We start from the raw sequence: 72,089 nt of genomic DNA, 5'->3' as shown, positions 1-72,089 counted from the left end.
CCCCTTGTGCTGAGCCTATACAATTGTTTGCTTTAAGTGTAATCATTTTGGACACGTATCCACACAAAGTAGAGAGCCCAGATGTCTCGTGACTAGACAAAAGTAGGTTGGTAGTGTAGGTGAGACACGTAGAGTTCTATCGGGATTATTACTTTTGTGTTGTATTTTTGCGTTGTTTTGAGGTGTTAAACCTGAGTCTTGAATACGAGCAGTGGTTAGCCAGTAACAAGACACATGGTATGACCAATAAGGAGGCTATACAGTTGTTGGTAAATCAGGAGACTCAATTAAGGGCAGATAACATTGTTTCAGATAGTAAACTAGCAGAGAAAAATGAGGAAATATAGGTGCTTCAGTCACAGGCTCTGGGAGTGCATGTGATGGTTCAAATGGCTCTGAGCACTATGGGACTTAACTTCTGAGGTCATCAGTCCCCTAGAACTTAGAACTACTTAAACCTAACTAACCAAAGGACATCACACGCATCCATGCACGAGGCAAGATTTGAACCTGCGACCGTAGCAGTCGCGCGATTCCGGACTGAAGCGCCTGGAACCGCTCGGTCAACACGGCCGGCGTGTATGTGATAGTCGTAAGCCTTGTTTCTCCTTTTTCTAGTACGTTGTCTGAGGGTATGTTCACATCTGTAAAGGATCTCAGGTCCTCAGCTAACAAAGGGGTTGGGCTGACGTATTTATTACAGATAGCAAGGTTATCTTTGACAGGAGAAGCAAAGTCGTTTGTGTACTGCGCGGAGGTGCTGCACAATGCACGGACTATTGACCGACTCATGCAAGGATTAAAACAAGGGTGTACGAAACTGAACAGTGCACAGTTTTTCCATGAGCAAGTTGAGTACAGTTTCCAAAAGGAATTGGACTCGCATACGGGAGGATGACGGTTCAATCCCCCGTCCGCTCATCCTGATTTCGGTTTTCCGTGATTTTCCTAAATCGCTCCAGGCAAATGCCAGGATGGTTCCTTTGAAAGGGCACGGCCGACTTCTTTCCCCATCCTTCCCTAATCCGATGAGACCGATGACGTCGCTATCTGGTCTCCTCGCCCAAACAACCCAACCCAAAAAGAATAATAAAATGGTTAAGGAAACTGAATGATTAGGAAACTAAACGCACATACATTGAAGCGCCAAAGAAAGTGGTAAAGGCATGTGTAGTCAAATACAGAGATATGTGAACAGGCAGAATAACGCACTGCAATCGGCAACGCGTGCATAAAACAAATGTCTGGTGCAGCTGTTAGATCGGTTACTGCTGATACAATGGCAGGTTATCAAGATTTAAGTGAGTTTGACCGTGGTGTTACAGTCGGCGCACGAGCGATGGGACACAGCATCTCCGAGGTAGCGATGAAGTGGGATTTTCGCGTACGAGCATTTCACGAGTGTACCGTGAATATCAGGAACCCGGTAAAACATCAAAATCTCCGACATCGCTGCAGCCGGAAAAGATCCTGCAAGAACAGGATCAATGACGACTGAAGACAATCAATCGTTCTACGTGACAGAAGTGCAATCCTTCCGCAAATTGCTGCAAATTTCAATGGTGTCAGCGTGTAAACCATTCATCGAAACATCATCAATATTGGAATCGGAGCCAAAGGCCCACTCATGTAACCTTAATGGCTGCACGACACAAAGCTTTACTCCTCGCCTGGGCCTTCAACAGCGACATTGGACTGTTGATGACTGGAAACATGTTGCCTGGTTGGAAGAGTCTCGTTTCAAATTGTACCGAGGAGATGGAAGTGCACGGGTATGGAGACTACCTCATGAATCCACGGACCCTGCATGTCAGCAGGGCACCATTCAAACTGGAGGAGGCTATGTAATGGTGTGGGGCATGTGCAGTTGGAGTGCTATGGGACTCCTGATATGACTCTGATAGGTGACACATACGTAAGCATTCTGTCTGATCACCTGCATCCATTCATATCCAGTGTGCATTACGACGGACTTGGGCATTTCAGCAGCACAATGAGACATCTCACACGTCCACAATTGCTACAGAGCGGCTCCAGGAACACTCTTCTGAATTTGAACACTTCCATTGGCTACCAAACTCCCCAGAAATGAACATTATTGAGCATATCTGGGATGCCCTGCAACATGCTGTTCAGAAGAGATCCCAATCTCTATGTACTCTTATGGACTATGAATAGCTCGGCAGGATTCATGTCTCAATTACCTCCAGCACTACTTCAGACATTGGTTGAGTCCATGACACGACGTGTTATGGCACTTCTGCATGCTCGCGTGGGCCCTACAAGATATTAGGCGGATGTACCAGTTTCTTTGGCTCTTCAGTGTACTTAGAAGTTAATGTGGAGTGAGGAACTGACGAAGTATTGCTACAGGAAGCCAAGCAATACGGGCCTGATGCTTTTGTGAGATGTTTGGCACAAGAAAATGTTTACCTTAAATATTAAAAGTTTTTAGCTGTTGGTTGTGCAGAGCACGTGCAGTGCATGCTACCAGCCACAGAGCGGTAACAGGTAGGGCATGGACTCCAGACGATTTAATGGAAATAGTAGTAGGGGTGGTTGAATCAATGGCAGGGATATAGGGGTAAGGGGAGAGTTGATCTGGGTGGTAGGAAGTACCCATTGAACTTATAGAAGGAACTCCAGATCCGCCGGAAGGAATTCCCAGTAAAGATAAATGCAGTAAAACGAATGAAGAGGCGGAATGTGCTATAGTAGGTATGACAGATGGTCACGAATATAAAGTTTTGGTAGATACAGGTGCGCATGTGTCAGTGGCCTCAAGAGAGTTAGTAGGTAGGGGACGTTGGAATCAAACATGTTACAAGTTTTCTCTAATAGAGGATAGTGATATGTGACCTTTGAGGTCAGTAGTGATGAATTTTTCGTTTGAGACAACCAAGTTAAAGCAATGTATGGAAGTTGTGTTTCATATAACCACGGGCTGCATCATGATCCTTGGGTTAGACTTTGTACTTCAACATCATGCCATAACTGACGTTTGACAACTTACAGTGAAGCTCAATGGGAAGACATTCTGGCTAAGGGAAGCTGTTGTCAATTTTGATCTATTGTGAGGAGCGTCTAGTGTACAGCACAATACACTGGACCGCAAACAGTGACATTAAAGTTAAATTCGCTTGGCTAGGTATCAAGTGGTTCCGGAAGTACACTAAGTGTGAATGTGGAGCCTGACTTTCCAGGTGATATGCTGTGTGCAATGAAAATGAAGGAGGCTAGTGAGATGGATGCAAAACTTTATTTGGTGATATGCAGTAATATGTGGCTACAAGAGAGGGACAGAGGCAAGGAAAGGCAACGGAAGGCAATGTAGTACATGCCAACGTGAATAATTTTGGCGCCAAGGAGGATAAGTTGTTGAAGGGAAGATTGTCCGCTACTCTGGAAATTCAGGATGAGGAAGATCGCTGCACAGAGTGTGTAAGTTACAAGAGGGCAAAGAAAGCTGCTAGGACCGTATTTCTTGAGAAATTGAAGGATTTAAAGGACACAGAAAGGTCACAAATGGAGGACGTGTTGTTAGAATTTCAAGATCTGTGTTTTTTGCGAGGGCTTTTGCCTACTAAGCCAGTAACACAACACAGGTTTCTGACAGGGAACGAAGCACTGGTGCATCGAAGGCCATACGAAATACCTCAGTTACTGCAACCGGTTTTGGAGGAATTTGTTAATCAACGAATGGCTGAGGGGATAACAGAACCCACTGGGGAGTGGAAATTGTGGTCGTGCCCAAGAACTCTAAGGATGGTACGAAAAACTTTTATTTTTATAGTGCTTACCATTATTTAAACAGTAAGACTACGACAGATACCTATCCAACTCTGAACATCACATGGATGATAGATAATCTAGGGCAAAGCCATTACTTCTCAACAATGAACTTAATGAGAGGATACCATCAATTAGAAGTGTCTCCAGAGCATAAACTAAAAACGGAGTATCCAGAACCCTGGGGACACTATCAATACAAGGATGCCTTTTTGGTTTAAAAATACAAAACTGTGTCAGAGTCTAGTGTATGTCAATGACATAACTGTCTTTTCAAGGCATATACAAGAGCATAAACAGCAAGTGAGGGGTGTGTTCAAGGGGTTAACTAGCAGCTCATTTCACACCAATTACAGGGCATTGGCTTAATGATGGTGACCTCTTATGCCAGAAGTCTCTGGCTGCCATCGCTGATGATTTTTATTCAAGATTTAAGAAGTGGTGGGGCTCGAACATGGGACTAAGGACGTTTTGATTACAAATCAAAGACAGTGCCTGGGTACACCAACTGGACCCTAAGGAATTGGAAAACCGTGGCCTTGTCAGGTGAGACCCACTTTCAGTTGGTAAGAACTAACTGTGGCCTAGACCCCACAAAGCCATGGATCCCAGTTGTCAACAAGGCACTGTGTAAGCTTGTGGTGGTTCCACAAAGGTGTGGGCTGTTTTTAAATGGAATGGACTGGGTTCTCTGCTTCTACTGAAGCTATCACTGACTGGAAATGGTTATGTTCAGCTGCTTGGAGACCATTTTCAGCTATTCACACACTTTATGTTCCTAAACAAAGATGGAATTTTTATGGATGGCAGTACAGTATTTCACCAGGCCACAACTATTCATGATTGGTGTGAAGAACATTTTGGACCATACAAACAAATAACTTGGACACCCCGATTGCCTGATATGAATCTGATCAAATCTTTATGAGACTTAATCGAGATATCAGTTTGTGCACAAAATACTGCACTGGCAACACTTTCATAATTTTGGATGGCTACAGAGGCAGCATGGTTCAATGTTTTTGCAGGGGACTTCCAACAACTTGCCGAGTCCATGCCATGTTGAGCTGCTGGGCAAAAGGAGTTCTGAAGCAATATTAGGAGATACCCCATGACCTTTGTCACTTCAGTGTATGTACGTATGTATGTATGTACAAGATCTCCTCCTAAACTCATGGATCGATTTTAGCCAAATCTGATACACACACACAACAAGTTTCAAAATTGTGGAGTTTATAAGCTCCTAGTTCCAACAGGAGCAGAGATATGGGCAAAACGTATTTTTATGCCCCTGCTCTATAGCTCGCCCTGCAGAACAGGTGTGTTGTGTTGTTGTAGTATTGGCTTGCTTCTTTGACCAGTTGTGTAAGGGCTACATGTGTGGATAGAGGAGGATTCATGTGGATAGATGAGGGGATGGACAGAGAGGGACATAAAAAGGGAAGGACAGAGAGAGTGTATGAAGTGGGGAGAGAATGAGAATGAAGGGCAAGAGGGAAGACAGGGAAAGGGGAAGGAGGAGATAGTGAAGGATGGGGAGGAGGAGATCGATAGACAGGGAAGGAGGCAGAGACAGACAGAGGGAAAGGAGCAGGTGGATGGGTAGAAGATGGAGGAGGAGATGGATATGGAGAGAGGTATAGGAGATGATAACAAGGAGATGAGGAGAAGTAGGGAGATGGGAACATGAGAACATTGATAAGAAGTGGGGACAGGATGAGATGGACAAAGAGGAGTGGAAGAGGGGGACAAAAAGGGAGGAGGAGATGGGCTGAGAGGGGGCATGAGGAGCTAGACAGAAAAGGGGGGGGGGGGGAGGAGATGGGCAGATGGAAGGAGACAATACCGATTTTAACCAAATGTGGCACACAAACAACAGACTTTACGAGTATCAGCACTGTAGGGTTTACAACATCCTAGTGTTGGTTGGTTGGTTGAAGGAGAGGGGGGGCGGGGGGTAGGGACCAAACTGCGAGGTCATCGGTCCCTTGTTCCTGGTAAAACAATTATACAAGGGAAAGAAGAAAATAAAGGAGACATACAGCACAATAACAGGAGAAAGGAAGAACTAGAAGAATGACAGAAGTACAACCAACACTACTATGGACAAAACAGGAAAAGAAAGCTACAGAGAGAAGAAAGAATCAATTGAAGGGGTAAAAACAAGAGAGCAGATGACCATGGCTGAAAGACCACGAAAATAAAAAGGAAAAGCCAGCCACTCTGCGACACATTAAAACATCCACCCTAAAAGCATGAGAGTGCAGAACACAAAGGGGCAAAGGACACGCGCTAAAACTTATACAGAATGATAAAACCCACTATCACGTGTAAAACTAAATTAGGCGATGAGGTGTTGTCAGCTAAAATTAATGGCAATGAGTCCAGTAACTGAAAAGTCCATTGCAGGGCAGTCAAAGGGCAGCTCACCAAGATATGGTCCACTCTCAGCCGGGTGCTGCACTGACACTGAGATGGGTCATTACAGCACAGGGGGTAGCCATGTATCACCCAAGCGTGGTCAATGTGGAGCCAGCAGTGAGCCACAGAGTCCCTGTGAGAGGCCTGCATGGAGAACTACCACACATTCGTAGTCCCCAGTTTGCTGTGCATGCTGAGGTTATGTCATTTCGCCTGCCAAAGCCGCAAAACCTTGTGGCGTAGTACTGAACACAGGTCAGTTGCAGAGAAGCCAATCTCTGTAAGCCAGCCTGTCGGCAAGTTCGTTGCCTGGGATTCTGACGCGACCGGGGCGGGTGGGGGGGGGGGGGGGGGGGGGTCCAGACAAACACAACTGAACGACTGGACTGTTCCAGGGCATAGATGGACTCCTGGATGGTCGCTACCAAACGATGAAGAAGGTATCACTGATCATAGCTTGTAGGCTGCTCAAGGAGTCAGTACACAGAACAAGCGACTCCCTAGGGCATGAACGGGTATGCTCAAGAGCACGAGATATAGCCACCAGCTCAGATGTAAAAACACTGCAGCCATCAGGCAAGGAATGCTGTTCAATACATCTTCCATGGACATACGTGAAGCCGACATGAGCATCAGCTATTGAGCCATCGGTGTGAAACACTTTGTGGCCTCGGTACATGTCAAGAATCGAGAGGAAATGGCAGTGGAGGGCCGTGGGGTTAACTGAGTCCTTAGGGCCATGTGAAAGGTCCAGGTGAAGCTGCGGCCTAGGTGTACCCCATTGGGGTGTACGTGAATGGACCTCAAGTATAGGTGGTAAAAGCAAGGACATGAAGTGCAATTGGAAGCCCTGAACTGGGCTGCCGATGCAGGAAATGAACTGCCGTGGGTGGGAAAAGGAGACTATGAACGAGTGCAACGTCACTGGCCAGCAGCTGTGCACGCCTAATCTGCAATAGAGGGATTTCGGCCTCCACAAGGATGGTGGTCATCGGAATCGTCCTAAAAGCTCCTGTTGTAGGTGAACGCCACATTGGTGCAGTGGGTCGAGTAAATGCTGAGGGCGCCGCCGAACCATAAACCAAACTCCCATAGACAAGGCGGGATTGAACAAGGGCTATGTACAGCTGCAGCAGCGTAGAACGATCTGCACCCCAGTTGGTGTTGCTCAGGCAGCAGAAGGCATTGAGGTGCTGCCAGCACTTCCGCTTAAGCTGACAAAGGTGAGTAGGCCAAGTCAATCGGGCGTCGAAAACCAGTCCTAAGAATAGATATGTCTCCACTACAGTGAGTGGATCGTAATTAAGGTAAAGTTCTGATTCTGGATGAATGGTTCGACACCGATAGAAGTGCATAACACACGACTCTGTGGCCGAAAACTGGAAACTGTGGGCTAGAGCCCATGACTGCGCCTTGTGGATGGCTCCCTATAGGCGCCGCTCAGCAACACCAGTACTGGTGGAGCAATACAAAATGCAGAAGTCATCTGCATACAGAGAAGGAGAGATGGATGACCCTACAGCTGCTGCTTAAGACCATAAATGACCACTAAAAATAGAGACTCCATACAGAGCCCTGCGGGACCCCATTCTCCTGGATATGGGGAGGGAACTATGGGAGCATAAACTTTGACATGGAAAGTACGAAGCAACAGGAAATTCTGGTCAAAAATCGGGAGCGGTCCTCAGAGACCCCACTTGTATAATGTGGTAAGAGTATGATGTCACCAGGTGGTGTCATACACTTTTCGTACATCAAAAAAGACGGCAACCAGGTGTTGGTGGTTGGAAAAGGCTGTTCAGATGGCAGACTCGAGGGACACAAGATTATCAGTGGTAGAGCGACCCTGGCACAAGTGACCTGACATGGAGCCAGTAGGGCATGTGACTCCAGGGGCCAACACAACCGCTGACTTACCATACATTCTAACAGCTGACAAAGAATGTTGGTGAGGCTTATGGGGCGATAGCTATCCACACCAAGCGAGTATTTGCCGGTTTTGAACACTGGAATGATGGTACTCTCTCGGCACTGCGATGGAAAGACACCATCACACCAGGAGATGTCACCTGTAGTCAGATGAGAGATCTTTTATCATCTGAGTGTGGATCCGATCTGCCCCAGGAGCTGTGCCAGGGCAATGTGCAAGAGCGCTGAGGAGCTCCCACTCTGTAAATGGGGCGTTATAGGATTCACTGTGGCGTGCAGTGAACGAGAAGACTTTCCCTTCTAGCCGCCATTTGGGAGTGCAAAAGCCTGGGGAGTAATTCTTCAACACAGAGGCTCGAGCATAGTGCTCAAAAAAGTGCTCGGCAATCGCGTTTGCGTCGGTAGATAACACGTCATTTATGTTAGCACTAGGAACACCTGTTGGGGTCTGGTACCCAAAAACATGTTTGATCTTTGCCCAGACATGGGAAGGTGATGTATGGCATCCATTGGTCCAGACGTATCTCTTCCAACACTCCTGTTACCATCGTTTGACAAGTTGGCAAATGTGGCCATGGAGCCATTTAAAGGCTATGAGGTGCTCCAGGGAAGGGTGCCTCTTATGTCACTGTAGAGTTAGCTGACGCTCCTTAATTGCTTCAGTGACTTCTGGCGACCACCAAGTGTCTGCCTTTCACCGAGGGCACCCTAAAGAACGACGGATCGTGTTTTCTGCCACAGAAACGATTGTTGTTGTTACCTGCTCAACCATCACATCAATGTTACCGTGTGGGGGAGATTCAACGGTGACAGCAGAGGTGAAAGATCCCCAGTCTGCCTTGTGTGAAGTCCATCTGGGCAGGCGTCCGTGGGCCTGAAACCGGGGCAGTGACAGAAAGATGGGAAAGTGGTCACTACCACACAGGTCGTCCTGTGCTCTCCTCTGGATAGATGGGAGAAGTCCTGGGCTGCAGATTGATAAATCAATGGCCAAGTAGCTACCATGAGCCACACTAAAATGTGTGGTGGCCCCAGTATTTAAGAGGCAGAGGTCGAACTGAGACAGTAAAGTTTCAACATCTCTGCCTCGGCCAGTAAGCACGGTGCCACCCCACTAGGGGTTATGGGAGTTAAAATCTCCCAAAAGTGGGAAAGGTTTAGAGAGTTGATCAATCAGTGTAGCCAATGCGTTCAGGGGCACTGCACCACCTGGAGGAAGATATACATTGCAGACAGTTACTTCTTGTGTCGTCCTTATTCTGACAGCCACAGCTTCAAGGGGCACAGTTTCACTACAGACTGAGTTTAGGACATTAACGCAAACTCCACCTGACACTCGATTGTAGTCGGTACGGTTCTTGTAGTATCCCTTATAGCCACGGTGGTGGCTATATGGGATGGTGGAAAAAGCTGCCGCAATTCCACTCGAGGATTATGTCATCGTGAGACAGGAAAGGCATGGAACATTCCATGAGGCAGTTTACGCGTCAGGGCCACCTGCTGCCACCGACTTTTTGTCTGAGCAGTCTATATCCATTGTGCCTGAGGGTTTGGCGAGATCTAGGTCCTCAGCGGATGCCAGAATCAATTTGTGGGTTGCGGTGGTGTGGGTGCCACCGCAATTACTTTGGTCTTGGGGACCTTCTTTTTAGATTTCTCTCACTGCTGCTTGGGTTTCCGTGGCTGGGAGGACTTCACTGATTCAGTCTCCGGGACTGAGGATGAGTGTGAAGTCCTATGACTAGCTGCTTTTGGGCTCTTTAGCCACTGGCAGGTTTCATATTTCCCAATAGCAGAAACCTGGGAAGACTTACACTTCTCCAGCTCAGCCCTGATAGTTGGAGGAGGGGGGGGGGGGATATTGCTCTCGAAGTAGGTGGTGCTGGAGCAACAGGGAGGGAAGTGTCCCCCACCATCAAGGGGGCAGGTGTAGTTTTCTGGCTCTGAGAGGCGACAGTAATGCGAGGAACTGATGGGGCGACAACTGTTCTCGTAGCGGCAGTGTGAGAGGAGGTCACAGCCACAGGATATAGGCGCTCTAATTTCCTCTTAGCCTCAGCGTAGGTCAGTCGGTCCAGCGTCTTATATTCCATGATTTTCCTCTCTTTCTATAATATCCTGCATTCTGGCAAAGAAGGTGAAAGATACTCTCCACAGTTGATGCAGATGGCAGGTGGGGCACAGAAGTACAGCAGGAAGACATATGGCCAAACTTCCAGCACTTAAAGCACTGCATCAGGGGAGGGATATATGGCTTGATGTCACAACAATAGACCATCATCTCGACCTTCTCAGGCAATGTGTCACCCTCGAAGGCCAAGATGAAGGCACCGGTGGCAACCTGATTATCTCTCAGACCCCGATGGACGCACCAGATGAAATGAACACCTCACCGCTCCAAATTGGGGTGCAGCTCGTCATCAGACTGCAAAATAAGGTCCCTGTGGAATATAATATCCTGGACCACATTTAAGCTCTTATGGGGCGTGATGGTAACAGAAATATCCCCCAACTTGTCACAAGTGGGTAATGCCCGTGACTGGGCAGAGGATGCTGTTTTTATCAAGAGTGACCCAGAGCGTGTTTTACACAAGCCCTCCACCTCCCCAAACTTGTCCTCCAAAGGTTCCACAAAAAACAGGCTTCATGGACGTGAAAGATCCCCCATCAACTCTCGTACATACGAGGTACCGGGGTGAATAAGCTTCACTGCCATCCATAGTCTGGCGTTCCTCCCATGGTGTGTCCAGGGTGGTGAAGGATTTGGGGTCATATTTCTTAGCATTGAAGTTAGACTACTGGTGGCAGAATACCAGCAAGAGATGACATACTACACTTCATGGTGTGTCACCCACCCTAATGCTACCCACTCCGACCAGATGGCCTCCCCAAGGGCGCCACCCAGCCTTGGCAAGGGCCACCTGACAGAATGGTTATTGCTGGGAGTCCTGATGCCCCAGGGAGGTGGGCATCTACTACATGGCATATGGGGGGAGTTAACGGTGCAAGCATTAGTAGAGTGATCCCTGTGTTGTCAGGGGGCTACAACCAACAGGATACATGGTGGCCCCACCACAACCGACTGGCTGTCATGTTGGATATGAGGTGCAAAGAATTCCATGGTCCTCGTTGGCGCAGAAAACGACACTGCATAGAGGGTGGTGGAAAATGCACCCAGGAAGGTGTCCTCGCTCAAGAGATGTAGGATGAGCAGGACTGCAATGCCATGATGAGATAGTGTACTAAAGATCTCAATGCATGATGGACATGATGCACCATGTAAGGTGCCCTTCCCCAATTGGCTCACTTTTCAGGAAAATTTGGAAAGATGGAGGTCAAACCCAAAAGGGGACCATCACACAAAGACCGAAACATGTGAGACTCTTTTTTGTCGCCTCTTATGACAGGTAGGAATACCTCGGGCCTATTCTAACCTCTGGACCTGCGGGGGTACATCCTAGGGTGAACAGCACCAGAGATAGGGCAAAAAGGTGTTTTTTTCAGCTCCTGTTAATAGGCTGCCTTGCTTGCCAGGCGTTTTGTGAGGGAATAGTACCAGTCTGCCTTATCCACCTGCATTTGAGAGCAGCATACACATCAGGTGAAGAAACTATTTTCCAACCCCAAATATGTAGGCTACACTGCATGACAGATGCGTTCGGGTGATTGAGCAGGGCAACCTGCACAGCAAGAGCTGAAAAATGACGTTTTTGCCCGTCTCCCCTTTATTGGAGCTATGAGTTTATGAAGCAAATGCTAATACTCGTTAAGTTCACTATTTAAGTGCCAAATTTGCTTTGAAATCAATCCAGTGGCTTGGGAGAAGATCCCAGACATACGAATGTGCTGCTTCATGTAAAGATTGACTAGCTTTATCCTCATGGTTTCACTTGAATACCTGAATGACAACACACACTCACACACTGCAAATATCTCCTCCTCCCCCATCTCTTGAGCTATCTCCTGCCCCTTTTTCTTTTATGCCTGACCACTAACACTCTACACCTATGAACCTACAGCACCTTGTACTTTGCGGTGGAAGGGGAGAGGGAATTTCAAGACAAACCATCCTGACTGTCTTCCCATGTCCTCCACTTGAAAATGACCTAACTAGGCTGTAAAAGCAGACTGAGACAATACTGGAGTGGTGGATACTTGTTAGGCCCTACAGCACATATAACAATACTGTTGAGTCTGTAAACAAGCCACGAGGAGAATTATGTCTCATGCTAGATGCCTTCTGTTGGAACACAAATTTACTAATTGAAAGAGATGGACCTAAAACAGGAGGACCTGCTGCCACAATCTGAGGGGGTCCTGGCACTGTGTTGCCATATTCCACCTACTGTGCTGCTCTACAGTGCTAATTTGTTGTTATTTTAATATGTGGAAGGTGTAGAGGTTTGGTGGGCAGGTGGAGAAGGAAGAGGTGGACAGAAGGGGAGGAGCACATGGACAGAGGAAGTGGGGGAGAGGGATATGGTCAGAAATAGGGAGTGGAGGAATTTAAGAGAAAGAGACATTAGGGAGGAGGAGATGTACAGAGTTGGGATTATGTGATGGACAGAGAGAGAGAGAGAGAGAGAGAGAGAGAGAGAGAGAGAGTGGAGATGGACAGACAGAGCAGGGTGGAGAAAATGGACAGAGACAGAGGTCAGGAGGTATGTTGTGCAGTGAATCTTGAACATGTATGGGCACTTGCACAAGCAAATACAATTTCTGCTTCAGTAGTTGTGTCTAAACAGTTTGTGTTGTGTTGCCAACAATACCGAAGACAACACCATGTACTGGGTGAAGTTTCATGGCCAAAATCGGGACAACAAATGAGATGAAAACTGAAATAATACTGGGCAATATGATTGTAGCTGTAATCACATTTGCAATCTTTCAATAACTGCATTTCTTGCTTTATTGAAACTGTAACTACAGTATGTTTAATCATACTTGGCCAGTTTTACAACAGACTTCTTGTGAGAAATTATTTAACATTTTCGTCTACATTTTTAAGCATTAGATTACTGACTTCTAGTGATATTAATGAGCATTTTCCACCTCTGAAAGTAATGCATGTGTGCCAAGTTTGGTAACAATTGGTTCAGGCATATGGCAGTGGCATAGAAAAATGTTATCAGTACCATCACCAGTGAGTCTGGCAAACCATCACATCTTTTCATTTCGAATCACACCCCTAAAGTTGGTAGTGGTATATTTCCTCCACAGTATTTTTGTACAAATTTTGATTGAAACTGGTGAAGACATTCCTGAGTTATGCTTCTGGGTCAATCCCCCCCCAGAGATAGAAAGTAATGTGTTTATTAAGTTAAATTGATCCAGTGGTTGAGGAGATGTGGAATGAACATACATACATATTATAAAAATGGATGCACATACACTGAACAGCCACAGATACTGGTACACCTGCCTAATATCGTATAGGGTCCACATGAACATACAGAAGTGCCGCAACATGACATGGCATGGACTTGACTAATGTCTGAAGTAGTGCTGAAGGGAATTAACGCCATGAATCCTGCAGGACTGTCCATAAATCCATAAGAGTATGAGGGAGTGGAGATCCCTTCTGAACAGCATGTTGCGACGCATCCCAGCTATGCTCAATAATGTTCATGTCTGGGGAGTTTGGTGGCCAGCAGAAGTGCTTAAACTCAGAAGAGTGTTCCTGGAATTAGTCTGTAGTAATTCTGGACATGTGAGGTGTCGCATTGTCCTGCTGAAATTGCCCATGCCTGTCAGAATGCACAATGGACATGAATGGATGCAGGAGACCAGTCAGGATGCTTACTATGTGTAAGTCTTATCAGGGGTCCAATATCACTCCAACTGCACATGCCCCACATCATTATAGAGCCTCCACCAGCTTGAACAGTCCACTGCTGACATGCAGGATCCACTGATTCATGAGCTTGTCTCCATACCCGTACACATCCATCCACTCAATACAATTTGAGAGAAGGCTCGTCTGCCCAGGCAACATGTTTCCAGTCATCAACAGTCTACTGTCAGTGTTGACGGTCCCAAGTGAGGCATAAAGCTTTGTGTTGTGCAGTCTTCAAGTGTACATGAGTGGGCCTTTGGCTCCGAAAGGTCCATATCGATGATGTTTCATTGAATGGTTTGCATACTGATACTTGTTGATGGCCCAACACTGAAATCTGCAGCAATTTGCAGAAGGACTACACTTCTGTCACGCTGAACAATTCTCTTCAGTCATTGTTTGTCCCATTCTTGCAGGATCTTTTTCCATCTGCAGCGATGTTGGAGATCTGATGTTTTACCGGATTCCTGATATTCATGGTACATTCAGAAAATGGTCTTTTGGGAAAATCCCACTTCACTGCTACCAGTACTCCAGAGATGCTATGTCCCATCGCTCATGCGCCAACTACAACACTACGTTCAAACTCACTTAAATCTTGATAAAGTGATTGCAGCAGCAGAAACTAATCTAACAACTGCACCAGACACTTGTCTTATGTAGGCGCTGCCGACTGCAGCGATGTAGTCTGTCTGTTTACATGTCTCTGCATTTGAACACAGATGCCTATATCAGTTTCTTTGGTGCTTCAGTGTATATACATTGTGTATTCCATCACTCCTGTATCATTGGACTGATTTCAACCACACTTAATTCACTTACTGTTCAGAAATCATCGTTGTGGGGATAAGAACTACCTACCTATCAAAGGGGTGAGAGTGGGGGCAGAAGTAATATAGCCCATAAAGCACAATAGCCATAATTTAGTCATCCAATATTTGAGAATAAGAGAATTCAGCGAGTTGGAACAAACTTTAAACATAATTTCAAATGTTTAAGAAACTTTTTCTCACTGACAACCCCACAAAATGAAGAAATGAAAAAAAGTTATATTTTTGCTGTTCATGCACTAAACCTGCACATGAAGCAAGAAGTTTTAATTATTTGCTTCTTTACTACTAAATGTATCAGCAACACATTTTTCACACAGTATTCACATACACTACTGAATGTACTTGCAAAATTATATCATTGTATGGCACTTGGTTCAGGAAACACGATGTCAAAAACTGAAGACAATGAAAAACTACTAGCTCTATTTGCAGCATATTTCGCATACAGTAACCACATATATCATTAGATGTACATGCACAATTATATCTTTGTATAGCACATAATTGAGGAGGTGTGACGACACAATAAACATTAAGCTGTGTGAAAATGAAACTGCAGAGCAAAACTGGCTATACAAAGAGGTGAAATAAGTCAACAATTATGTGTGAAATATGTTAAATATATCTGATATGGATTTATGTATGTGGGCAAAGCCACACGTAAAATGCTCATCCTAAACAAATGGAACAATTTCAACCAAATTTGGTACAGATATTACTTCTGGTCTGGAAAGAAATACTGTGGGAGTAAAAACCATCACCATTCTTTTGGGGTGAGCACGATAACATGAAAAGAGGAGGAGGTGAGGAGATGAACAGATAGTAAGGGAGGAGGAGGAAATGGACACAGTTAAGGGGTAGGAAGACATGGACGGAGACATGGGAGGGAGAAATGGAGAGAGAGTGGGAGGGAGAAATGGACAGAGACATGGAGAAAGATGAGATGGACAAAGACAGGGGGGTGGAAAAGGAGATGGAACAATGGAAGACTGGAATAAATACATGCCTGGTCAAGCCTGGGTACTCACCTTGTTTTTATGGGTACTCACCTTATTTTTATAAGATAATACAGGATCTGCCAGAAAAACCTGTGGTTTAGAGAATAAAACAAATGATGAGAAGTGTAAATATTTATGGTTTGATAAAGACACATTTTCTTTTCATATTGTAAATTAGTGCGTATCACTATTTTTTGAAAATAAAATTGGTAAGTCCCCACCATACTGAATAACACATTCATGTTGTCTGCCTGGAAGGCAAAACATAACTCATCACATCTTGTCATTTGGAATCTCCCAAATGCACTCATCACTTCACTCTTTTAGCTAGTCATTACTGGTTGGGTGTTGTTCATATACTTTCCGTTTAAGATAGCCCCAAAGAAAATAATCAGGTGCTGTTAGGTTAGGAGAACGAGCACAGCAGTTGATGTCCCCAAGGTGAAAAATGACTCTGCCTGGACACATTTCATTCAAGACCCCCACAGAATGACATGCAGTGTGGGCTTTTCCTCCATCTTGTTACTGCTTTAGTTTGGCCTCCATTTTATAAAAAAAATTACACTGATAATGAGCTCGAAAGAAATGGCACAGCATATTCTCATTTCTGCTCTATGCATAGGATGTTCCAGCAATTCACACAGGGTGTGTGCAGCACAGAACAAAGAACTGTTGGTTGTTGAAATACCCACAAAAGTGGAAATTGCCCTCATATGAGATCAGTAACATGTACAAAATGCCCTCTTCAATTTTCAAAAGCTTCAAGAACTTATTACAGAATTTCAGGAAGATTATGGACAACTTGGATCTTGTACAGAGGGTAGTGATCTTTTTGCAAGATATGGAAAATGTTGGTATCCACCAACCAAAGTGCGAAAGCTAATCACTGAGGACTTTGTAAGTTCGCATTGTGTACACAATTCGCAATTTCTGAAGTATGTACTGAATGAGGATGACCTGCAGGTTTACACCCTTCATGGTTCCACCTTGACTCCATTTCAACACCCATAGCAACAGAGTATTGTGACTAGGAACACCATATCAACCACCTGATGAAAGTTGCATCACTCGGTTGTCATAGTGTCCATCTTTATAAACTCCTCTACTATCGCAATTCAGTTTTCTGCAGACCATCACTCTATCTCAACTAAACGAAAGTGTCTAAAACAGCACGTAATGTTACAGCGCTGCATGGTGGGTGTCATGGAAATGGAAGTTTAAAAACCGTGTGGCAGTTTCTGGTTCACCCTGTAGATACGGATTCAACTCATCTAGACCAGATGGATTGAAAGTGGTAAAGTGATCCAGATAGTACTAGCCCCAGAAGTAGAGCACTGAGGTAGTCCCAGAGAGGTGACCAAGTGTATTGGGAAGGCTCTCTGGGACTTGCCTTGTAAGCTGATGGGTTCAGTGTCCCAAGGATCACTGGTAGGCCATGAATGTCAGCTTCAAGGTGGGAATGGTGACTGAATAATGTACAGGTTGGTGTCCAATGGTAAAGGCAGTTTACTTGTGAAGTTGTTAGAGTGGAGATAACACTTGTATAAGAGCAGTGTGGAAGCAGATACCACATACTGACTGCAAATCATGGTTGTGGAGTTTCAAGTATGAAACAGTTTTGCATAGTGTGACATTTAAACTTATTAGTTTGGCCTTAGAAATATTACAGTGACTCACTTGTGGGTTTACCAGTGTTTGAACTTACAAGGGAATCTCCCCATCGCACCCCCGTCAGATTTAGTTATAAGTTGGCACAGTGGATAGGCCTTGAAAAACTGAACACAGATCAATCAAGAAAACAGGAAAAAGTTGTGTGGAACTATGAAAAAAATAAGCAAAATATACAAACTGAGTAGTCCATGCGCAAGATAGGCAACATCAAGGAGAGTGTGAGCTCAGGAGCGCCATGGTCCCGTGGTTAGCGTGAGTAGCTGCGGAATGAGAGGTCCTTGGTTTAAGTCTTCCCTTGAGTGAAAATTTTATTTTCGCAAAGTTATGATCTGTTCGTTCGTTCATTGACGTCTCTGTTTACTGTAATAAGTTTAGTGTCTGTGTTTTGCGACCGCACCGCAAAACCGTGCGATTACTAGACAAAAGAACGTGCCTCTCCAATGGGAACCGAAAACATTTGATCGCAAGGTCATAGGTCAACCGATTCCTCCACAGGAAAACACGCCTGATATGTTCTATACGGCACTGGTGACGGCATGTGCGTCACATGGCAGGAATATGTTGTCGACTCATCTAACTTGTACACTTAGCGAATGGGTAAAGAGAGTCTTCTGCCTTGCCCGATTTAGGTTTTCTTGTGGATGTGATAAGCACTCCCAAAAAAGTGACGAAAACATGCGAGTTTGTCACATAAACTGAAAATAAAAAATTAAACTTTTCACTCGAGAGAAGACTTGAACCTAGGACCTCTTGTTCTGCAGCTGTTCTTGCTAACCACGGGACCACGGCGCTTCTTAACTGACATTGTCCTTGATGTTGTCTATCTTCGCATGGACTACTCAGTTTGTATATTTTACTTATTTTTTTCATAGTTCCACACAACTTCTTCCTGTTTTCTTGATTGATCTGTGTTCAGTTTTTCAAGGCCTATCCACTGTGTCAACTCATAACTAAATCTGAGGGGGGTGCGATGGGGAGATTCCCTTGTTAGTTGAAAATTTGATCAGGTTGCACATTAGCTTGGAATCTGGGAATTACCTCGTTGAGTTTGGGAATATTAGTAATACATTTCCACGCAATCAAACTTTGAACAACTGGCTGCAGTGGCCATAGCTAAGTACTAATCCATATCAATTAACAGCTTATTATATGGAAATGAACTGTCTTATTGAAGATTAGTTTGTTGTGTATCACATACTCAATTCAGTCATGACACTCTGTTTCTATAATTTCAAATTACAGGTTTGGTAGGGTGCATGTATCACATTTCTGGAACATACTGTAACAGTGTTTGGTCATACATTGACAGTTAGAGAATCACATCTGGTCATAGCAACCATATATTACTCCACCTGCCTTGCAGCTAGTCGACTTTTCTACTGGTATTTAAAATATGGGTTGACATGTCACTGACTACTTCTGCTACTTTCTTGTGCCCACTAAACAATGCAGTGATGAATTGGTGAATCATTTTGCATTTTTCCTGTAACATCCACATATCAAGATTGGTAAACGAGGCAAGAACAATGAATAATTTATCATCTACATTTTACACTAAATTTCTAAGATGTAACCTCCATGAAAATTTATCAGCTCCAAATGGCCTCAGGGAGCTATGGATGTTATCTATCACATCATCCTGGACAGTAATGTTGCTACAGCACTTTGCCGAGGTATGCTTTGCGATGATTTCAATTCTCACCTCACTTGACAATAATGAATTAAGTTCTATATGCTAGGATCTTTTAATCCAATTTCATACCTGATTCGTGGGTATGTGCTCTGTTTGCAATGAGATAAATGCTGAGTTGTATCAAAAGGTATATGGAAGACAAGAAAAACAACATTAACATGGGCTCTACAACTTATATCATACAATTTCCTGTATATTGTGCATGATAAGAAAGGTCTAAGTTTCATAATAATGGTGGAATACTAGTTGCCTCCTACAAAAAAATTGTTTGGCTTCCAAAAAAGTCATCCTATGCAAGATCAAAACATTCTGTACAAACTGCTGCAAGAAGAGGAGCTAGTTGTTCTTACAAGCAAAGCAAAATCTGAAAGGTAGCTCACTGGATCCAAGAAGCCTTCCTCAGCCATGTGAATTTCCATTTTGAAGTATCTTAGAGAATCACTGGCAACTTAACTGATAATATTTGGTTTTCAACAACACTGATTCTTTTCAGTTAGCTGTCCTTTATGTTTGTTTTACCTTTTTGTTCAACCTCTGTTATGTTTGTTTTGCCTTTATTAGTAAAGGTTTGGCATGTCTTGAATCTGTGATGAAAATTTTCAGCTGTGTTGTATAACCAATGAAGTGGTCAAAATTCTCAGATTTTCCCAGCAAGGTAGATGTGGAATTAAGTCTATCATGTGGAGCTGAGTGTTTCTTGCTGGCACATTATTCAGTGCTGTAGCTTGTCGACTTCATCAGGTGTTAATAAGTTGTTAAGAATGTGCTCAGTGGCACCTGTGAGCAAACAAAAAGTAGAACTCACTGAAGAGAAAGGGCAAGACTAAAGTAGATAAGCATGGGCAACTGTCTTGATGTATCAGTAGCCCTTTATGGTGGCAATAAACTACAATGAAGTAAACAGTAAAATATAAACTATATTAAGGTCTAATCATGAATTTCACATACAAGAAATACTCAAAAGTTTTGGATGGGTAATAAATCTTATGAGGGATGTAAATAAAGTAGTGGCAACTTTGACAGAACATAATAATTAATGAACTAAAACTACAGCCCTTCAATGTAGTCACTCACAAAGCCTTTTACCTCTTGTCAAATGTCGGGAAACTACTGGGGACTGTTGGCAGGGCGTTCTATGTTGACGATGACTGCGGTGAAGTGCCCTCACAAGGACTCATGTCTGGTGAGTATGGATGGTATATCGAGACTGTCCAACACCACCACTGCAATATGAGCTTCACATTGTTTGCAACATGACAACACGAGTTTTCACGAAAACAATAAGGCGATTGTATCACAATAAATGCGGACATTTGCACTGCATAACCGGACACAAATGTTGCTCCAGAAATCGGAACTAGTAGTCACTGCTGAAGGTTTGTCCCTCAGATGTAGCAGGCTTAAGGATAACACCTTTGTAGTCATATGCCACAATCTGAATAAGGATCCCAAGACTAGATTCCTGTCAGAATTTCTGTGGACATGGCCAACATGAGCGACACCATTCATTCAACTGGTGCTTTAATTCAGGCTTGTAGAATTGTTCCTACATCTCATTAATGGTGATAATATGCTGTAGAAATATGTCGCCTTTGTTGTGATATCTGTCCAGGTGGATGCCTGTCAGTGCACACCGGTGCCCTTTCTGTACATCGATGAGTTGATGTGAAAACACAATGGATGCAATTTTCCTCATGTTAAGACATTTCATCAGTATGTGCCACACCATTTCATGACTGAGACCAACCTCTATCGGTAATTCCCAGACAGCACATCAATGGTGTATGGAACTGAGACAACTTACGACATCAATCTGATCTTGAAGAATGGATGACTGATCTGTGTGGTGCATATCTGCAGTCTCATTCTGAGTGGCACAAAGGCATTGACCCACTGTGCAACCACCCTATACAGTAAAGTATTCTGGCCACGAGCAACCTTGATTTTAATCCACAAATATTTACCACCTTCTGGAGACATGCTTTAGAGGGGTGGAATTGACACTCCTCAGCTGAATGCTAGACAGCAACAGCACTCTCAACTGGATGCCTCTCAAATGCACACTCCACACCAACACTGGTGCTACCCGATTGCTCCCATATTCTATTAGCGCACGCCGAAGCTCCTGCAAGTGTCTGGACTACATTGGCACTTACTTTATTTACAGCCATCATATTGTTGTTTGCTTTTCAGGACAGTAAGTTGATAGATGAATACTTATGTAGTCAAATCACTAGTATTTGGATGTGTTATTTTCCAACCACAATCATTTTCCAAGCATAATCATCAGTGATCTTTTAGCCACTCTCAGCTGCCAGTGTTCATGTTACTTTGGTTTAATATTTAACACACACTGTGTAAATTTTTTTATATTTTTTCAATGATTTAGGAAGCTGGGAGATCACACTTACTGAACATATTGAACTACAAGGAGTCCTATGTGGGGCCAGCAGAGTATCTGCGGAAGTTAGTACAACTACTATAATGTCATGGAGATGTAGAACTTATACTTCTGATGTACAGATATTAGGTTAACAAATGACACATTAAAAATTGATTATATTTGACAAATTTTCATTATTAATGGTTTTCAAATCTGTCTCCATTTAAAACAAAAATACATATTCAAAAACATTAACATATACAATTTACAACCATCATTTCACAAGAAAACAATCTCTCTCTCTCTCTCTCTCTCTCTCTCTCTCTCTCTCTCTCTCTCAGACAGACAGACACACACACACACACACACACACACACACACGCACACGCACACGCACGCAAACCTGCATGCACGTGCATGAAACAAAGCAAAAATAAGCCCATCGAATAATGGAATATTGCCTTTTCCGCATAATAAAGCACTTGGAAGTCACTTATAACACTGTCCGAAAAGTGAGCTGCATATTTACTGACTGTCTTACTGACACAATGAAGAAGTCTCACACAGCATTATTGAACTTGCTACACATGCAGGGATCCTTTATGTAGTAATAAGTTACATAATTTCTTCACTGTGGCTGTAAACTCAGACAAAGCATCAGCAGACCAAGTAGTAGAAAGCCAAAATAATGTGAAAGCTTCAGTACTACAGTGACATATTCAGAAGACTGAAACAGTCATGGGCAATCATACACTGTACTGAATGCCAATACTTCATGAACTGCGATGTGAGGAGGCACGAAAAAGTTGCTAACAGGCAAGGGATGAAATATTAAAGCCTTAAGTAAAACAGTGTGGAAGAAGTCTAGTGAGTCTTTTGTTGCTTCTGGTCATCTTTTACTTTCTGTTAGTATTAATGCTCACTTCTGTTTCATTTGTCTCTTTATGAGAATACAGCATGTCTACCAATTCAAAGCCCTCAAACCTACTGATTAACTTCAAGTTTGTGTGATAGTTCAATATGCTTAACTTGTTATGTCTGGTGGATATTACTTTTTACTTTTTGTATGGATTGTTATTGTACCTCATTGTTTGATGCTTGTTTTTTCTTGTTTATACTATTTGATTGTGCAATGTTAATTGATGATCTTCACAAAAAAAGATATTGAGAGAATGTGTTTTGGTGCACAGGAGGTGAAAAGAGAAACATTTCTAGCCATTTCTTGAAACTGTCTTTGCAAGATTTGAGTGAACACTAGATGATTCTGCTGTTCTGGAATTTCAATCAAACTCGGGTATATCATCAAATGAGTAACCCGGATATCGTCGAAATGCACAATATGCTATGCGTATGTGGTATGCTCCTGGCAAAAACATGATGGATCCCAAAATGAGTAAAGGCCATGTCCGATCCGCGTACTGGAACAAAAGAGAGAGACAACAAAATTACTGAATCTTTAATTCCAATTTACAAAGAAGGAGATACAAAAATGCATTAACTATTGAAGTATTATGAAAGTACAGGGTGTCCATAAAGTCCCTTTACAACATCAAAATTTTATTACAATGGCAGGTGTTGTAATATTTTAACAAAATTTCTTTTACTGTAATAGCTGTTTACTAAAGTTTTTATATATACTAACATTTTGTGTTTCAGATACTCTGTTGATGGAAGGAACTGAATCTCTATGAAATGGCAACTCCTCAAGAGAAGGCACAATATGTGTCCTGGTTTATTGAGACAAAATCGGATGTTCAGACTCAATGAAAATTCAGAATGAAGTATGGAAAAGATCCACCACCACGCCCTTCAGTCCATGCATGGCACAAAAATTTTATGGAGGCTGGGTCAGTGTTGGATAAAGGGAGGAGCAGGCGACCACGAACATCTGAGGAAAAAATTGATCATGTTTTAAACGTCTTCACTCGTTCACCTACGAAGTCCATCTGCGCTGCTGCCAGACAGTTGCAATTACCACGTTCAACTATGCATAAGATCTTTCACAAGAACTTATGGTTGTACACTTACAAAGTGCAACTGTTACCGACACTTGAGCCAAATGACGAGCCAAAACGGACAGAGTTTGCACTCAACATGTCGGAATGCCTTTCGGAGGATGAAGCATTCCTCATGCAAGTTTGTTTCAGTAACGAGGCAACTTTTCATGTTTCTGAGACATTAAACAGACACAATGTGAGAATATGGGGATCTGAACACTTCCATGTGACTAGGGAGCTTCACCAGGATAGTCCAAAAGTGAATAAGTGGTGTGGAAACATGTGCAACCAAATAATTGGTCCATTTTTCGAGTCAACAATTACTGCAGATGTTCACCTCGACCTTCTGACCGAAGATGGAGCACCACAATTGACTGACTTATACAACCAACTATCATTTTCCAGCAAGATGGTGCACCACCACATTGGGGACTGCATGTTCGTCAGTTCCTCAATGAAACATTTCCAGGCAGATGGATTGGGAGGGATAGGCCAATTCCTTGGCCACAGTGTTTGCCAAATATCACTCCGCTGGACTTTTTTTTATGGGAGTATGTAAAAGATATTGTGTATCAAACACAGATATGGGACATTGCTGACTTGAAGCAAAGGATTTGTAATGCCATTGCCACCATTGATGATGCTATGCTACAGCCAACATGGCAAGAAATCGAGTACCGTCTTTATGTGCTATGTGCAACTAAACTAAAGGCACCCATATAGAGGTCTATTAAACATTGTCAAAAAGCTTTTATAAACACTGATTACAATAAAAGAAATGTTAAAATATTTCAACAACTGCTGTTGTCATAAAATTTTGAAGTTGTGAAGGGACTTTATGGACATTTTGTATGTCTAAAACTAACTTTTTTCTGGCATGAGGAAAAACAAGTTAAAATACTGCAAGCCATTAATTTTACTTCAGGTTTGTTGTTACTAGTTGCTACTCAACAGATCTCTTTGTTGCTATGTCTTACACTTAATTAAAAGTATTCCTCTATGTGCAAACTAACTTCACATTTGTGACAATAGTGGATGGGTGCAATCGTAGGGATAAGTTGAGCAGCAACATATTTTAATTTGTTCAGCTTTCTAAACATGAAACCAGTGATTGCCCACCATTAAAACTGGTAGTCTCTGCTAACTGAATCCATAACGGTCTCAAAATTTTCCAGGAAAATGGCACTAGCAGAATCCAGCAGGCTACATACAGTAACCCCTTTATCAAAATTTTATAGTCCAGCACAGTCATGTCATTCCTCTAACTTTTGGTAAAATTTCTCTAAAACTGCTCTGAATTTTTCTTCCTTTTTTTATTTTTCTTTTGAAAACGTAAACTGATTTGTATGTGCAACACAAAACTTGAAAATACAGTTTAAATATATGCCACATTTCGAACAAGATAAAGCAAACTATTATTCTGTGGTGCTCACCTTAGCTTCAATGTGCCCAGTCACAAGTAAGCTGCCCACTAAAAGCAGAATTGTGCCTCCAAAGCAGAGCACTGATGCCAGGACTATTGACTTCCAAGGTATCTGAGCAGCTGGCTTCTCAAACTGCAAACAGTATACCTAAAGCTGTTAAATGCTTCATTTAATGAATCTAGTGTGAAAATTGAGCTCCCTTGTGTTTCTAAAATATACAGGTAATATCCACAACCTCTCTACAGATTATGCAGTAAAGTTATCAGTAGCTATTGCACCACATAACTATTTATTATATATAATGCATAACTATTTATTATACACAATAGATAACTATTTGTTATATACAAAAGACATCTTGCACATATCTGAAGATTTATTTCTTAATACAATGAGTACTTCTTACCCTTTTACTATTTTTGGCTAGCTATCACTAAGAAAGTAATGTACCTGACACAAGATATTTACTTAAAATTCACTCCCTTAAAAACTACAGGGGCAAGTGACTCCTTTTTAATGCTTCAAATATGCAATTTGAAGGGAATCTGATACATAGTAAACTGCTGTATAGCATAATTACCAGTAATTACATGTCAAGAAGAAAAAAAAAAACAAAGTGTGATAGCTACATATATGCATTATCTGTTGAAAAATCATCCAATTTACATAAGGAAATGCAAGTCTGAAATGAATAAATTTACAACTCAGGATGAAGGATTGTACTGACATGATGTATCAGATATAAAAAACTTTATTTGTCAAATATATAAAAAAATTTATTTGTCAAAGATATAAAAAAATAAAATTCTTAATGCTACTGGAAGAGCATTACGGACAACTCTGCAGTACACATTGCAAAGTAGGGCTTAAATGTGCTTGGCAAACAAACAGAAAATCAATAATGGTTGCCAGGCAGCAAGTACACACATTTCTGAAGAGAACTCAAACATATTGATTGGACATCTTGGTGGAACTCATGTCCAAATGCGGTGACATGACATGAATTAAAAAAAAAAACTTGTGGGTAAGTTACTCTGAAGATTTATTGGTTTAATAGCAAATAACACAACAACATTTCTTTACTGACATACATACAGTACACTGTCCCATAGTATGTTTTACCATGATGGTCTTTGTAATAGAATAATGGAAACCATTAATATCTCTGCCATGTTAAATAACAATTTTCCATTTTCTCTAATTTAACACTTAACATAACTGAAATCATATAAAACTGTACCCTCATGACAAAGTTCTTCATAACACTGGAATATTAGGCACCCATGGTAATTATACACTGTCTCTCCTCCCCTGCTTTCCTTTTAAAAAACAGTCATCACCACCATATGGTCTCAATTTATTCCCCCTAAGATGTGTAGGGCTATGGTTTTACCTCCACACTATTTACCATGAGGCTAATATAATAGAAGACAAAAATGAGCATGGCTATTGAATAACTGCTACAACGGTGTCTGTTCACAAAGTGTGCTCTATTTTGTTTCATTTGTCATCTGCATATTTTTCCAGTGTATTTCATTTTGAATATCCAAACACATTTCAACCCTTCTAAATACCCATTGTGGGTAATACACATCAGTTTGGTGGTGGTGACTTCACTGAAGACAACTGGTTTGAATCCTCTTGGTGGAAAGAAAAGTTTCAGTAGAAATATTTTGTAGCAAAGGGGAGAAGTGGTAGTATAAGTATTTTGGTCAGCACAGCCCACACACCAATATCCTAGGCTGTCTCCTGATTTTTTTCCTCATTATCTTAAGTATGAAGACATATGACACAAATCAGAGACTTGGTAAGTCAGGCAGCTTCCTAGGTCTATCCAAGGGCAGTGTACTATGTGCCAGCACAGGAGCCTACCTCCTCTCTTCCTTTTACTCCATAAAAAAAAAAAAAAACTACATAGTACAAGTGCACGTTACATACCTACACAAGATACAGACACATGCAATACCTGTTAATTTGTAAGGTTAGAGGGGGGCAAATCTTACCCTGGGCAGTAATGAAGAATTCTCATTTGTTCCGTATGCTCATATACACAAACTTTGGACCAATTTTAACTTGGAACATGTTTTCCAGACTTTCATGGAGCACACTCAACTTGTTCACTATGAAAGTTATGGATCTGGTCTACACAGCTATTTTCTTCTGTAGTGGAAATTTGCTGTTAAAATATCCTGCAGTAGTTACTCAGTAATGGCATGTTACATAAATTTAACAATGTTTATATACCTTGAAAAAAATTAAGTGCAACAGAAAAATGAACAGTGTTGGTTAATACTAATTGTTCTAACCCAAGAACACTGCAACCTTATAACATGAAAAAGCATAAACACATGAAAGACAATATATATATATATATAACAGACAACACACCAGTGGCTGGCAGAGCCTTGCACTCTGGCCTACATAGTAATTAGTTCTAACAGGGAGTGCAGCAACTGCTGTCGTACTAGCAGGCCCGGTGGTCTCTAGTGGTTGAATCAAGCACAAACTTTATGTGCAAACTATTAAGTCTGTACACTTTTTGCTTAATAATCCCATTTGTTACTCTCATTTTCTCCAAACAGACAGTTTATTTTCAGTTCATTTCTAAGTTCACAATCATTTGCAATACTAACGACAATCATTTTAATCTAAAATGTCACATGTCTTTTTTAATACAGAAATCTACCATCTTTTTCAGAGTGTGGTGCCATTTTTTGCTAAAACCTTAACTTTTTTGTCTCCCTTTCATCTACTTGGACAATTTGTCAATTTTGTCTTTGTAGCGTGCCACAGACAATTTGCAATGTTGTATTTGTATCTGGCATATAAATACAGTGAGATATAGTGCAGTCATATCACAAACCGACTATTGTCTAATACTTAGTGCTGTAACTACCAAATTTGCGTGGGCACATTTAGCAGTTTCAGCACTAAGTATTAGGCAATATCCAATTTGTGATATGACTGCACTATATCTCACTGGATTTATATGCCAGATACAAATATAACATTGCAAATTATTTACGGCATGCTGCAAAGACAAAATTGATAAACTGTTCAAACACACACACACACACAGGGGATAGGCAAAATAATGTGAACAGTGGTAGTAGTGTAATGGGATGGTTGTGTTTGACGGTCAACAACGCAGGCAAGGCCCGTGTTGCGCTGGACTGTGTGTGTTCATTATGGACCAGGCATCAGTGTAGGTTGTTTATGAGTAGTGCACACGTCATAACTTGCATTCAGAGGCCGAGGCTGAAGTGTAATGAAAGACCTAACAGAGTTCCACAGAAGGCAGATTGTGGGGGCCTGATTAGCTGGAGCATCAGTAACCAAAACAGCCAACTTATCAGCTGTTTCAACAATCACGACAGCCTACACAAAACATAGTAAGACATCATTGTGTAAATATAATAGTAAGTACAAATCAAAACTAAATGAAAGAGATTGTCATACGCTAACATGAATTGTGTCAAATCAACACAACTATGGTGGCTAAAGTGACTGCAGAGCTCAATAGCCATCTTCAAAACCCAATATATATCAACACTATCCTCCAAGAATTCCAGAAAGTGAATATTCATGGACGAGCTGCTATACCGAAACCTTTAGTGACAACAACCAACGTAAAGCATGATGTCAGCAGCATATATCCTGGATGGCTGATCAGTGGAAACACATCATATGGTCCACAAAGACAACATTTTCGTTATTTCCAACATCGGGCTAGGTTTACGTCTGGAGAACATTAAAAGAAGCCTACAATCCTGGCTGCTTGATTCCACTGGTTACACATTGAGGTGGAAGTGTGATGGTGTGGGCAGCCATATCATGGTATTCTGCTGGTTCCATCATTACTCTCAAAGGCCATGTTACAGCCCATTATTATGGTATCATTTTAGGTGATCAGGTGCACCTGATTCAAATGATGTTGCCCAAAGATGATGACATATTTCAGTATGATAATGCACCCATTCACACAGGCAGGACAATAGAATTGTGGTATGAGGAGTACACAACTGAGCTGCAGCATTTTCCCTGGCCAGCACAGTTCCCGGACTTGAACATTATTGAGCCCTTGTGGGCGGTGTTGCAGTGCCGACTCCGGAGCAGATTTCTGCCTCCCTCATTACTACATGAGTTAGAAGAGGTTGCAATTGAAGAGTAGCATAACATTCCACTGGGGACTATACAATTGTTACATGCCAGTATTCCAAGGTGGATTGCAGCTACAACGTATAAAAGGTACTCCCAACAAATGCAAAGCAGCACGGGATATTTTCAAATAACAACATTTCCAAGTCCAGGCACAAGACATACTTCTGGAGCAAGAGACAGTCAATAATTACTTAATACAGCTGAAAAACAAGTTCAAACAAAATGATACACATACATTCCGCTTGGTTCTGGGCCAATTGTAATGGATGCTTTCCATAGTATCTTCATCACTCCAAAGCAACTTGTAAACACTGTGTCAAAGTTCTACAATCTCAGAAGTATGGGCTCTTATTAATTCACAAATAATGACATAGTAGTAGTAGTAGTAGTAGTAGTAGTAGTAGTAGTAGTAGTAGTAGTAATAATAATAATAATAATAAACTTAAGAAAGACAATAAATATTTTCTGTCAGCCACTTATTTTTCATTTTCAATATGTCTGGAATTTTCCTTGATGTACTCAAAATGCTAAGTTACGCCAGTTTTCAGTTATGTACAGTTAGCTAAATAACTACTTCAAATAGCACGACCTCTCCAACAGTCTGGATTCCAACACGGTCAAAACGCTACTACAGCTGTCACTTAAGTGCTAACAGCTTTTGAGAATAAGGATCTGGTGTCGGTTGTACTTTGTGATCTCAGTAAAGTTTATGACTATATAATCTTTACCATCCTATTAGCAACACTGGAATTTTATGGTATACAAAACTTATCTTTAGTTCTAATCAAGTCCTGTTTAAGCGACAAGGCACATCATCACAGTTAAAAACAGATGCTCTTGACTGAAGGAGGTTGGGAGTAGTGTGATGGAGGGCTCAATCCTTCGTCCATTTCTTTTCATTGGTGTAATTCCCATACAGAAGCTAATATGGTAACATGTTATGCAGGTGATACAATATTGTTTTAATACACACCAAAACAGCATAGACATCCACTAGGCAACTCAAGAAAAATTAGAATCAGCAATGAATTGGTTTTATTGTAATGAACCCTCCTGCAACTATGTATATCATAAGCCAAAAACTGATGTACCTCCTATACAACATGATCAGATGATCTGCAACATGTATCTTATGAGACAAATAAAATCCTGATAAAACACAGGAACTAATTCTAGGATTAACTTAAGTTGTAAAAAGTATGTCAGTGAGACTTTAATACTGATTCCACTTTAAAGTGAAAGGAACATATTATCTAAGACTGCAAGAGAATAGTCATGTGTGCTGTCTTATATGAAAACTGGTAGTTGCAGTCACTAATGCTTAACTTAAGATGGTGTACGCCTATTCTGGCATTATTCTGTCACACATCTCCTACAGCATAACGATTTCAAGACATTCCTGTTGCATCAGTGAAATTCTGAAAAATAGAGGAGATACTCACTTTTGTTAACCTAAACGGCTATACAGCAATATTTTATGTCAGAAACAACTTACTGGTAAAAACGGGAAACTTACATTAAGTTACATGTTTAAAATATTTTTAATAAATTTTCAGAATCTGCTCAGTACTTACCCAATCATATTTGGTTATGGGCTGTTATTAATTCACAAATAATGATGTAGTAGTAGTAGTAGTAGTAGTAGTAGTAGTAGTAGTTATGGTTGGTTACTGAAACACCCCCACTACAAAGTACAGGGAATTTTTGAAATTATCAGTGTTTATATTAGGTTTTAGGAATCCCAATTCCGTTTTTAAAAAAGTGGGGACTAAACTGTAAAAATGTTTCTGTAAAAATACCATTGCTTTCAATTGTTTATTTAATTACCTAATCCAATCTGCTGCACATGAACAATGGTTGATAAATAATAGTGAATTTTGTCTTATTACCTGCAACAACACTGTGGAGATGGAACTGGTGTGCCTATTACATTCACCCATTATCATGTGAACCAAGTTTGAATACTTGAAAACCACTGAGTAACAGATTTGTATTATTGACCATTGTTCACTGTGGTTGTGTCTTTGTCATCTCAGTATATAGACTTTAGTATACAAACAACAACTTCTGTGTTCTGTTTTAATTAAACTGAAAGCAGAACAAGCATCTCTGTTGCCACTTACCATACAAAAGCTTATTATGGCATTTGAGTGCCATTCAGAATGGAAAAAAATAATTTATGCAATATTAAGAGAGTTATGTATTTAGATTTGCTTAGATGAAAGGCACAACAGAAGGAAAAATGCTGATGTAGTGCATTGTACCAATGCCTAAGGTACAATCTACAATCTAGAAAGTTAATCTGAGGACTTGTTTTTGTCTTTTGTCTTATTATTAATAAAACAAAAGGCTTCTTTATCAGAGAGAGAGAGAGAGAGAGAGAGAGAGAGATCCATGAACAATTTATGAGGAATAATCTTAAATCTTAGCTATCTTATTTTTACTTCCACGAGAAAAAAAAAGGTAGCACCCAATGTTTTACATTAGGTGTTTCCACACATTGGTGTTATCCAGGCTGAAGTAAGCATTTTAGCATTTTTTTTGGTTTACTTTCAACTATTAACATAGTCAGTAATTAAAACTTCCGGGCTAAGAGGCCGTGGTCCAATAGTAGAATTACTTCTCCCAGTTCATGTAAATAAAAAACTGTATTAATCATGTTTCCTTGCAGTACACGACTCTACAATGGTGCACGAGGATAATTCAGTGGTGAGCGGAGTTAATCAACTTGGCCAAAGATTTTTCTTTCTTCTTTTGGGCTTTAGCTTGCGGTGTGCTCGTACTCAAGTGTTTCTATTAGCTAATTTGTTGTTGTGTTCCAATGATGTCTGACGATAAGAAGCAATGTGAAGTTTGATTGCAAAATTCAAACTTCTCTCACATCGGTTGACTTACTTGATCTGCACAGCCGATCTTCTTCTCTGGATTGCCGGCTCTGTCGATCTCTAAAACCTTCTTCTCCAAAGAATAATGCTGGTTACGGTAATTTATAAGACACTCTATTTTTCAAATAATTTAGTACTTGAATAATACCTGTAGTTCAGTCATGATGTATTTCAACTTCCGCAAGTAACATATTCACCATTTCTCACATTAATATTCAAATGATAAGAAATCAACCAATTCATCTTGCTTTAGACTCAATTAAATACATCTGCAATATATTTGGTTTAACAACCACATAATATATGAACTTGTCTTGCCTCTAGCGAGTACAATGTGTGAAGTACAATTAACAATGATTCAACTGTTCTTCTTTTTCCTCGTTACAATAGACAACGATATAAAACACCATAAGATACATAAACACTCCTTGTTCTTCCGATATGTCTTCTGTGGCACAAGCGGTAAACACTTGGCGATGCTGTTCAACCACTGCGTCTACCTTGTGCTCGTGACTTCTTTCCAGCCTGCACACACAAACGGGTCGAGCAGGATGTATGTTCTCTCACACTTATTCTTAAAATATCATGTGTTCGAGATGGTAAAAGGACGAGTGGTTCTAGAATTTATGCGGAAATTCTCGAAGCACTACAGTGTTCTTGGATGTATTCTTGGATGTATTCTTTTCAGAGGCTTTGCTTGCTTTTTGATATAACATATTTTTGTAAACCATGAATTCCCCAACCCTTCAACCCTGTGCCCCCGCCTCAGCCACAGATGGCCAGTGTGTTGGATTTAACAAAAGTTTTTCAGTTTCAGAACCAACAATTCACTACCTTACTGATTACGGTACAACAACTAGTGGCTGTGCAAGCTGCATCAACTGCACAATCACAACCGACCAACCAAGTAGCCCAACAAGTGCCGCCGACCAGTATACCAACATTTTGACAATTTAAGGAAACAGAGGAGGAATGGATTGAATACCTGACTCAGTTCCAAGAACACTGTCAAGTTCATCGTGTTCAAGGTACTGCAAAGTTATAATACTTCCTTTTGATTGCGATTTCGCCAGTGTTCAAGTTAACACAAAAACCATTCCCAACCGTGTCTCTCGACAAACTTGTCTATAACAAAGTAGTTGCTGCAATAATCTAATACTATGACCAGCAAGTCCAAATAGCTGGAACTAGATATTAGTTCTTTCACTTGCAGAAAAAGCTGGAACCGACACACCACCAGTGGTACACAGAATTAACAGGCATGACATGAAATGTAAATTTAAGTGTAGTTGTGTCAACTTTTACAGTGATTTAATGACACTTGATGCAATAACATTAAATGTTCCAGGTAGCAGAATACGGGAACAGATCTTAAAGTACTCTGGCCATCAATTACCCAAGTATTGCAAATCTTAGAGCAATATGATTCAGTGCCATAGCGACCAATAAGTTTGACTACACCCCGATTTGTCAGGCTTTTTCGCAACCGCCCCAAGTAGCCACAACAACGAACTCATACACAGCTGCACGGACAGCCATGTAGAGAGGTAAACAGACCTGTGAACTTAGTGAAGTCTTGCCCGAGATGTTTTGCTTGTCATAAAACACAGGACTGCCCCTCACATAACGCAACGTGTTACATGTGTGGGACGAAATGGCAATGTCCAAGCAGTTTGTTTGCAACGGCACAAAAACGCCAATTTTGCCTGGTCCCAGAAAAAAACAGGCTTGTGCACATGCAGTGAACGCTGTGTTTTCAAAACCTACAACAAGTTCTGACGAAAGTAAGATTAAGACTGTGCTGCCTTCTCACCCTAGTGCTGTGAACAACAGTCTAACAAACTATTTGTCTCATTATGAATTGCTGGCCATCGTGTGAACTTCCAGTTAGCCACAGATGCCTCAGTAACTTTACTTAATCGTGCCATGTACCAATTGTTAGGCTCATCACTCCTTTCTAAATCTAGCAGGCACCTCACTGCTTGGAACAGACAGGAAATTCCAGTGCGTGGGCAGTGCAATTTGCCTGCCGCTTACAAATCGCACACTAGGGTAGTGAACTTTACTGTGCTGAAATCAAGAGACAGTGAAAACATATTTGGTTTAGATGCCTTTGATTTGTTTGAACTTAACATCGAAGACTATGTAATTTCAGTGTCTGCTTTTGAGCCAAAAGACAGCATAGCTAGCTTGCTAATGATTTCCTGGATTATTTTCAGAAGCAATGGGAAAAGCTAAAGGAATGTGAAAGGCTAATAACTTTGTAGCACATGTTACAGAGCAAGACAAAGCACACCCTAAGTTTTTCCGGGCCCGCCCCGTTCCAGTTACTATAAGAAACAAAGTAGCCAGTGAATTGAAAGAATTGCAAGATAATGTAATTGCTCCCATTCAAGCTAGTCAATGGGTAAGTCCTCTCATTTTGTTGCCTAAGCCTTCTGGTCGCATACGCATTTCTGTTGACTTCAAGTCTACAGTCAACACACAGACAATAGTTGACACTTATCTGTTACCTCACCCCAAGGAGCTCACGGCCAGGCTTGGTGCAGGACATTACTTTTGTATGTTAGATTTGCGTGATGCCTACTTGCAGTTTCCATTGGATGAAGAATCACAGAAACTGTTTTTTATAAATACACACTTAGGACTGTTTGAGTATTTGTGTTTGCCCTTCGGCAGTGCTTCCGCACATGCCATTTTTCAACATTACTTGGAACAGCTGACTGCAAAAAGCGCTATTTTGTTCAAACTACCTCGACAATATTGTCGTCTCAGGTCGTACAACAAAGGAACACATTGTCAATTTGTATAGTCTTTTTCAAGTGTTGTCAGAAGCAGGACTCAAGTGTCATTTCAAAAAGTGTGACTTTTTCCAAACTGAACTACAGTATTTAGGTCATGTGACAAAATCAGGGTGTGCATCCCCTCCAATCTCATTTGCTTGCAATCTGTGACCTGCCTGTTCCCTACGGAATTGGCACTGTGGTTTTTCACAGAATTGGTGCACAAGACAAACCCACTGTTATTGCTTCAAAGTTGTCAACTCAAACTCAGTGGAATTATTCACTAATTGAAAAAAGAGTCTCTCACAATTGCGTATGGTGTGACCATATTCCATTATTATTTGTATGGTCACACATTATTTTTGGCAACAGATCGCAAGCCTTTGCGGTCCTTGTTTCAACTGTCAAAGCTGGTTTCTACATGCACTAATCAAAATTGCATTGTTAGGCTTTGTTGCTTTCGCAGTATTGGTATGAAATTGTGTACAGATTTATGGCTAAGCATGGTGCTAAAGGAAAATTGCACAGGCCATGGAAGAAGACCTAGATCTCAAGATTTTGTTGCATTACATTCACATGCCTTGACCTCGTTCATTGAACAGCATCCAAAACTCAGTTGTGCACTGACATTTTGCACGTTGGCCTGACCTTTCAGTTCAACAGGGCGTGATTCCAGTTCAAAATGACAGTGGACAATTGGGTGTGCTTGCTCCCATGGTGTTGCAACAGGATGTGTTGTGACTGCTACACCAAGGACACTGGGGATTTGTTTGCACTAAACAGTTAGCGTGACAGCATTATACTTGGCACAGCATGGATGCCCATACTGAAGGGATGACATCACAGTGGTGCACATGCACGGAAAACCAATTTGCTCCACCATAAACCTTGTCAGCTTGGCCTAAGACTCAATTCTCATGGCAACGAGTGCACATAGACTTTGTGGGACCATTTTGGAATACTCGTCGGCTCATAGTAGTAGACTCTCTTAGCATATCACGTAGAACCATTCAAGTGTTATCCTCCATATTTTGCATAGAGGGTTTTCCAGAAGTATTGTGTCGGAAAACGGATCACAATTCACTTCATGTTACTTTGAACAGTTTTGTGATCAAAATTCATGTTCGTCATCTAACAAGAGCTCCGTTTCACCCCCAGTCCAATGGAGAAGCAGAAAGCTTTGTATGAACTTTTAAACAACAGATGCCCAAGCTTTGCACCACCCACACACGGGAACAGGCACCGCAACTCTTTCTCGCTCTCCTATCACTCCTTCTCATGAGACGGACCATCACCAGTGGAACTTCTGCATGGCCGCCACCATCAGACGCTGCTACAACTGCTACACTCACTGCAACATCTGGCACCACCAATGGTCTGCAAGTATCACTTTGTGCCATGTGATCTTGTTCTTTTCAGGGTTTATGGCAAACATGGGGACTGGGAAAGAGGTGTGATCCAGGAATGCACAGGCTCTTTTATGTGCTCGATTTCAGGTCCCGATGGTTTGCAGCGCCGCCACCAGAACCAAATTCATGCGTGTCATTTGCCCCATGATTCTGCTGCTTTTCTTCCCCCAGACTGAAGGCCTCAGGGGACCGCTCAGCCTTCACAGCTGCCCACTGGTGCCATCAGGGCACCCCAGGAGGAGCAGATGGATGATGCGCCCTCACTCCCACTGTCCCCAATCGCCGACCCAATGGACATGGGCCCATTGTCGCCATCATCACCCCAGGACATGCCCTCAAGCCCCGATGTGTGCCCAGGCGACAGTTTTCTGGATGATGTTCCTGTTGCCCTGCAAGCCAGTTGGCAGGGTACAGTCGAGGGTATGCTATCCTTCACAGTCATTATTAAAAATAAATAAACTAAATGAATACTGGGTGATAGTGTTAACTAAATATATGTCACAATTAAATTTTATTACAATGAAACAATGCTTTAGATGCAAAAGGCCACACGTATGGAGACAGAGTTCTCATGAAAGATAAGTAATTTAGACTGTAATTAATTGTAGTTGAACACTTTTAACTAATTAAATATGTTCTTTAGTGTACTCTTCAAGCTCACCATTAAAAGTTTTTCTTTTATTTGCGCAGTGTTCTAGTAATAGCGAAAAGTTCGTTTGTTTACTTACTGCTACTTAGGCCTAATTTTTCGAGTGTGCATATTTAGTGTTATACCGCAATTGGAAGCGCATTTGCTGTAGTTTAACTGATTAAATATGTTCATTAGGCTGCTGTTTAAGCTTACCATTAAAGGTTTTTCCTTTATTTGTTTATTGTTCCAGTAATCGCAAAAAGTTTGTTTTGTTTATATTTCACGGCTTTGCCTTACTTTCCGAGTGTCCACACTTACCATTATACCGCAATCTTATGTGCATTTGGTATAAATTAACTAATTAAATACGTTCATTAGTGTGCTCTTCAAGCTTGCCATTAAAGGTTTTTCTTTCATTTGCATATTCTTCCACTTATTGCAAAAAGTTCATTTTGTATAGGCCTAATTTTTGATCGTGCATATTTAGTGTTATATCACAAATTTAAGTGAATTTGGTAATAGTTTACTTACATATTAGTTTCCAAAACATATTTAGTATCCTTTTGCATCTGTATTTAATATATAATTGTTATCGCTTAGTAAATCCCTTAACTAATTTCCAAACTACCATGGATACTAAGTGTGTGAGCTGGAGTAGGAAAGTTAGTTCAATTAATGACTCAACAATTAGAAATTACAGAGAAAATCTTCAGCAGTTAGACTGGGATGAGGTGTACAAGGAACCTGATGCTAATTTAAAATATAACTTATTTCATGATACACTTGTAAGAAACCATGCAAAAAAACCTCGGCTTACTAAAGGAATAAAAATATCTTGTAACCACAAAAGGGAACTGTATCTAACAACAAAAAAGAGTAATGACCCAGAAACAGCCAAATATTATAAAAACTACTGTGCTACATTAAAAAAGGTCCAGAAGCATGTGCATCATGTCTGAGATTAATACCTCTGATAACAAAATCAAAACAATGTGGAATATTATTACACGGGAGACAGGGCAACCAAGAGTACAGGATGACAGCATCACCATCAAAGCGTATGGAAACTTGATAAACAACAAGCCGGAAGTTGAAAACATTTTGAATAATCATTTTTTAAATGTTGTAGAGAAAATAGGATCTAAATGTTCATTAGAAGAAGCAAGGCAGTTAATGGAAGAGGCCTTACCCACACCATTTGATACAACTGAAATTTCACCCACCTCTCCTTCTGAAATTAGGAAGATAATAAACTCTCTCAAGAATAAAAGCTCACATGGAATTGATGGCATTTCCAGCAGGATAATAAAAGCTTGTTCCCAAGAAATAAGTGGGATTCTTAGCCACATGTGTAATAGCTCTCTGAAGCATGGTATTTTCCCAGATAGACTGAAGTATGCCATTGTTAAGCCACTGCATAAAAAAGGGGATACATCTGATGTCATCAACTACCGCCCAATCTCTCTTCTGACTGCCTTATCCTTGAAAAAGTAATGTATTGTAGAGTAGCTTCACACCTTTGTAAAAATAAAGTTTTAACAAAATGTCAGTTTGGTTTCCAGAAGGGTTTTTCAACGGAAAATGCTATATATATATTTTCACTAATTAAATATTAAATGCTCTGAGTAACTGGAAGTCACCTGTTGGGATTTTTTGTGATCTATCAACGGCTTTTGATTGTGTAAATCATGGAATACTTCTGGATAAGCTCAAGTACTGAGGTATGAATGGGACAGTGCTTAAATGGTTTAAATCATACTTAACTGGAAGAGTGCAGAAAGTTGAAATAAGCAGTTCACATAACATGCAAAAAACTGGTGATTTCTCAAACTGGGGAACAATCAAGAATGGGGTGCCACAAGGTTCAGTCTTGGGTCCTTTGCTGTTCTTAATATATGTTAATGACTTGCCATTCTATATTCACGAAGATGCAAAGCTGGTACTTTTTTCCAATGATGCAAGTATAGCTATCACACCCAACACACAAGAATTAACTGGTGACATTGTAAACAATGTTTTTCAGAAAATCATTAAGTGTTTCTCTGCAAATGGGCTCTCATTAAACTTTGACAAAACACCATATATACAGTTCCACACAGTAAGTGGAATGACACCATTAATAAATATAGACTTCGATCAGAAATCGGTAGCTAAGGTAGAATATTCAAAATTTCTAGGTGTATGCATTGATGAGGGGTTGAACTGGAAAAAACACACTAAGGATCTGCTGAAACGTTTGAGTTCAGCTACTTATGCTATTAGGGTCATTGCAAATTTTGGCGATATACATCTCAGTAAATTAGCTTACCACGCCTATTTTCATTCTCTGCTTTCGTATGGCATCATATTCTGGGGTAACTCATCGTTGAGTAAAAAAGTGTTCATTGCACAAAAGCGTCTAATCAGAATAATTGCTGGAGCTCATCCAAGATCATCCTGCAGACACTTATTTAATGAGCTGGAGATCTTCGCTGTAGCCTCACAATATATATATTCACTTATGAAATTTGTTATTAAAAATCCGAATGAATTCAAAAGTAATAGCAGTGTACATGGCTACAACACTAGGAGAAAGGATGATCTTCACTACTCAATGTTAAATCTAACTTTGGCTCAGAAGGGGGTACATTATGCTGCCACAAAAGTCTTTGGTCACTTACCTAACAGCATAAAAAGTCTGACAGATAGCCATATAGCATTTAAAAGGAAATTAAAAGAATTTCTTAATGGTAACTCCTTCTACTCATTAGATGAATTTTTGGATACAGTAAGTGGGTAATTTCCCCAACCCCAACAAAAAAGTGTCATGTAATATTTTGTGTAATGTACTGTCTATACAAGACACCTTTTATTAACCTGACACGTTCCACATCATTACGAAGTGTCGTATTCATGATCTATGGAATAAGTACTAATCTAATCTAATCTAATAAACCATTTAAATAGGCAACAGCCATAAGATCAGTTGTAGAGTAATGTGAATTATTTCCTCATTTTCAAAAATTTATATCTTTGTTCAGTCAGATATCAATGTTGAAATTTTTAGAATACGTTGCTTTCGTATAGGTGTACAAACTGTGCAAAAATCATATTTTTATATTCAGTACCACCTGAGATAATTAACCCCAAACTTTACAAACAATGAAAATTTTCAAATTTCTAAAATTCACAAGAAATTAAGGAAACATTTGTAAGTGTTCTTGCTCTATAAGAAGCTAGTAGTGTGTGATATCTAACAATAGGAAAAAATATACTCTCATAAATCACTCCTTGTTTGTTATTTTTGGGCCTAAAAAGTGGATTTTTGAACATTTGGATACCAAAATTTGGAGGTCATTTTGACTGGTTATTTTTGAATTTAGGGATTTTGTGTAACAGACAAAGTTGTAGAGGACACTTTTCTAAAAACAATCATGTCAATTGCAATGTTGTAACTTAACCCAGTCCAGAGATATTCGTATTTTTGCTAACGTCTCTAAACTGAAACATCGTCACGCTCTAACAAATGAAAATGGGCGCCATTCAGTAAAGATGAAAGGTAAAATGTTTTAAAAAACTGTTTCGAACGTCTCAATTATAGGGTAATTACATATCAAGAAAATTAAAATAATTAAAAATGGTGAAGCAACCAACTTAATTTTTATTGGAACACTTCATTTGGACTGACTGACCCTGCTGCACATGCAGTATGACATTGCAGAGCCATATGCTGAACACAATGGTCTTTGCTCTTGGTAGTGTCATGTGGCCATCTGGGGCCCAGTCTTCTTGTAACCGTACTTTCTTATGACCACCACTGCCAGCAACCATGTGTAGTGGCTCCATTCCTGCCAAGTCTTTTGTGCAGTATTCTGGAAAGAACATCCAGTTTCTCATAGCATCATTAAATGACCTCCTGCAAACTCAGCGAGGTGTTGATAATGGTGCCTTTGTCATCTTGAAGGCATTCTTGACTAACATCAACTCATGACATCCAATCTCAAAGATAACTAAAGCTCTTGACCATTACACTGTATATTTAATGAAAAATTGATTTGCACTCTTACCTGACTGGTACGAAATCTGAATAGATTTCATCTTTCGGAAGTAGAAACACACTTGCCAACTTTTGTTTTTGTCACACAACTCCTTCTAGGTGTTAAGATTTTTTTTCCTGTCAAATGTGTTACCTATCTGATACAGTAGAGGCCTTTTATCTGTACTAGTTAACAAGAGGAGAATGATCTTCTTGCAGAAATAGCAAACAGCCAATCAGTTGCCAAATAGAAGTATTAAAACCCATTTACCATGGTTTCAACATTTACAAAATATGTTTTCTTCAGGAGGAAATATTGACAACTGGATTACATGTTATGTTGTAGCAGAGGTACATTAAAATACAGCTGAAAGGTGTCATTCAAATATCCTCTGCCACAACATGTAATCCAGTTGTCAATATTTCCTTCTGAAGAAGACTTTTTGTAACTATGGTAAAAGGCTTTTAATAAACCTTCCATTTTGCAGCTGATTGGCCATTTACTATTTCTACAAGAAGATTTCATCCTATGGTTGCTGCTCCAGCCAGGTACACAGTTTGGAAGAGAATGATGATGTGAGCTACTGAAATAGGATAATATACGAAAGTATAGTAACTTTCGGGTCGACAGAAGCGTCCGATCCCACGCGTCGGCTTTGACCTGTGACGTAAGGGTATTGTCGTGTGTGGCGTCATGACGGCGTGGAGTTTGGTTTGAGTGTGGCTGTCTCCAGTTCTGTTTTATCTTATTTTATTTACTTTTCTGATCTGTTCGTTCTATCTCATGAGATTTTTTTTTTTTTAGTTTAAAAACACTTATTACTTATTTTAATTATCTGTTTCCTCCAATTTCTGTTTTAGTTTATTATATTTATCTTTCTGATCTGTTCGTTCTATCCTGTGAGATTTCTTTTTTTTAAAAGACAAAAAACACTAATCAGCTACTGAAGCATCTTTATCTTCTATGGGTTGCAGGGGTTACGACCCCTGGGGAGGTGGGTGGGTATTCATGCATGGCTGTCTTCACTTACACGTTGTAGCTACACAAGGCGTCTAAATTTGTTTATATTTAGTTTGCCCCCCCACCCAAAACACCCCATTTCCCGCGCTTGTCCCGTTAGTGTCATTAGGCTTCTTGTGGAAAGTGTGTGTGTTTGTTTTTGTTTCCGCCATATTTGTGACGTCATGGGTCAAAGCAGACAGGCGGGATCGGACGCTTCTGTATTTCCTAACTTTCTAACACAAGAATTAAAATGAGTGACTAGAGTTACAAACAATTAGTACTCCACATCTGACACCTACATCTACATCTAGATCTACATCTACATCTACATCTACATCCATACTCCGCAAGCCACTTGACGGTGTGTGGCGGAGGGTACTTTGAGTACCTCTATCGGTTCTCCCTTCTATTCCAGACTCGTATTGTTCGTGGAAAGAAGGATTGTCAGTGTGCTTCTGTGTGGGCTCTAATCTCTCTGATTTTATCCTCATGGTCTCTTCGTGAGATATACGTAGGAGGGAGCAATATACTGCTTGACTCTTCGGTGAAGGTATGTTCTCGAAACTTCAACAAAAGCCTGTACCGAGCTACTGAGCGTCTCTCCTGCAGAGTCTTCCACTGCAGTTTATCTATCATCTCCGTAACGCTTTTGCAATTACTAAATGATCCTGTAACGAAGCGTGCTGCTCTCCGCTGGATCTTCTCTCTCTCTTCTATCAACCCTATCTGGCACGGATCCCACACTGCTGAGCAGTATTCAAGCAGTGGGCGAACAAGTGTACTGTAACCTACTTCCTTTGTTTTCGGATTGCATTTCCTTAGGATTCTTCCAATGAATCTCAGTCTGGCATCTGCTTTACCAACGATCAACTTTATATGTTCATTCCATTTTAAATCACTCCTAATGCGTACTCCCATATAATTTATGGAATTAACTGCTTCCAGTTGCTGACCTGCTATTTTGTAGCTAAATGATAAGGGATCCATCTTTCTATGTATTCACAGCACATTACACTTGTCTACATTGAGATTCAACTGCCATTCCCTGCACCATGCGTCAATTCGCTGCAGATCCTCCTGCATTTCAGTACAATTTTCCATTGTTACAACCTCTCGATATACCACAGCATCATCCGCAAAAAGCCTCAGTGAACTTCCGATGTCATCAACAAGGTCATTTATGTATATTGTGAATAGCAACGGTCCTACGACACTCCCCTGCGGCACACCTGAAATCACTCTTACTCCGGAAGATTTCTCTCCATTGAGAATGACATGCTGCGTTCTGTTATCTAGGAACTCTTCAATCCAATCACACAATTGGTCTGATAGTCCATATGCTCTTACTTTGTTCATTAAAAGACTGCGGGGAACTGTATCGAATGCCTTGCGGAAGTCAAGGAACATGGCATCTACCTGTGAACCCGTGTTTATGGCTCTCTGAGTCTCGTGGACGAATAGCGCGAGCTGGGTTTCACACGAGCGTCTTTTTCGAAACCCATGCTGATTCCTACAGAGTAGATTTCTAGTCTCCAGAAAAGTCATTATACTCAAACATAATACGTGTTCCAAAATTCTACAACTGATCGACGTTAGAGATATAGGTCTACAGTTCTGCACATCTGTTCGACGCCCCTTCTTGAAAACGGGGATGACTTACGCCCTTTTCCAATCCTTTGGAACGCTACTCTCTTCTAGAGACCTACGGTACACCGCTGCAAGAAGGGTGGGGGGGGGGGGGGGGGGGGCAGTTCCTTTGCTTTTTTTTTTTGGTCATCAGTCTACTGACTGGTTTGATGCAGCCTGCCACGAATTCCTTTCCTGTGCTAACCTCTTCATCTCAGAGTAGCACTTGCAACCTACGTCTTCAATTATTTGCTTGACGTATTCCAATCTCTGTCTTCTTCTACAGCTTTTGCCCTCTACAGCTCCCTCTAGTACCATGTCTTAGCAGATGTCCTATCATCCTGTCCCTTCTCCGTATCAGTATTTTCCACATATTCCTTTCCTCCCCGATTCTGCGTAGAACCTCCTCATTCCTTACCTTATCAGTCCACCTAATTTTCAACATTCGTCTATAGCACCACATCTCAAATGCTTCGATTCTCTTCTGTTCCGGTTTTCCCACAGTCCATGTTTCACTACCATACAATGCTGTACTCCAGACGTACATCCTCAGAAATTTCTTCCTCAAATTAAGGCCGGTATTTGATATTAGTAGACTTCTCTTGGCCAGAAATGACTTTTTTGCCATAGCGAGTCTGCTTTAGATGTCCTCCTTGCTCCGTCCGTCATTGGTTATTTTACTGCCTAGGTAGCAGAATTCCTTAACTTCATTGACTTCGTGACCATCAATCCTGATGTTAAGTTTCTCGCTGTTCTCATTTCTACTACTTCTCATTACCTTCGTCTTTCTCCGATTTACTCTCAAACCATACTGTGTACTCATTAGACTGTTCTTTCCGTTCAGCAGATCATTTAATTCTTCTCCACTTTCACTCAGGATAGCAATGTCATCATCGAATCCTATCATTGATATCCTTTCATCTTGTATTTTAATTCCACTCCTGAACCTTTCTTTTATTTCCATCATTGCTTCCTCGATGTACAGATTGAAGAGTAGGGGCGAAAGACTACAGCCTTGTCTTACACCCTTCTTAATACGAGCACTTCGTTCTTGATCGTCGACTCTTATTATTCCCTCTTGGTTGTTGTACATATTGTATATGACCCGTCTCTCCCTATAGCTTACCCCTACTTTTTTCAGAATCTCGAACAGCTTGCACCATTTGATATTGTCGAACGCTTTTTCCAGGTCGACAAATCCTATGAAAGTGTCTTGATTTTTCTTTAGCCTTGCTTCCATTATTAGCCGTAACGTCAGAATTGCCTCTCTCGTCCCTTTACTTTTCCTAAAGCCAAACTGATCGTCACCTAGTGCATTCTCAATTTTCTTTTCCATTCTTCTGTATATTATTCTTGTAAGCAGCTTCGATTCATGAGCTGTTAAGCTGATTGTGAGATAATTCTCGCACTTGTCAGCTCTTGCCGTCTTCGGAATTGTGTGGATGATGCTTTTCCGAAAGTCAGATGGTATATCGCCAGACTCATATATTCTACATACCAACGTTAATAGTCGTTTTGTTGCCACTTCCCCCAATGATTTTAGAAATTCTGATGGAATGTTATCTATCCCTTCTGCCTTATTTGACCGTAAGTCCTCCAAAGCTCTTTTAAATTCCAATTTTAATACTGGATCCCCCATCTCTTCTAAATCGACTTCTGTTTCTTCTTCTATCACATCAGACAAATCTTCACCCTCATAGAGGCTTTCAATGTATTCTTTCCACCTATCTGCTCTCTCCTCTGCATTTAACAGTGGAATTCCCGTTGCACTCTTAGTGTTACCACCGTTGCTTTTAATGTCACCAAAGGTTGTTTTGACTTTCCTGTATGCTGAGTCTGTCCTTCCGACAATCATATCTTTTTCGATGTCTTCACATTTTTCCTGCAGCCATTTCGTCTTAGCCTACCTGCACTTCCTATTTATTTCATTCCTCAGCGACTTGTATTTCTATATTCCTGATTTTCCCGGAACATGTTTGTACTTCCTCCTTTCATCAATCAACTGAAGTATTTCTTCTGTTACCCATGGTTTCTTCGCAGCTACCTTCTTTGTACCTATGTTTTCCTTCCCAACTTCTGTGATGGCCCTTTTTAGAGATGCCCATTCCTCTTCAACTGTACTGCCTACTGCACTATTCCTTATTGCTGTATCTATAGCGTTATAGAACTTCAAACGTATCTCGTCATTCCTTAGTACTTCCGTATCCCACTTCTTTGCGTATTGATTCTTCCTGACTAATGTCTTGAACTTCAGCCTACTCTTCATCACTACTATATTGTGATTTGAGTCTATATCTGCTCCTGGGTACGCCTTACAATCCAGTATTTGATTTCGGAATCTCTGTCTGACCATGATGTAATCTAATTGAAATCTTACCGTATCTCCCGGCCTTTTCCAAGTATACCTCCTCCTCTTGTGATTCTTGAACAGGGTATTCGCTATTACTAGCTGAAACTTGTTACACAACTCAATTAGTCTTTCTCCTCTTTCATTCCTTGTCTCAAGCCCATATTCTCCTGTAACCTTTTCTTTTACTCCTTCCCCTACAACTGCATTCCAGTCACCCATGACTATTAGATTTTCGTCCCCCTTTACATACTGCATTACCCTTTCAATATCCTCATACACTTTCTCTATCTGTTCATCTTCAGCTTGCGACGTCGGCATGTATACCTGAACTATCGTTGTCGGTGTTGGTCTGCTGTTGATTCTGATTAGAACAACCCGGTCACTGAATTGTTCACAGTAACACACCCTCTGCCCTACCTTCCTATTCATAACGAATCCTTCACCTGTTATACCATTTTCTGCTGCTGTTGATATTACCCGATACTCATCTGACCAGAAATCCTTGTCTTCCTTCTACTTCACTTCACTGACCCCTACTATATCTAGATTGAGCCTTTGCATTTCCCTTTTCAGATTTTCTAGTTTCCCTACCACGTTCAAGCTTCTGACATTCCACGCCCCGACTCGTAGAACGTTATCCTTTCGTTGATTATTCGATCTTTTTCTCATGGTAACCTCCCCCTTGGCAATCTCCTCCCGGAGATCGGAATGGGGGACTATTCCGGAATCTTTTGCCAATGGAGAGATCATCAGGACACTTCTTCAAATACAGGCCACACATCCTGTGGATACACGTTACGTGTCTTTAATGCAGTGTTTTCCATTGCCTTCTGCATCCTCATGTCGTTGATCATTGCTGATTCTTCCGCCTTTAGGGGCAATTTCCCACCCGTAGGACAAGAGAGTGCCCTGAACCTCTATCCGCTCCTCCGTCCTCTTTGACAAGGCCGTTGGAAGAATTTACCCTGTGTAAAATCGAACTGGTATCCCATCAGGTCCAGCGGCCTTTCCTCTTTTGAGCGATTTTAATTGTTTCTCTATCCCTCTGTCGTCTATTTCGATATCTACCATTCTGTCATCTGTGCGAAAATCTAGAGAAGGAACTACAGTGCAGTCTTCCTCCGTGAAACAGCTTTGGAAAAAGACATTTAGTATTTTGGCCTTTAGTCTGTCATCCTCTGTTTCAGTACCATTTTGGTCACAGAGTGTCTGGACATTTTGTTTTGATCCACCTACCGCTTTGACATAAGACCAAAATTTCTTAGGATTTTCTGCCTAGTCACTACACAGAACTTTACTTTCGAATTCATTGAACGCCTCTCGCATAGCCCTCCTCACACTACATTTCGCTTTGCGTAATTTTTGTTTGTCTGCAAGGGTTTGGCTATGTTTATGTTTGCTGTGAAGTTCCCTTTGCTTCCGCAGCAGTTTTCTAACTCTGTTGTTGTACCACGGTGGCTCTTTTCCATCTCTTACGATCTTGCTTGGCACATGCTCATCTAACGCATATTGTACGATGGTTTTGAACTTTGTCCACTGATCCTCAACACTACCTGCACTTGAGACAAAACTTTTGTGTTGAGTCATCAGGTACTCTGTAAACTGCTTTTTGTCACTTTTGCTAAACAGAAAAATCTTCCTACCTTTTTTCACATTTCTATTTACGGCTGAAATCATCGATGCAGTAACCGCTTTATGATCACTGATTCCCTGTTCTGCATTAACTGTTTCAAATAGTTCGGGTCTGTTTGTCACCAGAAGGTATAATATGTTATCGCCACGAGTCGGTTCTCTGTTTAACTGCTCAAGGTAGTTTTCAGATAATGCACTTAAAAAGATTTCACTGGATTCTTTGTCCCTGCCAACCGTTATAAGCGTCTGAGTCTCCCAGTCTATATCCCGAAAATTAAAATCTCCTCCCAGAACTATAACATGGTCGGGAAATCTACTCGAAATATTTTCCAAATTTTCCTTCAGGTGCTCTGCCACAACAACTGCTGAGCCAGGGGGCCTATAGAGACTTCCAATTACCATGTTTGAGCCTGCTTTAACCGTGTCCTTCGCCCAAATTATTTCACATTTCGGATCTCCGTCAATTTCCTTCGATACTATTGCACTTTTTATCGCTATAAACACTCCTACCCCTTCACTGTCCAGCCTGTCTCTGCGGTATACATTCCAATCTGAGTTTAGAATCTCATTACTGTATAAATCTGGTTTCAGCCAACTTTCTGTCCCTAGTACTATGTGGGCATTGTGACCATTTATTAATGAGAGCAGTTCTGGGACCTTTCTATAGACGCTCCTGCAGTTTACTATCAGCACATTAATACTGTTATTCCCTGTTGCATTTTGCCTACTCCTACCTTGCCATGTCTCAGAAGGTGTCTTGTCAGGCCTAGGGAGGGAATTCTCTAACCTAAAAAAACCCACATGTGCACTCCACACGTACTCCGCTACCCTTGCAGCCGCTTCCGGTGTGTAGTGCACGCCTGACCTATTCAGGGGGACCCTACATTTCTCCACCCGATATCGGAGGTCGAGAAATTTGCACCCCAGATCTCCGCAGAATCGTCTGAGCCTCTGGTCTAAGCCTTCTACTCGGCTCCAAACCAGAGGACTGCGATCGGTTCTGGAAACGATACTACAAATAGTTAGCTCAGATTCCACCCCATGAGCGAGGCTTTCCGCCTTCACCAATTACGCCAACCACCTGTACAAACTGAGGATGACCTCTGAACCCAGACGGCAGGAGTCATTGGTGCCGACATGAGCAACAATTTGAAGTCGGGTGCACTCAGTGCTCTCTATCGCCGCCGGCAGGGCCTCCTCCACATCTCGGATGAGATCCCCCGGCAAGCAGACAGAGTGAACACTGGCCTTCTTCCCTGAACTTTCCGCTATTTCCCTAAGGGGCTCCATCATCCGCCTAACGTTGGAGCTCCCAATAACTAATAAACCCCTCCCCCCGTGTGCCTGCTCGGATCTTGCTGAAGGAGCGGCCACATGCCCTCTGACAGGCAGAGCGGGCGATGCCACACGGCCAGCTTCCACATTGACCCTCCGCCTCGTGCGGCGCAAACACCGCTGAACCCGCCACTCCCCTTGCGCCCGGTACCCGCGAAGATGTCTCGACAGCAGGAACAGTGGTTGAAGCATGTAACACCTGGGGTGTACCGTGCGACACACCAGACTCCCCACTGCTGTTACATTCCTAGGCAGCAGCCTGAAGACGGCCGACCGCGGCCATCAACACGCTCAGCTGTTCACGAACAGTGGCCAGCTCCTCCTGCGTCTGTACACAGCAGTCACACATCCTATCCATCCTAAGATATCAATTTAGTGTAGAGAGTTAATCAACTTTTAACTAGACTGCTAATTCACTAAAGGCGGCTGATAGTTGACTAAACTGTGGTTGCTAGACACTTCTTGTAGAAAACAATGAAAATAACACTACCTGTCTCTGGACTGTATTGAAAACAAACAAAAGCACTGCTGGCACTATGGTTGACTCAAGGGACTCTCTCTGACTGTATTCAAAACAAACATGAAATCTATGGAACACTATTACTAGCACTCGACAATTAAAGCTTGCTAAAAGCAAAAACACATGGAAGAAGAAGTAACAAGTAAGAAAAATACAGTTAATACTTAAATTAATGTAGCTCGCTGCACAGCAGATGTGACAGACGGCAGTTACGACAACACTGACACTACTGGCACTATGGCTGACTAAAGGGACTCTCTCTGACTGTATTCAAAACAAACACGAAATCTATGGAACACTATTACTAGCACTCGACAATTAAAGCTTCCTAAAAGCAAAAACACACGGAAGAAGAAGTGACAAGTAAGAAAAATACAGTTAATACTTAAATTAACGTAGCTCGCTGCACAGCAGACGGGACAGACGGCAGTTATGACGACACTGTATTGTCAGTTTTGATACAGTAACACCAGCCAACTTAACTTACCTTTGATGAATGGCTTCTAGCACAGTGAAATGAATGGGTAGCTCTTAGAGTGTATTTAAGATGCTGTTGGTAGTTCAGAAACTGAATGTTAAATGAAAATCACACAACTTCATCTTTCAGCTAATGGTATAGCAATCTCCTGACGTGTTCAAGATAGAATAAGGAAATTAAATAAATAAAAAGTCATTTTGCCACCGAGACTGCCTATTCTTTCGTGAATGTTAAATGGTAAAAGTAACAATGAACAGTAATGTTTCACAGATGATGGGTAAAATCAAGTGAATGACTACAACTATCTTATTGATTCTCACATATCTGAAGTTTATTTTTATCATTTACAATAAACTGTTTGATACGTACAATGTAAACATGGTCATATCATACTCAATCCATACAATTTTTATCAAGCTTGCTTGTAAAGAGAGAGAGAGAGAGAGAGAGAGAGAGAGAGAGAGAGAGAGAGAGAGAGCACTCTTACAATATTTATTTTACTTCTATACTGTTTTTGGTATGTACGTTTTGATGGTACACTGATCTGCGGCACAGACCAAGGTCTTGGGAAGGGTAAAAAGAGGACAGTTTGGTTGTGAGTTGGTAAAGGCAACACATGTGATCATATGTGAATAAGTACAATTCTTGTTATGTATTTTATGCATATTGTATTTCAATGAATGATTACGTCCACTATTTTTATGATGTCATGAGTCAAGGTGGATTAACATCAGTATGTTCAATATTATGTTGGTCATATCAGCAGTCTTTGAGAGGTAATGTTGCAGTTCACTCCCAAAGACTGTTACTGGTACAAAATGATGTGAAATATACAGGGTGATTCATGAAGATATGCAAATATTTTAATATCTTATTCTACAAATAAAACTAAAGAAAAAAGTTCACATAAACATAGGTCTGCAAATGTTTAGTTACGGAGTTATAGCTAATAAAAGATTTCACCTGAAATTTAGCATCTTCGCTAATATGAAGCCATTGCAAAACTGTACAAGGTTAGAGTAAAGCACAATTTCCATTTATTTTGTTGTTATTGATATGGTGAATCTAATAAAACATGTCCCGGACATGTATCTGCAGTAGTTTTCCAGAACACCCAGAAAAGCAAAGACGTAACTTAGTAAAAATTTTAATTTTTTAACTACTTGGCCCAACTTGTTTTTTAAATTCCAGACAACTGCACAAAGTTTTCAACAGAAGTTGTAGAGAATTTAATTTTGGAAAAATGATGGTAATAACATTAACTGACAGTGGACTCCTGGACAGGTGAGTACAGGGTTATAAATACAAAATAAAATCGAGGTAATACAAAGCAAAATAGAATTGTATGTCAGCTAGTATGAAAAGCATAGTGAACGCATTATCATAGCCAAGACAGGCATGAAACCAACCCGCACCACAGTAGTGCAATTTTATACGCCAACTACCTGCACAGATGATGAAGAAAATGGAATAATGAATGATCAAACAAAAGAAATTATTCTAACAGGTATAGGAGAGGAAAAATAGTAGGATAATACTGACTGGGGGAAAGGAATGAAAGAGGAAGCCATCTGGTAGAATTTTGCACAGAGCATGATTTAATCATTTCGAATCCTTGGTTTATGAATCATGAAAGAAGGCTGTATACGTGGCACAGACCTAGAGAAACTGGAAGGTGTCGGACTTATTACACAGTGGTAAAATGGAGAGTTCACAACCATAAAACATTTCCATGGGCAGATGTGAACTCTAATCACAATTCATTGTTTATGAACTGTAGATTAAAACCGGAGAAACTGCAAGAAGAACCAAATGTTCTGAGTGTTTCAAAAAGAGCATGAGGCAACAAATAATTGAAATAGGGAAAAGAACATAGTAAAAGAAGAACGGATAACTTTGAGAGATGAAATAGTGAAGGCAGCAGAGGATAAAATTGATAAAAAGACAAGGTCTAGTAGTAATCCTTGGGTATCACAGAAGATATTGAATTTAACTAATGAAATGAAACTTCTCTTAGAACTTAAGTTACAGAAAGGTAAACCAACATTTACAGCATATGTTGATTAGAGGAAACTTTTGACAATGTTAACTGGAAGACACTCTGAAATTCTGATGGAAGCAGAGGTAAAACAAAAGGAGCAACAGATTATATACAACTTTTACAAAAACTGAACAACTGTTATAAAGCTCTAAGGGATCTCCTCACCAGAGAGAGCATTGCAGGAACATGATAGTATGCAACCTCATGTTGTAGAATCCAGCTGCATGAAAGCTGTCAGTAATAAATACTGACGAGTGCAAGCCAAGTGCTGTGATCCACTTCCTACTCATGGAAGGAATAACACATACAAAAATTTTTTCATGAATCTAAATGGTTTACAGCGAAGGTGTTATGGACAGAACAAGTATGTTTAAGTGGCGTAGGGAGATTAGTGGAGGCAGAAGAAATGTTCATGATGAACAGTGGAATGGAAGACCTTCCATTTTGCCCAATGAGCTGGTAAAAAAAATTGAGGAAACTCTTTGTGAATACAGCTGGCTGACTGCGGATGAAATTCCTGCTTTGTTTCCACAACTCTCCAGAGCTCTCTTACACAACACTCTCTCAGAAATGCTGGGCTACTGGAAATTGTGCACAATATGGCTTCCGATACAGGTGACAGAGCAGTCCAAGAGATATCGGGTCAATAGTGCCTACAGGTTTCTTGAGCATCTTGAACTGGAAGGAGAGAATTTTCTGAGCTCTACTGTGGCTGGCTATGAAATGTGGGTGCATCATTAGACCCCTGAGGCAAAAACATAGTCTTCATAGTGGCACCACAGTAATTCCCCATCTGCCAAAAAATTCACAACCATGTTTTCGGGCCAAAAAAATCATTGCCTTAGTGTTTGGGGAATGGAAAGGCATCATTTTGGTTGAAATTCTGTCTCGTGGGAGACCATCAATACAAAACGATATTGTAAGAGCCCAAGGAACTCACAAGAGGCATTCAATACAAAAGCTGGGAAATGCTAATGAGAGAGAAGTGTGTTCATTGCACAACAAAGCCCGTCCTCATACAGCCGTAGCCATCGAGGTGCTTCTTGGCTCATTTGATTGAGATGTTTTGAACTCATCCTCCCTTCTCCCCTCCAAACTACTTCCTCCCCCCCTTCCCCATATTCCCCTGACTTGACACATGATGCAGACTATCATTATTCCACCACCCTGAAGACATATGAGTGGAATTAAATTTTCAACCGATGAGCTGATGCAGACAGAGATTCGGAGTGGGGGAAGGAGCTAGAGACAGAGTTCTTCAAGGAGGGCATAAAGAAGCCTTTGCCAAGGCTCATCATGGGGTGGCAATTGTGTGAAAAAAGTCAACAAATGTAGCAACAATATCCTTGTAATACAATTTTTGTAAGAAGATATATATATCTAGTACACTTACTTTCTGAACGTGCTTGTATTTGCCTGCAGTGTAGGCCCATGTGAAGTGAAAGTGAATGATAAGCTGTTCAGATCAGGAGAGAATAGAAGCCTTTGAGATGTGGTACTACAGAAGAATGCTGAATATTAGATGGGTAGGTTTTGTAATTAATGAGGAGGTAATGAAGAGAATTGAGGAGAAACAAATCTTGTGGCACAACTTGTATGAAATAAGAGGTCGGTTGAGAGGACCCATTCAAACCAATGAAACATCAATTTAGTTTTCTAAGGAAGTAAGGGGGAGGGGGGGGGGGATTGTATAGGGAGATAAAGAGACGAATACAGTATGCAGATTCAAATGGATGCAGGTTACACTAGTTATGCAGAGATGATGAGGCTTGCACAGGATAGAGTAGCTTGGGTGGAGAGCTGCAACTATCCAGTCTTCAGACTGAAGATGATGATGATGACAGCCATGTATGCTGTTCTACCTGGAGGTGGTTATACAATAACTACGAAGAAATCTCCCTCATTTTATATTTCCTCATATTACTAGTTTTCCTTGTGATACCACTTGATACTTCTTAATCACAGCCTACAATGTTCACATGTGCATCAAGAGTAAGTTCCTCAATTATGAAAGAATTAAATTCTTCCATGTACTGAGCAAAACTGATTGATTACAAGGCAACATTCTATCCATCCAATGTAAGAATGTGAAGGGAGGAACACACACACACACACACACACACACACACACACACACACACACACACACACACACACACACACACCTGCCCTCCACCCCCACTTATTTTCTTCCTCTAGTGTTCTGATTAAGTTCTTATTACAAGTTACAAACAAAATTCAGCAGTGTGTAACAGGCATATCTTTGCAACACAGTAGCTCCATGAATTGGCTTCTCATGCCATCTACAGACTTTCGTCTGAAGATAGCCATACAGACCCAAACTGGTTACTGGAATTAAAAATAAATAATTTATTGCTATATGGACTATTTTATTGATTATGTAATCAGTTCAGCTCCGAACGACATGCTGAGCATGTAAAACAATAAAATGGATGATTTCATCTCAAATCATATAAGTGATGTCAATTTGTGGTCATGAATTTCTCTGAGAAAAAAAAAAATACTTATTAGGCCTCTATATCATAAGTATTAAGAAACAAAGTATTTTCTTTTTATCTTAATTTTTGTAAATAGTACGGCCCCTTGTGAAAAATGTATCTTTTGTAAATAACTCTTAAAGCAGTATAGAACAAAAAATATATAACTAATAAAGCAACAGTACTGGAGACCTGGCATATGTTTTGTGTTAAAGCTCTCTCTTAGTGTGTTGAAATTTAGTTGACACCCACAAACTCATGGGCATCCTTTCACTTACAAATTTAAGACGAAAATATGAAGTTTCAAGTTAATTTTCCACTTACTTTTTTTTCTAATTTGGAAATATCACAGAATGCTACCTTTTCTGTCATATTACGAAATACTACTGATGTAACTATAAACAGGATCTTCTTTGTTCCAGCTATCAGCATTATGTAAATATTTATAACAAAAAATTTAAAAAATGTATTTTTCCAAGTTTTTTAATGAATTATTTACTCAAAAACCCCTGTATGAAAACCTTTGAGAATTACACACAATATTGCTTGGTTAATATTTTACTAGACAGTGCAAACACAGTGGGCAATATTTTTCTGTGTAAAGTGTTAAAAATTTTTCAACATTCTGCATATTTCGCATCACTGAATTTCTAGTCTAAAATATGCATGTTGGCAACACTGTATCCAGCACTCTTCTATTTATAACACACGAGTGAGAACTTGCACATAAACCACTCTGCATCGAGTTTTGTGTTTGATTTAAACTTTTTGTTGGATGCAACGGCAGTGAGGAAATACAGTAGTGAAAGAGTGAGGTGTGTGGGCTATGAAAAAAGACACATGAAGGTGGTGTTCAAGAAAAGTGAGAAGCACTTCACAGTTGTTGGAAATCTGTCAGCGGTATTACTGAAATATATTGGTATTAGTATCATATCCATTGTGCAAAAATTGCTGCACTCACTACAAGAAGAAATCCAATTACAACCAACCTGAATGATCACCATCACCTGAATGTGAAACTGAAGAAGACTGTGCAGGTGTTTATATTTCTGGGTGTGGAATTGTTGATGTGTTGAATGTTAGTATTTCTGCTGTAGCTCCTACAGTATCTCTCCTTAAAATGTCCAGGAAAGGTAAGAAGCACAAGAAGATAACAGTATGTAAAAAGAAACGTGGAAGACATTGAAACAAGTTTTACACATGCAACATCTTCAAAACTTTGTGAAATGTAAAATGTAGATGCACTTGGCGCAGAACCTGAAGATGTATACAAAATGTGATGTGTGGTTTCAAAACCTTAATACTGCTATCTCAGCAGCCACCTATACTGAAAAGGTACAGTTACTGATACTGATACCACGTAGCTACTCTGAGCAGCACATAAACAAATTTATATCCACTTCCTCACATTATTTGATTTCAGAAGCTCATAGAATAAAGAATGAGAAAGGTCATGTGGAACAATCGGGTCTACTGCCGGATGTTTGTGTCACTCTGGCACAATATTTTGGCCACGTAACTCGTTGCCTTCTTCAGGTGCTACCTGAGACTGCCGTATTGGAGGATCTTGTCCAGTATTTATGCCCGCAGGGCACCCAACGCCCGGCGGGCATAAATATTGGACAAGATCCTCCAATACGGCAGTCTCAGGTAGCACCTGAAGAAGGCAACGAGTTACGTGGCCGAAATATTGTGCCAGAGTGACACAAACATCCGGCAGTAGACCCGATCATTCCACACGCCTAGATCTCGCCGGGAAAGCCTGAAGAGTTAATGAGAAAGGTATTTGGGCATGCCCAGTTTCTTACAGTGGGCATTCATTGTAAGATGACAGTTACTGTTGCTCAGAAATATTACCTAAGTGATGACAAAGATTGCAGCAGGCAAAGTCCTAACCATGCTGATATTATCTCTGTCAGTGAAAATGCTGAAAAGTTAAAACATATATGACAAGATCAATAAGGAGAGAAGGAGAGCATATCTCCTAATGAAAAAGGAGAACCCCGATTTAAACATTCATCTCACAAAATTCTAGTCCTTACGACCAAATTGAGTAAAATGCAAGTCAGTGAAAGACGTATGCACAGGTATTTACTACACTAATTTGAAACTTTTTTGTTTCACTGTAAGCAGTGTCACAGGAAAGAAGTACACAGAGATGGACTTGATGCTTCTGTGTATATGTCAAGAACCACAAGATAAATGTCAGTTGCAGGAGTGTCTAATGTGCCCTGGTGCTGAAGTGATGACTGTTGAAGCGTTACACCATAAGGGTACAGACAATGATGTAACCTATGCATTGTGGGAGGGAGGAGAGTTGATGAAAAATACAGTTGAGCCAGCTAAATTTGTTACTGAGGTCAGGCTCACCATCATATCGGGAGGATTCAGAGATCACGTCCGCATTGTTACTTTGTGCCAGGGAGGGCTCTCAACAAGGGAAGTGTCCAGGAATCTTGGAGTGAACCAAAGCGATGTTGTTCGGACATAGATACAGAGAAACAGGAACTGTTGATGACATGCCTCACTCAGGCCTGGTTACTACTGCAGTGGATGACCACTACCTACGGATTATGGCTCGGAGGAACCATGACAGCAATGCAGCCACAAGACGCTGTCTTACGACTCAAACTGTCTGCAATAGGCTGCATGATGCGCAACTTCACTCCTGATATCCATGGTGAGGTCCATCTTTGCAACCACAACACCATGCAGCGCAGTACAGATGGACCCAACAACACGCCGAATGGACCGCTCAGGATTGGCATCATGTACCCTTCACCTATGAGTGCCACATATGCCTTCAACCAGACAATCGTCGGAGATGTGTTTGGAGGCAACACTGTCGGGCTGAATGCCTTAGACACACTGTCCATCGAGTGCAGCAAGGTGGCCGTTCCCTGCTGTTTTGGGATGACATTATGTGGAGCCAACTTACACTCCTGGTACTCATGGATGGTGCCGTAATGGCTATATGATACATGAATGCCATCCTCGAACCGATAGTGCAACCATATTGGCAGCATATTGGCAAGGCATTTGTCTTCATCGATGACAATTTGCACCCCTATCGTACACATCTTGTGAATGACTTCCTTCAGGATAACGACATTGCTTGACTAGAGTGGCCAGCATATTCTCCAGATGTGAACCCTATCGATTGTGACTGGGATAGACTGAAAATGGCTGTTTATGGAAGACATGCCCACCAACTACTCTGAGGGATCTATGCCTAATTGACATTGAGGAGTGGGACAATCTGGACCAACAGTGCCTTGATGAACTTGTGGATAGTATGCCACGACGAATATAGGCATGCATCAATGCAAGAGGACGTGCTACTTGCTATTAGAGGTACCGGTATGTACAGCAATCTGGACCACCACCTCTGAATGTCTCACTGTACGGTGGTACAACATGCAATGTGTGGGTTTCATGAGCACTAAAAAGGGTGGAAATGGTGTTTATGTTGATCTCTATTCCAATTTTATGTATAGGTTGAGGAACTCTCAGAACCAACGTGATTCAAAACTTTTTCTGATGTGTGAATTTTTTATTTTCAGCTTGAGAGTAGAGCTAGGCCGACCTAAAAAATTTATCACATTTTGTCTAAACAAATATTGCCTACTGTGATTGTACATTCCCTAAGTGCAATGACCAACTAATGTACCATGAAATTTTTAGAACATTTAGGATGGGGGTTTTGAATAAAATCATTTCTGAATAACAAAAAAATCACATTCTTTCATCTTTATGTAAAAAATATTTTGACAGTTTAAGAATTTAATGCATTTGTGTCATAGCTGACAGTTAGCAGTCCTTCCACTTTATCACTTATGAAGACAGTCAACTTTTTTAAAACATAATTTTGAAATTTACAAATTTTCATAGTTTACTCCCCCCCCCCCCCCCCCCCCGCAAAAAAAAAAGAAAAAAAAGGAAGCTCAGAAGTGTGTATAAATTGATCATGTCTCACAATAATGGGAAAAAAGTTTTTATTGAAAATAAATTCAGATTTATATCACTTTTCGTTTCTTTGCTACAATTTTTCTTTTTTCCCTTTCATGACATTTTCACAAATACTCTCATTTTGAGAGGTCTGTAGTGTTTTAAAAAATCAAAACATTGTAGTTTTGGAGAGGTGTCATGTAGAACTTCAACATAGCCTACATTTTTAACAGCAAACTTTGAAATAGTGATGTCACACATTCACTCTTGACCTGTATGATTTGAGATGAAACTGCCCAGATATACCACACACATAAGAAAAATTGGATAAGAGGAATATTTGATATGAGTCGTCACCTTCGACTAGTGACATAGAAAACATGTGATAAGTGCCATAAACAACATGGTAACTGGATTGTGATATCAGTGGCAACTTCTCCAAAGGGGCTAATCTACATATCGATCTATCATCACAACCATTTTCCTTTTTTTTAGTTTCACATTTATTGGCTCAGCCAACTAACAAAAAAACTGTGAATAAACAAACCAAGAGGTGGAGTCAAAGAAGCCATTAACATTACATCTAGGTCACAGTCAATGACTTGTATCAAATATTCCTCCTGGCTCGAAAAATCAAATACCTGTGCATCAATGAAATCAACGGTGTCATTCCCAGGTAATCTTTGATAGGCCACCCTCCCATAAGTAGTAACCTTTCTACGGGACATATCCACTGCAGGAACGGTTGCAGTTTGATGGCTGCTGACGTTTGACCTGAACTGGCAGGTACAGGATGAATGCACCTTCACCAGTTTGCCTGACTGGAACATACATTTATAATGGATACTAAATAACAATGAAATGTAGCTTTTAGGATGAGACTCTGCATATCACTATTATCATACCTTTCACATATATGAAATAAATGAATTATATGCAAGATATATACCAATAAAAATACAACTTCTGGGATTTCAGACCAATACCTGTCTTTTTGAGACAGTGCTGTTAAATTGTTCAAAGAATTGATCTAAAATGCAGATATCTGGGTTATCATCCCGGCTGAGCATGCTGTTTTATATTGTTACATTCCATCAACACAATACATACTCTCATTTCATTTATTCGCCCGCGGATCACCTTATAATGATATCGGGTTTGTCGTCATAATACCATGAAAAAAAAAAAAAAAAAAGGTTGCAAATATATAGAATACACAAGAATGCTTTATGAGAATAGGACATGTGGTGGGGCCTGGCCTTGATGAAGGAACCATCCCAGCATTTTCCTGAAATAAATTAGGTACAACATGGGAAACCTAAATTAGGACAGCAGGACATAGACAAAATTCCATCTCATCTGCCCAAATGGTAGGTCAGCAACTTAAAAACTTACTGCCTCATTCGGTTTCTCCTTATTGTATTATGTTATTTTGTTCACATACAATACACACACTGTCACTGCACACACTATGGACAACTGCTGGCGACTCCAGAACCATGAAAATGCTGCTATGCCCTTGCATTCCCTTCAGTCCATTTTGAAAAACTGGCTCCAGGACCATAAACGTACTACCATGAGTAACACACACCTCCACGTCCTCCTTTCAGTCTGTCTGGAAGACTGAGCCAGCACTCCCCTGTGCTGAGATGTTGAACTTAGGAGAATGAGAAGACATTACTACAATGTATTATAGATCTTGGCACTACAGTATTGCAATGTGACAAGGGTGTTCTACTTATATCCTTTCATGATTAAACATTATTCTGAATCCTCTAAGTAATATTTGACTGTGTAGTATGTATTACTTATGATAAATGTTTCAGAAGCTTTTTTCAAAGACATGTATTTTAGTAATCTTCTTCATCTCATTGGGCAATTAATTCTAGATACAATTTTATTCTCTGATAGCAAATGCTGTTCTGAGGGTTTTTTTCCCTCCCCCTTGTTAACTGTAAGTCCAAACTGGCTCTTGTTCTGTGATTATGTATAGATCTACTAGTTAAATACTAAGTAATGTCTTTTCTGATCTGCACAACAGATTGGTAGATGCATTCACTAGGTACTGCAACAATATCCAGTTTCTTAAACAGTTCTTTGCAATGAGCAGTCTTTTTTTCTGCAATTTAAAAGTTGTGTCAGTGTTTTGTGCCTTCGATCTCCAGAAAAAAATCCCATAGCTAAGAACAGGGTGTAAATAGAAACAATATGTGACTACAAGACACTGGCTGTTATAAACTGGTGCTAGAACCCTAAGAGCAAAAAATTCTGTTGACATCCTTCCTGCCAGTATCTTTGTGCCTAAATTCCATGTTAACTGAGAAATATTCATCCCCAAAAACTTCATGTTTGTTATACAATTTATAATTACATCATCTAAACTTAATGGGACAGAACTACATTCCCTCTCTAAAAGTCAAAAATAAATGCAAATTTAAGAAAAAGTGTCTCTTATTATTATTATCATCTTCAAGGCAGAACAATATTAATCATCTTATTAGGAGGAAAAAGAAGGTAAGCTTTGTAAAGTTCTTATAGCAGTGCTGTCTCCATAATGCGGCACACTTAAAATAATACATCTGTACGTGCATGCATGTTTTAAGCATGGGGAAATTCAAAAACAGCAAAAATGGAAGAACCGAGAAAGTTGCAGATGCAGTGAAGAGAGCAAAATAAATAAAAAATCGAGGGAAAGCAAATATGGATATAGACTTCGTGCGTGTGTGTGTGTGTGTGTGTGTGTGTGTGTGTGTGTGTGTGTGTGTGTGTAAACAAATGGTCATAAAATCTATCAGAAGTACTACACTTGCACGACTACTCTGTACATTGACATCTTTGTACATACACTCCGAACCAACATGAAGTAAAAGGCAGAAGGTGCAACTCATAATTCCATACACTAATACCACTCCCCCCCCCCCCCCCCCCTCTGATTATCACAAAGTAGTTATTGCTTTTTTGTGTCTGTCAATTTAGATTTTCCAATACTGCCAACATGTGTGTTAATGGAAATGATGACATTTCCAAACTTGAAGTAATCTATGTTTTATGTGTCTGTAAATAAAATACTTACTGAAAGAGAAAAAAATAACAAATTTTGAAATACTTATATGACATACTGTTTACATTGAAAGTGAAACACAGCAATTTCATGTAGGTACATAGAAGTATAAATTTTTTGGCAAATCCGGTAAGACAAGGACCTCAGATTCACGATACAGGCTCATGCTCTGCCTGGCTATGCTGTTTTACGTTTTTTCCTAAATCACTTTAAGCTGCCAAGATGGTTCCTTTAAAAAAAAAGCCAAGTTCATATGTCTGTAAACATGAGCTACGTCTTTCTTGCATTAATCTGACAGATCTCATCAAAAAATTATCTTTGAAAAAATAAATTTCTGATACTGAACATAGTAGCACAATGAAAACATTACTAGATTATGACTGGCAACTGACATCACAGAATTTTCATACATGCCTTCTTCCCTGCCCCTTTCCACAACAAATTGTTAACATGAAAATAAACAAATCTGGTTAAACTTTTACATGTGACATTTACTTGAAGCTACATATTTCAACACAGTGTATGGGTAAGGTGTTATAACTCAGTTTTGTAAATAAAATGCAATGGTTTTAAAGTTTAACCATTGTAACCAAAATTCTCTCACATACTCCAGCTGCCACCAACATTATTTAATAGTGTAACGATGTAAGAATGAGTAGGCTCCATATGCGCACTCCAAGAGAGTGCTATACTTTAATTTTTGCTATACGGATTTGGCTGTAGAACTACTGAAACCTAAACGTGACTCGTAGTATCCTCGCTAAATTGACTGTTGTTTACTTTGATGGTGTGTTATGGTTTAACGTGTAAAGTACATGGAATTAGCTTGCAGTCTGCGGGTATTACGAATAACTGTGTCTATCCTATTGCCTTCAAATTTGGCCCGAGTTCCTGCAGCAAACTTTATTGTTTCACTTTGTTCCTATATAACATGAAGTTCACAATAGGAGATAATGTTACCTTGTTACATGTACTTTTCTTAGATAACAGTAATGAAGTTGTAAATTTTATTGGTTGTTCCTGAGACGCTTTGGAAGGTGTTAATAGACAGTGTTAGATAGTTTCTGAAATTTACAGATCTGTCTCTTTAATATGACAGGTTATATCTACTCACTGTCTGTTCTTTCAACTAGAATTACTCACCTGACCAATTATGTATTTATTTATTACACGTACTAAAGTAAATATTTTCCGCTTGTCAAATTCTAGCGCACCTATTACTGTACTCAATTCTGTAAACAATACTTTCACTGTAAACACTACCACGCGATAACATTTTACGACATAAACACGCTCTAGTACGAGAATGGGACTACCAGATGTCAGGACGAGTAACATACTGACCACAGTCTAACATAGACTGTGTACTGACTGTGAGAAGGCGGGTTTTCGTTTCCCCGCAAAAGTCTCTGGTTGACACTTAGAAAGAAAATTTACTGTGACCTTTTTTTACACTTATAAAGTTCTGTGAAGGGATGTTGATGATAATATGGAGATTTATAGTTCTTTTAAGGCGCACTAATTTTTATAGACCTCCGTAAGCCCACTGCGAATATTTCCTTATTCTCTCTCTTCCTTAAAAAGTAGATATTTCAAATAGCACATATTAGTGCTAAAATGGTCAGGAACTGTTATGAAATACGGCGGAACAAAGATGGACAGCGCGAACGTATTAAAATTTACATTCGCTAAAAATTTGTGTTCGATTTCGGGGCTATTGCTTTTCACCGCCCGACTGACTCTCATGATGATCAAACAACATACACATCTGCTACAATCTACGTTCATACATCCATATTTTGCAAACTGCTGTGAAGTGCGTGCCAGAGGATACTTCCCATTGTACAGTTACGAGGTCTTATATCCGTTTCATTCACGTATGGAGCATAGGAGTAAAGACTTTTTAAATACCTCTATGCGCGTTGTAATTAACCTGAACTTATCCCGTAGGGATCGTGACCATCCCTTCGTGGGCATTACGTAGGTGGTTCTAGTTTATTACTGTTGTCTTCATTTAAAGTCTTTTCTCGAAACTTTGTAAGGTGATGCTTTCGGGTTCATTTGCGACAATCTTCTAGTATCTGCAGTTCAGATTATTTAGCATCTCTGTGACACTATTCCACGTGTCAAATAAACCTGCGACCATTCATGCTGCACTCCTCTATATACGTTCAGTATCTCTTGTGATCGTGTTTCGTAAGGGTCCCACACGCTTGAGCAATATTGTAGGATGAGTTACACGCAGGCGTGGATCCACCATTTACATTTACAAAAATGTAATAAATGATGTAGAAACATAATACGTGTCTCCTACAACCAGCGTTTGGAAAAATTATGATTATATTCTTGGTGTCATTAGGGATATGCTGATGGACGTGCATATGCGTAAGACTGTGTTTCGATTTTTGGTCATAGCTGCTCTTAAACTCGTCTTCGGCGTCACAACGAAAATGGTTTGTCAGCAGATGCAATTGTCCCTGGAAGCGTTAAATGAACCAGTACATTTAAGTGTGTTACGAGAAATCGCACCCAGCCAATATCAGGGGTCATCAAGAGCAATACTGACACTGTGAGTTGGGGGACAGAGTGGGTACCAGTGCAGTTTGTTAGTGCAGGTTGACTACATTTAGAGGAAAGCACACATTCAGGGGCAAACCAATTGTTCTCTTTTGATTGACAGATCCTTAACCCATTGTCCCTCCACCCAACCAACTGCCCCTCCTCCTTCCCCTCCACATCCTCCTCCATCCCTCAGGGAACTTCTCTCGCCGATACAAGCAAACTTTTGATCTCAATTTGATTGTCTAATTAATTAAATCAATCAATTATTTAACCTCGATCTCTGAGAAACACCCCTGTCTTCCCCCTCCCCTCCCTCATCCGGAAATTGACTGGAAAAAGACTCAGTTGATTGGTCTTTTGGAGGGAAAATTGCAACATACGGAATAGTGTTTAAACAATTTAGAAAATCTGTGGAATATTGTTTATTTAAAACAATTACGGGATATAAGGTGAAATACAGCATATTTAAACAATTGTGATGCTTTTATATCCTCATCGTGTAAGGAATACTCTTATGAAACAGTCATCACACTTAATCACACTGATAAAAGTCTTTTGATCGCAAAGCACACACCTTCCATTGCCCCACACTCAGCGCTGGTTCATGTCATCCATGCAGGCATCCGGGAGTTTGGGTGCACCCGGCATCCCATAAAGAGACATGTCCATCAGCAGCTGCACCATGGGCCGGTATCCAAGATGTGTCTGCTTGGGCCTCGCAGCTGACCGACTGGATGTCATGCTGATCCCTGAATAACAGCATCTGTTGGCAGCAGCCCTTTCATACCTGATACCTGACAAATTCCTGTCAAAACATGTGCCCTCTGCCTCTTCCTCTTCCTGTAGTGCCCAACTGCCAGTCCTGCACATGCCAGAGGTCGTGATCAGACCAAACAGCAAACAAAGCAGCATTTACCAAGTAAACCTCTGTGGAATACCGATGCACACAAGAACTCCTTCCAAGGCAAGTGCCTGATTGAGACTGAATTGAGCCATGGGTTCTAGATGCCTTCTGAGCTGAAGAGGCAGGAAATTCAATTATATAGCGTAGGATTATTGTTCATTTATAAACTTCAACTAGCAGGGACTGGATCTCACTTTTATTTGGCGGGAAAAGCCTACATCCATCAAGTACATGTCCTAGTTACATAATTACACTACTGCGGATTGGAGGTGTCGTCTTACTGAAAATTTTTCATGAGTGCACTCAGCTTGACATGCAGGGATCGACTGAGCTCATGCACAGTGCCATCACCAGAGGATGTACCACACCCCACCCCTCGCCCCTCCCTCCCCACCCATCCCAGAACAAATTGGTAGAAAAAAGACTCACTCTGTGCTGGAGAAGAAGGTCATCACTACACGAAATTGAAATCAAAATCAATAACATACAACGTCTTTATTTCATCAGTTTGTGGGAGACAGGGTTCCCCCTTTTGGGTAGACTGTACATCCCCACCCTCCCTCCACATGACATAATAAATGTAATAACCAGGGAATCGAATGAAGTGCAGTATAGTAGCCACTGTTGGGGGGTCTCTTGTATGTGTTAATCGTTAGGGCACCACCACAAAGGGCAAAGCAGCCCAGTGTCCTAATTACAGATCACTTTACTAAATACCACCGACCACAGACTGGATATCGGCCTCATTCTATCTCAAGGCCCCCAAACAAAGCATCAAGTAGTGATATTCTGTTGATCAACAACTTCCATACTCACACAATTTCGATAGCAAAAATAGAGTGCTGGGGATATATTTCTTGCATTGGAGTCTTAACAGCAATGCATTCCACATGACTAACTGGTCAGAAGCCGCACAGCTCTAACGTTATATCACGTTTTAAGTACAAAACTGTGTAGCCTTGGAATGCATATGTTTATGTTCTCTCTTGCGAATACCTACTTGGTACTGACCCCAGACACTAGAACAATACTTCTGGATTGATAGCACAATAGATTTACATAAAATGCCTCAAACTACATCCATCTGGATCTCCATCATATATAAACCACACGTTTCTTCTGCATAACCATCTGTTATGTCGTCACAACACTTTCATATGTACTACACACCTATAAGGGATGCTATCCTGCTCGGCATGTGCACTTGGATGGGTGCCGTGAGTAAGATCGCTGCAGCACATGGGTTATGGGTTTGGCTCGCTCTGCTCCTTCATGAGATGTGGAATGTAGCAGTCTACTTCTGGTCATCTGAAAATTAAATCGGTGATTATCCCAAGAATGCGAGAATGCTCTGCGACTCCTATCTGTATAGTGAAGGAAGGGCGATCACAGCTGTAAATTACGCACTATGATTGAGGTGCTAGAAAATATGTAGATTGCTGTCTGGTACAATTTGGTTCATATGTTCGGGAGTTAACAATGAATGGATGTACTGCACAGTCATCAATCTACATTGCAATCTAGTATATGATACTTGCAATGTAGTGCAGGGGCGGTTTAGCGATGATACATAAATTGAGAACGATGTTGCAGCATCACAGGTTGGTATTCAAATTACCGAAAAACTGGTAAAATGCTTATTACAGTACATCGATGGTGTCCTTTCCATCCCATCTGTCCGCTGTATGCTGTTGATTATCACATAATGATTGACTGACATCACATGTTTGAGATGAAGAAAGAGTTTTGGCAGAGGGGCAACACCTTCTGGGGATGGCTAGCACTGAAACAGTCATTGGGTACATGACTTCAGTATGAGGGATCAATCGAAACATAGCACCAAGCCATCTGCTATCTCGTCATTGTGAAAGATGAATTTAAATGGAGAGGTTGTCAGTCATCTTTAGACAGCTGTTTGCAAACACCCCACAATGCCGCAAAAGTCCTCCAGTATTGAAATGTTGTGACTGTCTTTTACTTACAATCATCCTCTCTCTCTCTCTCTCTCTCTCTCTCTCTCTCTCTCTCTCTCTCTCTGTGTGTGTGTGTGTGTGTGTGTGTGTGTGTGTTGTGTGTTGTGTGTTGTGGCAGATGTGATGTCCAGCTTTCGGTCAGAGCCAATGGGTTGAGGGTTGAAACGTGTTTATGTCAGTTCAAAACCTGACACAGACCTTGAAGCTGTGGTGGAAAAAATAAAATGTTTGGCAGTGTATAAAGCTATGTCATATGCTGCTTGGACGTGTAACTGCAGAAAAAAATAATGTATCAAACACCAACACAGGCTCTCTCTCTTGTGACTGACAGTCTGTGGCATTTGGTCCTCCTATGGTACAAGCAATGACACTTTACACTGGTCTGTGCAGGTGACTTCGATCACTGAGTGGATCAATACCTGTACAATTAAAGGGGGTCATCATATGTACTCGATGCCAGCATGCAGGCGGTATTTGTTTTCGATATGTATATTGGAAGACAGGGGCGTGCTAAAATCTTATCGAGTTCTCTACCAGATGATGTTAGCGGAATTTTATAAGTATCAGTTTTCTATTCTCTGTTGGATGGTACAAAATAACAACGATAGAATGTTTAAGTGACAGACGTGAATGCACCCTGCGGGGTACAGATCTTCTTTGGGCTGCAGTAGCTGTATGAGATTTGGAGACGCACGACCATGCAGTAGCAAAACCCTCGTTCTTCTTACAGTTCCCATACTGTCTCTTTCTGTCACTACCTCGTGTTGCAGGAGAAGCTTCGTTTGGTGTTGGCGTCACATATCGTACACTTTTGGCGAAACTATGACAACATATTCCCATTTCCACCGAATGATCAAACCATGGTCCTGTCACATTGACTTAGCTCAACCTGTTCCTACACAGGATGCAGAATGTGGTAGATATACCACTGTCTGACCTGTGCTCATTTCCGACTTAAATTGGAATGATCACATGCACAAAGCTGCAGGGAGGACGGGGCAGAGACTGAGGAACATTTACAAGATGCATAGGGGCTGCCTAAAAACCATGTTGGAGTTTTACTGTAGCGGATAGGTTTCAAAAAAGTGACTTGTTTCGAGATATGAGAGTGGCACGATTATGGTTCACTGGTGGTTGTAATCAATAAAAGACATCTCCGTAGAATCTAACACAGGTGGGTGGTTGAATAGACAGGCTTGATTCCAAATCGCAGACAGCATTTCTGCCAGAAAGCGTAATGCCAGTGACTCTTGTATGTGTCTGTAGAACCAAGACCACTTTTTATACAGGTCGACGTTAACATAGTGGTTGTGACCGTGTTTTTAATAGTGCGGTCCTTGCGAAATGTATGTTGCCGTTGGTGGAATCCTTTTGTGGTGAGTTTCAAATTTCGGTTCTCAATAGTGTTCCTCGAAAAGAACGTCTTCCCTCCATAGATTCCCATTTCAGCTACCTGATGAGTGTAATCCGACTACTGAAAAAGAAAAATTAGTCGCGAAACAAAGTGCCTTTCATAATCAGTTTCATTAATTAGCCTATCAATTTGATACTAGTGACATGCCACCTGTCGGGTGGAGGTGATGTGTAGGGCACCGCGGATATGATCCTTGACCTGACGCTTTCTTTGGTTGCGACGATACCTTTTAATGTTCGAATCTCTCACCTACTCAGGGAGAGACATCATTGTAATACAATCAGATGTATTACCCAATTTATAAAGTGACACGTAGTATAAATCTTATATTTACAACTTCCCTGTGCTGTTACCTTAAAAGAAAGTCCGAAAGTAAGGAGGCGTCCTGTGACAGTGGTAGATCTTAGCAGTACATCATGAGCCGAAAATGATTCTAATATTCTAGTCCTGTGATACAGGACACGACAGATAGGAAAAGATATTTTTCTACCTGATGAGAGAATACTTAGGGGGAATATAGTCTATGCCATAGTCTTGTACAGGATTTTCACAAGTACTGATACTTTAGCGACGTGAAAACGTGAATATGGTTCGATTTCTTCTATTTTCGAAAATACCTCTTATAAAAGGGAGAAATCTACATTTCGCGTGAGAAATTCGAGATGTATTTTCAACAGCATCGCTGCCTCAGACTGGGTAAAGTAGATTTTTGAAACTGGTGGGTCTATGTCGGGGTGGAATTGTTTAGGACTAATGTATACGTCCAAACTGCAGCTGCTTGTTTTGCAGTGCACCATGCCTGGCTGCATTGGTGGTCACAATGAATTAGGAACCGGAAGTAACAGATTACCACAGTCTGGGCCAGGCGCAAAGAATGTGCCGACCTGTCTGATCTTGTCCATGGCAGCAAGGGCTGGCGAAGTGACCAGTGTGCTGGGTGAGCGCGACAGAGGCGGATGAGTGTGTGTTGCGTGAGAGAAGAATCAAAATGATGGATGTTTTCGCTGGACGTATTGATAACATCTGTGTTCCTACCACTTGAATCATCTCCGGGTGCCCTCCACGGCCGGGGGTGGCGCACTCCTGTCGTGTTCCGCGCCTCGCAGCATGGGAAAGAAGGGTGCGCAGAGGAAACCTGCCGCTACGAAGGGTCCTTCGGTTGTGCAACTCACAGAGTCTGCCGACCATGCAAGGAACTCCCGAGAAGACGAGTCGCGGCCTGTCCCCCCTTTGTACGTCAAGTGCAAAGGCGAGTGGACAGCGCTGTTCGACACCATTACGAATTACGCTCGGAACGAGGTGGTCTACGAGTCTGTCGATACAGACTCGCAGATCTGCGTTCGTGCTGCAAACGTGGCCGACCACAGGGCGATCAAGGTCGCAGTGGCCGACCACATCGTCGACGCGCCGCCGGCGCGTGATATGGCACCTTCCGTAGGAAGGATGAAGACGACCAAGGCACTCCTCAGGGGGCTACCTTGGTGCTGTGATGAGGCAGCGGTCCGGGAAGGGCTGCTGCGAGCCGGGTTTGGTAATGCAACTGCAAGGTTGCACAACCGGACCAACAGGAAGAGGGCGCCGCTCTATGCCGTGACCGTGCAAATGGTCGACGGCGGGAGCGACATCTTCGACTTGCGGAAGCTGCTGGGCTTTCCGGTGACGACAGAGGCTCTCCCGACCGCCATGGACCCCCAGCCCCAGTGCTTCAGGTGCCAGGGCGAGGGCCATGTTGCGAAGTATTGCCGCAACGCGGCGCGGTGCGTCAAGTGCTCAGACGAGCACGGCAGCCGCGCCTGCGACCGCGGCAGCAACGTTCTGCCGACTTGTGTCCGGTGTGGCGGCCCGCACGTCGCCAGTTGGCGCGGTTGTGCAGCTTTCTCAAGCCGCAGCCCTGCCGGGGGCGGCGATGCGGCCGCGGCCGTACCGACGCAGCGGCAGAAGCGAAGACAACGTCGGAAACGCCGTAGAGCGCAGAACAGCCCGGCGCAGCAGAGGGACGGCGCAGCAGCAGCTCCACCTGCCAGGGCCAGGGACGACCGTTCGGAAACGGGCAGCCAGGACGCAGCGCGCGCTCCCGAGAAGATATGTGACCTCGAACTCGGCACCGCCGTGAAGGAGGCCACTGCAGCCCTCAAAGCCATTGCGGCAGAGGGGGCTGCCTTCGCAGCCGCCATGGCTGCAGAGAGGGAAGAGGCCTTGAGGCAACTGCGAGCAGTCTTCGCCCAAGGCCCCAGCGCAGTAGTACCTGCGAACACTCCTGCGACCTCGCAGAAGGACGTTCGCGCTCCTGTCCCAGCGGTTGCCCCAGCAGCACCGCAGGTGAAAGGTGCAAAGAAGAAAACCGCTGCCCTAGCTGAACCGGTGGCAACGCCGACTGCTGCAGGAGCGGTCCCCGCAAGGGATCGAGAAGCCAAAAGGGCAGCCTTTATCGCACAAGCGCGAGCGAACGGTAATACTTCCTCCGACGCTGAACTGGCGCAGCTCTCCGAACAAGCGGAGCTCGTGGAAGCTACATTACGGAAGGGCTTCGGCGCGCAGTAGAGGAGGACGCTGAACGGTAGCCGATCGCTGCCGTTCTGCACCAGCCTGATGAAGCTGCACCAAGTCACCGACGACAAGGCGCAGCAGAGGGCCTAACAGCAACGCATGAGTTGCCGCGCCGAACTCTTATGTTACAGGGAGGAAGCCACTGCGGCCGGCCCAGGAGACTACAAGCAAGCCCAGCCGCAGCACCCGGACTGACCCAGCTAACGAACACGCAGCACATATGTAACGATGCACGATACTTCACGCTAACCTTACCTCACCTTGCATGCTCTGTCGCAGCTAGCAAGCCGCTACTGTCCTTACTACCCGTCCTACTGTCGTAGAGGTTTTTTTCCCTTGGCGCTGGCCTTGGCACTTTTTTTCCTCTGCCCTTACAACCGCTACCCTTCGATCGTTTTCGACCACTTCTATCTCCTGAAGGACCATGTTAATGAGTAGTCTTACCCAGACGCATGGATAACATCACAGCCCGCATCCTGTGACGCCTGATTCAAAAACTAACATGTTTACGGAGGTGACAGTAGAACTTTTGGTTTGGTCACCACGTTGGTGTGGGCGTGGAGGGGCCCCATCCTTTGTGTTGTCCTGCATATACGCACATCCATGATGCGGCTGTGGCCGCGGCTGTAGTTTCCTCGGGCCCTAAACTTCGGCGCTGATGGTGTACGAATGGATGGATCGCTGTTTTTGGATGTCTGGGAGGTGAGTGCGCGGGATGTACAAGTGTTTCAGTGATCTCTAACATCTGTCCACAGGAGCTACTGCTACGGACTGGGTCGTGGTTTAAGTGTGTTGTGTTTGGCACTCCTCAATACATTGCAGTGGACTCTGTCTTGCAGTGATATTTGCTTTTGTCTCCATCCTGTCATGCAGTAGAGCCCTCCTTCTTCGGAATGTGGTGGAGAGAACCTATTTAGGAAATCTATAGTGCTTTAAAAATCTAGTCGCGATGCCAAATTTCCGACTGATAGCGATCTCCAACATCTAGCCATTACAACTACTACTGCTATTGATTGGTTCGTGGTTTGAGTGTGTCATGTTTAGTACTTATCAATACATCGCAGTGGACTCTGTCTTGCCGTAGTATTTGCCATTGTCCCTATCCTATATTGCTGTAGAACAACCTCCTCCTCCTTCTGAATGTAGCGGAGAGAACCAATTTAGAAATTCTGTAGTGCTTGAAAAACCCTCGACATCCTATTCCCAACTGAGGAGATCTCTGACATCTAGCCGTGAGAGCTTATTGCTACAATTTGGATTGTGGTTCAAGTGAGTCGTGCTTAGTGTTTCTCAATACATGGCAATGGACTCTTTCTTACAGTGGTATTTGGTATTGTCC

General features: G+C 41.5%; 1 protein-coding gene across 1 annotated transcript; it reads right to left on the bottom strand.

Moving 5' to 3' along the window:
• Positions 1 to 21,727: 21,727 nt before the first annotated feature.
• On the bottom strand, positions 21,728 to 62,688 carry LOC124587293. Its single transcript, XM_047131436.1, has 4 exons — positions 62,494 to 62,688; positions 58,931 to 59,110; positions 24,984 to 25,106; positions 21,728 to 22,971 (listed from the first exon to the last, which is right to left on the bottom strand). Exons 1-4 carry the CDS (start codon positions 62,686 to 62,688, stop codon positions 22,834 to 22,836), a joined length of 636 nt encoding a protein of 211 aa, XP_046987392.1. The 3' UTR covers positions 21,728 to 22,833.
• Positions 62,689 to 72,089: the final 9,401 nt, after the last annotated feature.

This window comes from Schistocerca americana, chromosome 1 (assembly GCF_021461395.2).
Source record: "Schistocerca americana isolate TAMUIC-IGC-003095 chromosome 1, iqSchAmer2.1, whole genome shotgun sequence".
In the NCBI taxonomy this organism is placed as follows: domain Eukaryota; kingdom Metazoa; phylum Arthropoda; class Insecta; order Orthoptera; family Acrididae; genus Schistocerca; species Schistocerca americana.
Note: the sequence above shows the minus strand (reverse complement) of the source record. Positions and strands in the feature narration are given on the sequence as shown.

Bases quoted from the DNA above. Each gene is read 5' to 3' on its own strand.
- LOC124587293 (XM_047131436.1), bottom strand. From the start codon at position 62,688: ATGTTACTCGTCCTGACATCTGGTAGTCCCATTCTCGTACTAGAGCGT. The intron at 25,107-58,930 runs GTATTTGATTTT...TACTGTTTGCAG, and splicing joins TTGATTTCATTGATGCACAG to TTTGAGAAGCCAGCTGCTCA. The intron at 22,972-24,983 runs GTGAGCACCACA...CTTTTGTTCCAG, and splicing joins CTGGGCACATTGAAGCTAAG to TACGCGGATCGGACATGGCC.